The sequence below is a fragment of the Ambystoma mexicanum genome, chromosome 3q, assembly GCF_040938575.1.
Source record: "Ambystoma mexicanum isolate Mex_15411 chromosome 3q, UKY_AmexF1_1, whole genome shotgun sequence".
NCBI classification, from domain to species: Eukaryota; Metazoa; Chordata; class Amphibia; order Caudata; family Ambystomatidae; genus Ambystoma; species Ambystoma mexicanum.
The window spans coordinates 240,415,613-240,487,701 of NC_090926.1; the positions used below are offsets into that span (position 1 = coordinate 240,415,613).

Consider the following 72,089-nt stretch of genomic DNA (forward strand, 5'->3'; position numbering starts at 1 on the left):
GCATGTACGCATCCTGAAGATCTACCACGCTGAGCCAATCGCCCATCTGCAAGGAAGACCATATCTGACTGGGCGTGATAATCTTGAATTTCTCTTGGGGTAGGAAAAGATTGAACTGGGAAAGATCTAGGATGGTGCACAGGCCAGCCTGGTTGGGTTTGGGCACTGTAAACAGCCGGGAGTAGAAGCCCTCCCCTCGTTCCCTGAGAGGATCAGGTTCCACCACTCTGAGGTCCAGAAACTTCTGCTCCTCGGAATCAGAGAGGGCGATCCCGACAGCTGGAAAGGAGGGTTGAAGGGTGGGGTAGGGTGTAGGGGTAAGCGGAAGCCTGTGCGAGTGACTGACAAGACCCATCTGTCTTCAGTGATGTCTGCCACGCCTCCCAATGAGACGCAATGCGTCCTCCCACCGGGGTCTTGTGCGAGCACGGAGAACCCTCATTTTGTAGGTTTTTCAGTGGTATTGCCAACTGAACCTGAGGAAGAGGCTGAGGAGTGGGAGAAAAACCGAGTCCATTGTTGCCTCCGGCGGTTATTCCCCAAAGGGGTATCCACTCTATGAGATTTCCGGTCAAGGAAGCCCATGAAACCAGAGGAGGGCCGACTTTGCGACAGCGGTCTCTGAGTTTTAATTTTTTTTTTCCAGGACTGACAAGGACTTAGCTGTCTGCGTGCTATCCTTCGTCTTGGTCAGCTCTACATCCGTTGTAGTATGAAACAGCTCCTTACCATCAAACGGAAGGTCCAACACTTTGTCCTGCACCTCCTTCAAAAACTTGGTGGCATGTAGCCACGCCTGTCGTGAGGTATCAACCCCCAGCGTAAGGCCCCGAGCCGAGGTGTCTACGTGGTGAGCCGCAGCCTCCAGGAGATCCTGGGCCAAGACCCTGGCGTCGGATAAGCCTGCCTTAAAATCCTCCATCTTTTAGACCGGAATGAACTCCTCAAACTCTGACAGACCTTTCCACATCCGCATATTAGCCCCCCGCTAACACTAGTTCGGCATTGGCCTGCCGGAGCTGCAAGTCCGAGCTAGCGAAAATCGTCCTTCCAAGGCAGTCAAGAAGCTTGTCCTCCTTTCCCAGAACCTGAGTAGCCGTCGTGGAAGAGGATTCTGCAGGCCTGGACTGTAAGGTAGCTGCAGCAACCACCGTGGAGGAGGAGGGCGGACAAGATGACAAAGCCACCTCTTCCGAAGAATGCAGCCTGTATCGCGCATCAATTTTCTTATTGACAAAAAGTCCAGAGTGTGGCTTTTCCCAAACCCTAAGAAGCACATCATGTCCAGTGCCCGGTCATGCAAAGCTCTAATAGAGCGGGGCAGATCCTTGTTGTCCTGATCGCCCTGTGCGTCCTCCGACAGGTCAGGATCCTGCTGAGCTGTGTCGGGCACTGCCTTGTCCACGGGGGACAATGGGTGCAAAGGTGGAAGAGTCTGGGAAGGCACCGTAGGCATGCGCGGTGTCGGCGGGACCACCGGAGGAACGGGTGAAGCCAGAGGCGCGGGTGGACATATCTTTCTAAAAAGCCCTTTGAAATATTCCCTCAAGGGATCGGTACGCATGAGCGTCTGAAATTTGCTGAAAAAAGCATCCTCCGGGGACTGTTTTGGAGCTACCGGAGGAGGCCTCTCATGAGGAGGATAATTCCAGGGATGCAACGGGGAGGGTTGCCACACAGGCCCATCCCCCGAAGTGTCCACAAAAAGCAAAGGTGCCGACCCCACAGGCAACGAAACATTATGCGGAAGGGGCATCCAAGCGTTCCAGTCGTAAACTGGGCAAAAAGGATGCGCACAAGGAATTTTATGTTCACCCACAGAACCAAGCCCCACACTTGAGACCGATGGCGTAGTTGTAGGGGAAGCGCCCAAAATGGCCGCCATGGTCATGGCGGGAACGTCAGCCATTTTGCCATCACCTGAGGGGAACTGCTGCACATGAGGAAGTGAGGCAGGTGTCCCCGTCGATGGATCAAAGGTCTTAACTTTAGCCTTTAAGTAAGGAACCTCGGCAGAGCTGGTACTATGAGGCCTGGAATGTTTCTGTGACATGCCAATAGCCAAATTAGCCTTCTCAGGAAGGACCTAGGCGCTGCCGGTAAAGGAAGAACTTTCCATCTTTGCCCCTTCAACAGTTCTGGTGTCGCCATAAGGGCGGGAACTGTGAGAAACAACTTTCACCGGTAAGGCCTTGCCAGGCCTCTCAGAAATGTTGGTAACCTTAGCCTCTGTACGAGGGACCTCGGACCCAGGTCCAGTAACAGCCTTACAAGGGCGGGCCTCGAACATCTGTTCGGTAACACCAAGCCCAACCAAGGTCTCGGTACACACCCCGGTTTTATTTGTTGAGGGAAGCCGATAAAGAGGCCTCAGAGTTAGCTCCGGTACCCCACGACTCAGTAGAACTGGGTCTGCAAGCCGCCCCCACAGGAGGCGCCACGGAGTGTACTCCGGTATCCACAGGCCCCTTACCGAGACCCTCAGAGAAAACTCTGGTACAATTTTTAGGCCCAGAAGGCACCTCAGGACAATCCCCGTTGACAGCGCAACTAACGCTCCTCCCGACTCGGGAAGGGCCTGGAAAGGTATCTCCCGGCCGGGGTGCTCTAAAAAGTAAAGAATTTACCGGGTGTTTCTTCTTTTCATCGATAAAAGCTTGAAAATGCAAAGGAGGGGCATGTCAAAACACCTCCTCTCAGCGCTCCAACTGACGTTGAAGTGCCTGGACCGAAAGGGAATGACAGTAAAAACAGGAGCCCCAACGGTGGTCCGGACCCAAACACTCGAGACAAAGAGGATGGGGGTCTGCCCTCGCGAAGCGTCGGTGACATGATGAATAATCTGGAAAGTCTAGTTTGAACGACATAGACAGACTAGTACACGATCGCTAGCGAGAGCCTGAGAGGAAAAAAGGGAAGAAAATCTTCCGCGGATGCAAGTGCGTCGAGTCCTGAATGAGCGGAGAAAATGAGCGGAGAAAAGGACTAATGGGCGATAAGCGGGGTGGAGCCAAGGTGGGTGGGGTTGAGGCCGCGTGCCGCGCAAGAGTGAAGAGGAAGGACACATTTTTGCAAAATTTTTGGATGCTTTTTACAAAGTGCTCCGGTCCCACCGACAGGACGGAGAGACGTCCCATAAGTATGGAGGAAAGGGGATGGGACGTAGGAGTAATGCCCCGGCTGATAGTTCCTTGGAAATGGCTTATGATGTTCATGCAGCTAGGCTGGTGTGTCGCTTCCATCTGCTTCATCCTGGCAAGCCAAGGGGTCCTCCCCTTCGGAGGGTGGATACTGTTTGAACACATGGGCGCCGTTGGTCACTTTCGAGGCGTTGAAAGCGTATTAGTATGGCCCTCTATAATTCCCCCAACATGGCCCCTTTATGTGCAAGCTTCGTTCCAGTGTCTGTCTTCCCTCCGGTCTTGGCTCTGCCCACTCTTCTGCAGGGAAGCAGTTATGAGGATCCTTCGTCCCGCAGCCATCGAGTCACTACTCTTCACAGAAGACGCTTCATATGTTCGTTCCCCTAGGCTTGCAACCATGTCTCTGTCTTCCCTTATATATCCTGGTACCTGATCTAACACCCTTGTATACTTTTGCAGTACTCTCACACTCGAGATATCTCTGATCCAGGCTCGGCAGCTACAGAAACATTTGCTTGCAGGAATGCGGGTACGTTGCCTAGCAACAATACAACCACAGTAATTTGTATACACATCTAAAGCATTCAGACCTTCATGATTTATATCTCATTCTCCTGCTTTAGGGCTAGACACGCCCGGACACCTTCCTTGTGCACCTTTTGAAGCTGATCAGCAAACGTTAGGATTCTCAAGCACGTCGCCCAGCAACGGTACGGCAAATGCTCCTTTTTTCTTTTAAATTCCTTTAAAGAGATCTCTATCAGAACCTTGATTCTCTCTCTAGTTTTAGTTTTCAGTATAGATGACAAATGAATGCCAGTTCCCCCGACAGTACAGTGGTGTGATCTGCAAAGACCTTCCTTTCAGTCTTATGCAGGTAGGACTCCGCCCTCCTGCCCGCTGACATTGCTCTCTGCATCTTGTCCTTTATAAACATCCTATTCTCCTTCACATACCTCCGCTCTGCTTCAATTCCCTTCTCCTTAGCTATGATATATACCTACTCTCTAAACTTCCTAATTTCTCTCCTTTAGGGAGCCATGATTGAGAATCCACGTCCAGATTATCTGCACTACGACAACCTGCTCCACTAGACCAAAAACTACATCATCCAAGGGTTTTCTTACCCAGAGGGTTTCCGTGAGGCACCTGGAGTTCCTGTTGCTGTGCTTCAGCGAAGGGGGTTCAGGGGCATTATGGAATTCCTTCAGAGCAGCAATTTGCTTCGTCTGATCCAGGTTAGTGAAGTTCTGCCCTTTGTTAAGGACACTCGTACTAGGTCGTAACAGAACATGGATAATCACTGAGGAACACGTTCCTCCCCAATCTTTGGGCAGCTTCAAGTAGGCTCTGGGCCCACAAGCCCAATATCGATGCATCAGGACAGCCGTCCCTGCTCTCATCTTGGAGACATCTACTGTAGTCTTGCAGCCTATGTTGACTCCTACATGCTTCTTTCCTTTTCGCCGAAAAAAATAACAGTGTCGCATTCGCCAGTGGAATCACAATCATTGGGCCAGACTCATCTTCTACCCATGTCAGCAGTTTGGCATTTCAGCCCACAACTTCAAAGACTCGTCATTTACTTTTTGTACTTCTCGCACGTATTCTGACTTCAATAGATGAGCTGCACAGGGCATCAATCCTTCTTCCCATCCTTTCTTAGTTTTCACTCGTCCATAGTCTAACAGCTGAGATTGTTCCCAACATCCAGGCACCCAAGTGGTTTCTATTCTATCAGGACAGTCCATTCTCTTCATTTCTTTTACGACCACTTCATCCTGTCCTGCCTTAGGATACGTGAGCATCTTGCTCTCCCATGCAGGCTCCTTTTCCATCTGCATAGCCTTGATACAATCATCCTGGAATGGAAATGACCATTTCAATCTCCATTGTAGAGTGGCCCAATTTCCTTGGAAATGTCCTCGAGGCATGCATGCAGCAAGCATTGTATTCTGGAATTTCTCTGGCAATGAAAGTTCGGGCAGCATTCATGGCATAAGGTATGAGAGCACAAACGTAGCAACTCTCTTTGGACATTCGTTCGCCTACAATTTTCAAGTGTTGATACCACATGTTGTGACCCAAATGTGCTGCATTATCTAAGTATGTTTTTATCCCCTCATTATCCTCTTCCATGCTTCTTTTGTATCTCCCCTGCAAAATATTTGCAGCTCATGCAAACAACTCTAAATCAGCAAATCAGCTTTACTATGGGAGACCAACACAAAGGGTTTTGGCTTATTAGTCATGTGCAAATCAACAATAGTTCCTGGTGTGGGGAGGATCAAAGTAGTCTCTACTTTTCATGAAAAATCACTATAATAGGGAATAGGTAACATGAGAAACAGAAAGGCACAAAGTATAGTTGTGCATACATATATCAGAAACCAACATATTAACCCACATCACTTGTGGCATTCTGGAATTTCTTGGGCTTGCTCATTCCTTATAATAGTCTTTTCCTCATTATTTCTCATTTCTACTGTAATCATTTAATGCAAGAAAAAACACTTTTACTTCTACAATAATAAGACTTGCTCTATAATTGCAATTAGCAACCTTCTGATCACTGGCCCATTTTTAGGATCCTGTAAAAAAAAGTGTGAACATTTCTTCTGACAAGAGCAGTATAAGCTTGAAGAATAAACACAAAAACAGCAAGCACAAGATGATGTGCATCCCCGTCTGTGAGGACCATAGAGCTAACCAAATAGATACTCAGTGAGAGATGAGTTGCGGTACTGCTCTTGTTAAGTTCATTTTTCAAAAGATGCCTGTGAATCTTGGCACGGGTTTGCACTCCTGCTATAATATCTACACAAGGGGAGGCACAGTCCAAATGCAATCTGCATTTATCAGCCAGTTGATTTATCGTCCTTCTTCGTTGTCATCGATCGAGTCTGCACATGCTGAATTTCTTCTTCTTGCCTTGCTTCTGAATCGGTTGTGGGTGCTTCTGCCTCACCAGTGTATAGCTTTGCATTGTTTAGATGAATCCAAGCTCGTCTGCCTTGGACTTTTACTGCTGAGGGAGTGACATTCTCAACAATGAACGGTCCATTAAAGCGCAGCTTGTGCCACTTCCTAATGAAGTTTCTGATTAGCACGGTGTAAAGACGCCAGAGGGGGGTGTCTGTACTTCCGCTCTCTATATGGTAGAGGAGAGGCACAGAGGACCCCAGCCAAGATTCTCTATTGTGGTGGCAATGGATGAGCAATCAAGGCCTAGCTTCTCAGGAGGTGATGCGGGCTGGTTCTTAAGTACAGTGTAGTCCCCAAGCACCCACAAAGGAATGTCCGCACACTGTATCGGTTAAAACACAGTCTTTATATAATTAATAATCAAAGGTATATACAATATCATGACAACATACTGTGTGCTTGGAAAATCAACAATGGTAAATGTATATAGTTCTAAAGTGGTACCACAACGATTATTAGATCTCATTAAAGTGCATCAACTATACGGTCAAAATGTCACACAGATCAATAAAGAGGAAACCAGCAGTAGAAAGGGGAAGGAAAGCAAGATGGTTGAACAATTGGCAGAATACTGGTCACTACCGTTAAACACAGCTCTGTTTGGAGATCCCCCCACTTGGGCAACCTGTAGGATAAAGATACAAGCCCAGTCCATACATTGTTCACTCTAGACTTCCCAATAGTTCTGCAACCCCAAAGCACCTGGCGTTGTAGCGTTCCTCGTTGGGGAATCGACAGCCCTTCTTGAGTGCCTTCCCTTTAAGGCAGGAGTCACGGGTCATCAAACATCCAACGGAGAACAGGTTGAGCTACGACGGTGAAGTGGCCGTGTCATTCCTAGTGGTGCTCATTGACGGGGAAGCGTAAACGTCCTGCAAGGAAGAGGCGTGCGGGACACCTCGGTGTCGATAGTTCTGGACCGCAAAGAGTTTAAAGAACTGTGGCCCAGCAAGGGCATTGAGTCGTCGGCATCTCTGTGGTCTTTGGGTGGCGGGAAACCCACCGGCAGATACTCCTCGGCATGTCGACGGTCAGGCCTTCTCCAGCAGGATACAGCGGCGACGATGCAGATGAGAGCATCCTTGGATCAATGAATCAATGAAGTTCTTAGGCAAACGGGAGCAGGGCGGCTTCAGTCGGCGACGGCAGTCGTCGACAGTGGTGGCCAACAGTCCGGGCGCTACTCCTTGTGATTCTGCAGCGGTCTCGGGTTAGGAGCCTGTCGAAGGTCTGTCTATCAGGGAGCTTTGGCAAAGATCTGCTGGTGCACGATGGTCCCTCGTAGCTCGGGAAGAGGGCGCCTTACCAGGTCCTCTCTGGGTCAGTCCTTGGAGACACAGCAGCTTTCAGATTGTGAAGGAGAGCAACAGCAATTCTTCTCGTCCAGCAGGGCTTCAAGGTCAAGCTTCAGTTACTCCAGTTACTTGTCGTAGTGGACTTCAGCTTCTGAACACGATTCGTAGCAGTGAGAGGTCTCCAGATATACTGTTGGCCTCCTATTCATTCCGCTGGGTCATACTCAAGCATCCAATCATGACTAAGGGCATTCATGCAGGCAGGCAGCCAATCAGGCACACAGTGCATTCAGGCCATTCACTTCTCTCCAGACACTCACAACAAGTTATGCGTACTGGGACAAGTACCGAGCCATTCAACACTCCATACTGCATTCATACCGGTTTCGGGCAGGGCTGTCTCAGTCATTGTGTAAACCACCAGATACTAGACACCCACAACACAGAATGCATATTCGTCACACACTCCATTCACCCAGGTCCCAGCCACAGGCGTACCCAAAACATACGGTCGATGAGAAGGCTCCAGCTAGTCTGGTTGGCACTTCCCCACACTACCATATATGGAACTTCCACCCAACAGCCAGTCAGGGGGAAGGAACAGAGTCAGGGCTTCCCGGGACTTCGGGAAGATCAAGGTAACAGGTGATGGAAGGTAAGAGGCCATGGGGGCCATTTTGTCTCCATCGGGAATCTACTGGGCATCCCAAAATGGATGACGCTCAGGGCACCAGTCATTTCAGCACAGAGCTGCCACAAGCCCGTACCCTGCTGTGTGGGTCACACACAGGTGCCCAAAAACATACACTAGGGGCACAGGGTTGCACCCCTACCCATGGGTCTGTTCACCAAACCAAAAGAGAAAGCTACACCGCCAGGAGTTCCACATGAACTCCTGCGTGAAAAACACAACAGAACACACGATAAAAAGCAGTAAAGGACAAGGATACGGAGGCCCTGTCCCTCCGATGAATTTCTAGCGTCACACACGGTATCACCAGCAAATAGTTGGGGTGCTGATAATAGTTCAAAAGATTTGGTTGCTGAATGGTTTTCATCTGTGTTCTGAGGCCGAGCCCCCTGGTGCTTGAGTTGACCTGAAATGAGAGAGATACTAGAGATCATACATGTTCAATAATCATGTAACTCCTTTCCTAACATTTTTGCTGTACTCTGGGCATCACTTCTACTCCTCAATTGAGGTGTAAGAGGCATTCTCATTCACCTCCAAGTTTCTAGTTCATGGGGTGTGAGGCGGTGGTCGAATCAGGCTGATTCCTTAGGGCATATAATTCCTGTTCTTCTTGTGGCACTCTTCCTTGAATTTCCATAATTTTTGGTCATGGGTAATTTATTAAACCCTTCATACATCACCATAACTGTGACTACATTTTCTATAACATTAGGTGTATCAAAACTTGAAATATCTGGAGAGTATGCAGCCCTCTTGGCTTCTTCATCTGCGGCTTTGTTTCCACAAGAAAACAAGTCTGTTCGCTTAGTGTGAGCGGTGCTTTTAACGACCGCTATGCCTACTGGGAGTTGTAGTGCCTTAATAAGCCTGTCCAATAAGGAGGCATGCTGTACTGGAGTGCCATCCACACGGAGGTAGCCCCTCCTTTTCCAATGCACTAGCCCTGCATGTACGGTTGAAGTCATGGAGGTGGAGACACTGTACCCCGTCACTTCCTGTCCTTCATGTTTCTCAAGTGCCACAATGAGTGCTACCAATTCTGCTGCTTGCGCTGAAAAGTGAGACGGTAGTCTCGCACTTGCTACCACTTCAAATTCCCCATTTTCTCTATGCCTCACTACAGCTGTGCCACAATGCCTTTCTCCACCAGTTTGATCAATTTTCGAAGAACCATCAATAAAGAGAAATACCCTCCTGACAATGCATTCTTACTACACGCGGTATATCATCATAGAATTCAATATAGTTTGCACAGTCATGCACATGGTCATTCTCTGCAATGGCTCAGCTACAAAAGTGGCAGGATTCACTATTTTGCAACTGACAATTTTGATTGTTGGGTTCAAAATCCTTACTTCATAGGCAGAAGCTCTCTGAGATATTAATGTGCCTTTGGTTTTCTCTAAAATGGCAAACAAAGCATGTTCCTCAAAATGTGTCATAGAGCAGCCCATTACAATGCTTGTAGACTTGTCGCCTGCAAATGCAGCGGCTGCCAGTACTGTTTACAAGGAAAGTGTCCTTCCATAAACTGGGTCTAAGATCCCACTGTAATACGCTAGAGGCTTGTACCCTAATGTGGTCCTCTGTGTAAGTACTGCAGTCATGACTGTCCCATTCGTAAACGAGAATAAATAGAATTCCTCAGCATAATTGGGAATTCCCAAAACAGAAGCTGCACAAATTGTTTTTTTCAACTCTTCAAATCCCTTCTCCATCTCCCAAGTCCATTTAATTGATACTTTGTCCACTTGTGCCTTTTTAAAAGCCTGCAAAAGGGGCTTTGTGTATGAACTATAATCAAACGCCAAGGATCTAACATAATTACATAGTCCCAAAAACTGTTGCATTTGTTTTATCGTGTGCGGTTTTGCAGTTTTCATAATCGCCTCAGCCCTTTCAGGTGTCACCTTCTTTCCCTCATGTGAAATCAATTGTCTTATGTATAACACCTCCTCTTGACAATACTACCATTTTTTCTTTGTCTACCTTGTATCCTTTGTCTGCTAGGATAGTCATTAGCTGAATCAATTTTTTTCTGCACTCATCTTCTGCAATACTACAAATTAAAATGTCATCTACATATTGTATCACCACACTTTTCAAATCAATATTGCCTAGGTCCATGTGTCGGACCATATTAAAGATCGATGGAGACTCACAGTACCCATGGGGTAGTCTTGTATGTTTCAGATAAGTCTGGCGAAGCATAAATGAAGTTAAGTCTTGTGACCCTCCCTTCAATTTTTTCACAGGTTACGCTGCAGTATTACGTGATGATTCTGACAGTACCAGAATACCTTGTTCCATCAGTGCTGAAATGGTCTTGAATATTCCCTCATCAGCCTCTCGAGACATGGGATACTGTCTTGCTCGAGGTAAAATTGATCCTGGTTTCAGCTTTATTTTGACTTCCCCGATCCCCTTCAACAAGCCTACGTTATAAGGGCCTGTAGTCCATAGGACGTTTGGTACCTTCTCCAAGTCTTCATCAAAAAATACTGGACACTGCCGCATTATTGCCATTCTCTGTGGAACTTCCCTTTTCCTTATCCTTAGCCAGTAAGTGATGTTAATGTGAAACACTACTTCATCGTCTGTGGGATCATCCCTAAACATGTCATTGTCAGTAATGTCAGCCAACCTGTACCCTTCTTCGAGAGCTATCACTGTCCTCCATGGTCTTCCCTTGTCATCGGTTCCTTCGAGCATTGCCATTTCCCTTCGTACTATGGATGCTTCTAATTCTAGAGGGACAGTCTATCCCCCCTCTTCGTCCATAGGTATTTGCGGTCTGAATAAGAATTCATCTGGTATCCTCCCTGTCTTTCCCACTAAGCCTGGTAGCCATGTTAATAGAATGCTCATCCCATATAGAAAAACCTGCAACTCTACTGGTACACCTCACAAAGCCACTTGCTCTGTGAATTCCAATATAAATTTGCCCACGTTCAAATAGTGTATTCGAGGAGAGGAACACACTTTCCCTTCGTCAGCAAATGAAATCGTCATGTTACATTTTGTCATCAAATCTATTCCCAGAATGTTAATTGGTGTCTGTCGTGAATACAGTAATGGAACAGACATATCACACTCTCCTATAGAGACTGGTAATTCATCAGTAAAATGACCTCGACTTGTAGCTCCAGAGAACCCTTGAGCATTCATGACAATTCCCGACATTGGATATTTTCCCTCTCGTATACATGAACGAGTAGCTCCAGTGTCTACTAAGAAAGAAAAAGATTTGCCTCCTATTGTCACATCGACCCTTGGTTCCTCTTGGGGTTCTGGTGTCACTGATAGTACTGAACACATCAATTCACCCTGTGAGCTGTTCTATTGTGAGTATATACATACCCCTGTACCTGTAAAAGGATTCCCCCCCACTACAGTGGCACCTCCTATTCTAGGTATCAATATTTGTCCCGTCTTTGCATACTGCTGTGTCTGCATGGGGGCGTATTGTGACTGCCGTTGTGGTGGATTTATTTTCACTTGTTGTGGCTGCTGTGCCTGTTGCTTTCGCAGTGCTTGTGTCTGATACACTGTCTGATCTTGTAAAAACCCTTCCCTGGTGTGTGTGCTATGTGGTGGAGGATAGCTGCCATTCTGATTCTCATTTTGCGCATTTTGAAACCCACCTTGATTATTTTGAAATCCACCCCTTCCTCTATATAACATACCTCTGCCTCGTGGCATAAACCCATTTCCTCCTTGGTCTATTTGCTGCTGATTATTCGCCTGCGATGCACCCACTGCTTGCTGTATTCCCAGCCCTTCTCTGCTTGTCAATGCTGCCCCTTCTATGGTGTATTTTGACAATTTGTTCTGAACTAATTCTAATTTAGCTTCCTCAGCTTTCCTAGCCTTATTTTTCTTCTTGTTTTTGTCCTGCAATAGCCGACAGTGATGCACTATTGTCAACTGTACATCAACCCAAGGTTTGGCTTCTATCCCCACAAATTTCTTCATTTGTCGCTGCACTTGCTCTGGCAACCCTTGACATAAAATGTTGTAAAATAATGCCACTGCTTTTCCCACGGCTCCTTCACTCTTGAATGTCCTGAATGTAAGCAATAGGGTCTTCATCTTCTTTCATCTTAAGTGTCATAATTGCACCCAAATCTGATGTGTCAGGGTACTTTACCCTGAGAGCCCTCCAAACATCTGCCCTGCAATTGTTAAACAGCGCTCCATTGTGCACTGTGTTCTGTACTGTCACACTTGAATAGCCTGCCCTCTTCCATATCTCATCAGCTCTCTCTCTCCTAATAATGGCTGCTAAAAGACCCTTAATGTCTCCGATAACTAATGTGTTTCCCCCAGTCATCTTTTCTAATTCGTAAATCCATTTTCCCACACCCCATGTCAAACTCAGGAGCTTGCATCTTAAATGCTCCTTGTCCATCTGTGGCCAAGAAATATACTGTGGTCTTACTCCTCCTTTTTTCAATAAGGGAAACTGTGTGAACCCTAACCCGCAATCTGCTCCCATCGTCTGACTAACTATGGCAGGAACAGTAGTCCCTGACAGTATCCTCCCTGGTAACGATCTTAATATGCTCACATATGACAGTCATTCTCCCTTCTCACTATGCATTCGTCCTCAGCGACACTCTGGATATGTTATGGGATCTGGCGTCCTGTCCTTAGGTTGTTCCATATCTGACCATCTTACTTCCTTGTCCATCTGTAGGCTTCCCTCAGGGCACATATGCCTCCTCCCTCTTCCTCACAGAAGGATTCTCTCTCCTCGTCTGACATGTCTAGTCCCAACTAGTGTGACTTTCATCCCCTTCACCCCTATCTAGGGTCAATCTGCTTAAGGATAAGGTTTTATTCTCAAGACTAAATGGATTCTCTTCTTTGCTTTGTAATTGAAATGCAGAGGATTGCTCTCCCTTCCCTCAGGCTTCCCAATTTGCTAACTCCCTTTAATTCCTGATATGCTTTATCGATTCTATCCCCGATACTTCCTATCTCGAAGTATTCCTCTTACACTACTCTAGTTGCCCCTGACGTTGCTCCCATTAATGGAAGAAACTCTTCTATTCTATCCCATCATATTTTTGGACTTAGATCCATCAGCTCCTTTTGAATGTGATTAATATCCCGCTCCCTTTGTCTCTTTTTACGTTCTAACTCTTCATTTAATTCCCTTTGTTTTCTTGCCTCCCTTCTAATTCTCTCCTCTTCTTGTCTTATCTCTTCTCTCCTTATTCCTGCTCTCCTTGCTTCCTCTTCTCTTTGTATCTGTATTCTTTTGTCCCTTAATTTCTGTGCTTCCTTCTCTTCTCTCTCCCTTTCTCGCCCGTCCCTATCTTCTATTACTGTTTGCCTGTTATCTTATTTCCTTTGTTCTTCTGCCCTCTCTTCTTTATTTTTTTGCTCCACTTGATGCATCTGTTCTCGCCTCTTCTTGCTCTTTCTTTTAAGTGTGTCTTCCTTCAACTTTTCTTCAAGTTCCCTGTGTTTTCTATCCTGTTCATCTTTGTCTTCTCTTTGCCTTACTTCCTCAATGCTTTTTCCATCTAACTTAAGTAATATCTGTCCCGACCCATTCATTCTGCACAAGCGTTATCTCATCTGCTTTGTCTTTTTCCCCTTTACATCTCTTAAATTCCCATTCTATTTCTGTCGATACATTTGATCGCTCACTTTTCTTTTTCTTGTCTTGTATGATCTTAAAGATTTCCTCTTTTCTCTTACTCTCTTCTGGACTATCGTCACTGCTATAAGCGGGTGGTTCATATGTCGGGTTAATATACCCTGCCGCCGCTTTTAGTTCCCTCAATGGATACAACCCTTCATCTTCCATATGAACGCCTTTCATTTCAGGTGAGGCAAGGGTAGCCGAAGGCTCAACACATTCCTCCTTACATTGACTAAGCATCCAATCCTCAGGTGGCGGATCTTCCGTCTCTTCTTGGTACATTTTTCAAAGCTCTAAAATAGCTAATCTTTTCTCTAATTTCTTCCCCTTGTATGCAGCATGCAAGTATTTGGTCATATGTTGCAATACCACTTTTGACAGCGATCCCCCTTGTGGCCATGGCATGAGCATCTTATCTGCTGTGCCTTTCACCCATTCCGCACTATACTGTTTGAGCTTGGGCATGCATTTTGGCAATGTCTTACATAAATCCATCAGGGGAGTAACATCTCCCACTGTGACGAGTCCCAAATTGACTGTCTATAGTTAACAATTTTTTTATGAAAATACCGTCACCAAAAAATAATAAATATGAGAGTGCACCAACAGTCACAGCTCAAACCTCTTTTTATCTCTGGGTTGGTACCAATCAGTTACCTAGATAGACAATATACTTCCTTGATTTTACAAATACACAAACAGACAGACTAGTCGACTTTTCACATTTAAACCATTGTGATCACCCTTTATTCTCCTTGCCCCTAATCAATACTCTGATCACAGAGCTTAGCTCATCTTCTCGAATGGACCTGTCCATATATATCTTAGAGATGCCGACTGGAGTGTAAGACGACCACTTCTGTACTCCTTGAGTCAAGACGCATGAGGCGTTACTTCTATCTCCTCACACAATATTTCCTGTTACTCCTGTTACTCTTAAAATTACCACAGGCCTGTTCCCTTAATTTGCCATTCCCCTCAATCTACTCACCATTCGATCATTTTGGCTCAAGGTCTTCGGTATCGTCTCCTTCTCCAACCGACCACTTTCGCCTTCCGTCCGCAAAGCGCCTGTGGAAACCAGGTTGGGACTTCACCAGGTTGCCCACCGTCTTGATTTTCTTGCAAGTTTTCTATTCGGCCGCTCGACACAGGAAACACTGTGATCTTCCAGCTAGATGGTGGAGGATGTCCTTTCGTCCAAAACTCTAGAGTTTAACAGGTTGATGGGTCTTCAAAACCATCCGACAGTGCTACCAAGTGAACTTAAGGTCCTTAATCAGTCACACGTCATGCAATGGATGGGATGCTGAGTAACTCTTACACCAAATAATCAGACCGACTCAAGAAGTTGGCAGTCTCATTCAACTGTTTTATTATCAATTGTCTGAAACACATTTACAACTGACATCAACGGACGTTCGCTCGAGCTCTCAAATGCTTTTTGCATAAACACAGTCTGTTATACCAAGAAATCATCATAAGTGATGTCATACTACGTGGCAAGTAAGAAAAACCTACGCAGAGTTGTGGTTGGTTCAAAGGGAACATCTAAGTATACCTTCTATAGGGGCTTGGATTGTGATAGGGCATCTACTGTCAGGTGGACAACTTAAGCCTGCCTTTAGTTTAAGTCATCCTCAACACTTATTAAGAACACAGAATACTATTGGTTCGCAAACTATAAGGCCCTTCGTTACATGGCCCTCTATAATTGGTCGGCCGACTCATGCCATGTCTGGAACATCTGGCTCACTAGCAGCACGTAAGTCAGATCCAGGTGCCAGGGGATGAACTTGACTTCAACCCCCCACTCAATTAGCCCTCCAGTTCTCATCACCCATGCCTTCTGCCATGCAGACTGTCTTTGAACTTGGCCTTGCAGTAGTTTATCTTCTCTGGGAGTATGGGTACACACTTATCACAGTTCTGGACCGCATGGCCACTTCCTATTTTCATCCTTGGCTCGCGTGACAGGAGACCGCAATTTGGACCATTTTATAACATTTATTTGTCTTGAATTAATAAACTTGGCACTCAGGGTGTTCTTTCCTTGTACCTTAATCAAGAAATGATCCGGCTTCTAACATTTTCTTCCTTTGAGAACAGATAACCAGTTCTTGGCTGCTTCCAGTCACATCAGGCCAAGCAGCCTTTCTCGCTTCCTTCATGCTCTCAGCTAATTCTTTGCTGCAACACACTTTTTCAGCCTTCTTCTCCGTGGTTATGAGTTTTATAAAATTGTGACACTGATTTCCAGTTTCTTTATATATAATGGCAGCTTTGCCTTCAGTCTATTCATTATGTATAGCCAGTTTCTATGATCACTTAATCTACTTGCGTTGCGGCATCTGTACAGTTATTAAACGGTTTGCATTGTCTTCAGTGCGTCACCCATACGCATGCAATCTTCTTTCCAGCAGAGGAATGTTTACTCGATTCTTTATTTTGTCATCAGATTCTATACGGTCTATACATACTCTTCTTCAACCACTCTTCTTAGTGAATCACGCTCATCCCTTGTGACGTCAACAGCTTTCTCTTCTTTTCATATCCCGTCAGGGACCTTTTCCAAGAGATTATCATCTCTTTGGGCATACATCTGGTATGGCTTTCTTAACGGATACCTTTTCTCAAACATTTGTCGTGGTATGGTTACAATTACTGGTGTTAAGCATGGTGCAGGTTCAGGCTTAAAACATCCAAGTAATAGCGGGCGGGACTTCCTGCAGAGGCATTCGGCTCCTCCTCTACATCTATTTCACTGGAGAAATGTAAATTCAAGGTGGAAAGAGTTCAATATTTTGGTCAAGAATTATCGGCGGATGGGGTAAGGCCAAAAAATGCAATGTTGGAGGCGATAAGGGAGATGAATCCCCCGAAGGATAAAAAAGGAGCTGTCTTTGTAGTTGGGGTTGGTTGAATTTTGTGGGAATTTTGGGAAAGATTTGGCTGAGAGGATGAAAAACATGAGAATCCTGGTAAAGAAAGGAGTGATATTCAATTGGTGTGAACAATGCAATTGTCTTGGGAGGATAGCTCATGGGCAACGCGCTCGCCTTGGAAGCAAGACGACACAAAGCACCACAGGTTCGATCCCCGGGTGCGTGCTTAGAAACCTCTGGGTATTTGGCGTGTTATACATAACCTATCGTATCATATCATATCATAATGATGAATTTGAGGACATAAGGAGTACCTTAGTGAGTGCGCCCATATTAAAAGAATTTAAGGATGTTTGAGAGGTGGAGTTGTATACTGATGCAAGTTAGAGTGGACTGGTATGTGTACTGATGCAAAGAAAAGGACAGGAGCTACACACAATTGGGTTTGCATCACGTGTACTTAAAGATTCAAAAAGGCAATATTCAGTTGTTGAGAAGGAAGCTTTAGCCTGTATATGGGGAATTGAGAAATGTCTGCAGTTTGTGTGAGGGAGAAGATTTGCGGTCGTAACAGATCACAAGTCGGTGGGCATTTTTGGAAGAAAAGGGTTGGATGAAGTCTCGAGGAGAATCGTTAGGTGGATTTCATCCGTCCAGGGATTGGACATTGAAGTGAGGCATGTAAAGGGCGAGTTGAATGTGATTGCTGATGGGTTGTCACATAATCCCATAGAGGATAAGGAAGAGGTGATAAAGGAACAGGCAGAGGTTTTTGTGAACTGTAAGGTTGTCAACGAGAATGAGTGGAAAGAAGAGGGAGAACAGGATGGGGTATAAAAGACAGCAATTACTATAAAATCACTGCTCTATTACTATGTATGTTCCTTTCCAATGTTCTAATTTTTCTATTGTATATATTACTGTATATATTGTTACTTCAATCCTTATCTATGTGCCATTAACTTGTAACTTTGCTCCAATGGAACCTAAACAATGCGCCCAGATGCCTGAGGGCTAGGTGCGCTATACAAATAAATAAATACAAATACAAAGTAACACGATTATACAAACAGGACATGCGTTGATTGAATCTTTGACATATCTGACAATTGTGTATGGAATTTGCATGTGACTGCATGTTATTCAGTGCGCATCTGTTCTGCAAGTTAAATATAATAGAGTCCTCAGCTGTAGACAGTTGCCTTAGGGGTTGATACAGTAGTTATAATACCCATTCGCACTCTTGCGCTACAACCCAGAAAACACAGCTGAGTCCCACAAATAATGTGGTCCATTGTCATATAGGCATTGCCATAGCAGTCATCTCTGCACCTGAACACAGCGTTTAGAAGGAATAACAATGGCAGGAGGTGCTATGCAAATATCAAATAACATCAAATTTGAAGTAATATTTTTAATAGCATTATTAAAAATGAAGCCCCCTTTATCGACAATTGGGGCAGTACGCAAAGGAGGGAGAAGGCGCATTTGGGGGAGTGATGCTTGTTGGTAAGGATAGCAAGAGTCCAGACAGACACACAGGCATGGTTGACAGAGGTTATCAGCCAGAGTTGGGAACCGTAGAGCACCTGATGCAGGGATATGTATTTAAATTATAAATATGTTCACATTGTTTTACATTTGGCTTATACTGTAAGCGCATTATGTATCTGCAAGCCGTTGCGAATGTCACCAATCCACTTGTATGTGGCGTGAAACGCTGCAGAAACATCTGCGGAGGAGCGCCTTGCCTTACATTTCCTGTGTATGAAATTAGCAAATTCAGCCAGCTCTCAATGAACACATGCGTGCAGGGAAGTGTTCAGCCTCCGAACCTTTGATAAACTACAACGTGACAATATTTGCTGTGGCAAACAAGCATTTCAGCTGTGAATTCTAGTATGCCAAGGAGTACAACTCAGCTATAAAGTGTCTCTTCTCCATGCCGCCCTTTCAGTTGTATAATCGTGCATGAAAACCGTGTACTTATGGTACTTAAAATCCAGCAATGCCCGACAGAACTGGGATAGCTCCTGTTTATGGAACTCCAACATGATTAATACTTTCCTGCAGACAGGCACACCCAAAGGCAAGTCCTGAATGGAAATTAAGCTTACCCGATCGTGTGAATAGGTATCAAATAGTTCGCCTATTGTTAATGGCAGGATCCTCCCCAGAGGGCCTTCGATTCATTCGGAAACGTTTCCGTCAGCGTTCAGGTAGGCGACGGTGTGCGAGCATCAACATTAGTCACACTCTCTAGGTCTTTGTGCAGCCCTGGAAGCAGCTGCAGCTGCCCTTCTGTGTCTCGCTGTGGAATGACTGAACAGCCCCCACCCTGGATGTTTATCACAGAGTATTGCTCGCCAGAACCTGGAATTGACGCTCTGTGTTAGTTAGGTGTACCCACGTTCTATTCTTCCATAGTTTAGGTTAGTTTATTTATGTATAAAGCGCTGAGTTGGCTCGGAGGAAGCAGGGCGCCAACAAAGAACATGATCATATAATAACAAACACATAAAAACAAATGCATCGATTTACATAGGATAATACATAAAACATTTGCAATTAAAAGCAGCAGTGTCCACTCAGCTACAACTGGGCAAAAGCAGTCTTATCAATACAGGAGAGCACTAACGCTTAAGGATCCCACCACAAGAGAATACAGAAGAATGCGCAATGAATACAAGTCGCCTAAAGATAGAAAAATCATGAAGTAACGCTTACAATCAGATTCAATTCAGGTGGCACATTGGTGGAATTGTGGTATTTAGCTAAAAATAGCGCACGATTTCTGCGCCCACAGTCATCTGCTAAGATCAGTTGCTCTTGGAGAGAAAGCCCCAAAGCAGCTCATGGAATCCAGAAAGATCCAGAAATCTGGCCAAGAACTATTAATACCAATCACCCTTCTTCTGCTTACTAAGGATGACTCGCTCAAGCAGTGACATTTTCCGCAGGTCCTCAACCCAAGTTGACCGTGAAAGGAAGGTGGTGCCCTTCCAAACCCACAATATAATCTTCTTTGCAGAGCAAGAGAATCAACATTTTTGCAGGTAAGTCAAATTCTCCAAGATCTCATCCTCCCCCAAGACAATAATCACAAACCTCAAATCCAGATCAGTTCTCAAGACCCTGTTCATTGTCTCTGTAACTTCACACCAGAATGATCTCACTTTACATCATTCCCATATCGTGTGCTCAAAGGAGGCCGCCCTATGGCCACGACCCCAACATGCATCCAAGCCACTCATAGCCCTTGCACACGTCTTGGTTGGCATCCAGTTAACATTGTTAAGAATCCTTATCTGCTGTACCAAAGCAAAGCTGACCCATTCATCCTGTGAACAAGGAGTTACTACCCCAAGCGAAGGTGTGGATAGCATTGCAGCTCTATGATGATGAAACATTGCCCACTCTGATGTCCGGGTTGCCGCCACAGCAGGGTACATGCAGAGTGTGACATTCGCAGGTGGTGATACTTACTCACAGTCCAGCACACATGGGGCCTGATTCTCAAAGCGTTTTTAATGGGATTGCGCCGTTACAAAAACGTTTCGGTGAATGGGGCCCAATTGTCTTTGCTGCATAGTGGGAGTGCAACAGTCCCCAGATCAGGGCACAGAAAACGGGAAAACCCTGCAGAGGTTTTAACAGACAGGTTTCAACATGCAATGAGTGAGTTCTGGAGCATGCTGGTAGTGGTATCACTCTGCAGCAGAGTGTAAGTAACCATCGTTTAAAGGCGTATGGAAGTAGATCGAATAGCGACGGTCAGGATATCGCATTGCCGCTTAATCCATGATGGCAGCTGTACATGATGGATCAGGACCACCTCTTCTCCTTCCCCACTCACTAAAGTCATTTTCCGTGCACTTTCTTTTGCCTCATAAAACATATCCAGCTCCACCTTATCAGTGTGTAGTGCTATCAGCATCAGTTGTCAATCTGATATTTTATTGCATATTCATTTAAACATCTAGATAGAAGTACTGTGTTTTTCTCATCATATGTTAATATTTTTTTATCTCAGATTAAATGAATCCAGCTTAGCACCCATGATCTAGCATCAAATCAGAGGTTCCCTTCGATAGAGCACTACATCTGAACTATTTCACAGTTGTCTAGTTTTATTAGGCTACGCACTTTTTAGCTTCTCCACTCATCCCCAAGCTATGCACTCCTTTTAGGACTTGCACCCCATTTTGTATTCAAAGTGTTTGAAGCTCTCGTGCTTTTTCCCCTCCTCGAAATATTAAATAGGGTAGTGGCTATCTTGTACCTCCCTTCTCTATGTACCTCCCTCCTTTCCGCATACTTTTGATGCAGTTCATGTCAGTCCCCGTTCTTGATAGGACAGTGCCTCCTTTTTTATCCCACTGCCTTCTATAGTCTTCTTCTGTGTATTTCCCCTATTGTCGCGAGTTTTGTGGAAAATGCATGTACAGTTCAAAATCTGATAAAGGCACTGCATTTCAGGGTCCGAATAGCATTTGTGAATTTTAGGTCTAGCTAGGTGCCAGAGATGCCACAGGAACAAAGCGTAGGATCTGCTGATCCACCGGAACCTCTCCAAAATCTGTGCTGACAGGCGACATCCCGATTCCCCCCTGAACCATGCATCATCCGGAGATCCCTGAGCTATCTGAATCCCTGATAGTATCTTAACCACCCTGGGGACCCTTTCAACCAGTCAAAGCAACACGGACTTCTTCATGACCGCCATCTCTTACCTTGTTAGAACCCTTACGCCAGGGCTCTTAGTGACCCATAATTAAAAGTCCTGGATCCAGTCATTAGCTATGACAACGACGTAGTGGGAGTGAAATTCGCAAATAGGAGGACTCGTAGCAGGTGCACCAGGAAGAGAGTGATGAAATATTAAGGGAACGATCGAAAATTGCTATAGACATTAATGCTTGTTTCTTGATATTCGAGTTCACAATGAGATAGACAGATAATAACAGGTCACCCATGCTAGCCCGGTGACATTTTAGTTTGTTTACCATTACTCTCATCCATTGTGGAAATAGAATTGTATTTTTGTGTGTACTTTACAAAAAACATTCCTCCTTTCTTTGTGCCTGTGGAGCAAATAATCAATTAACTGTTTCTCTTGAACTCTTTGTTAACTTGCTTGCTGTCACAAGCTTTTTTTAAACCAGTATTTCACAACTAATGATCCATGTCCATCTTTGATTCGTGCAATTTTGTAACAGGGTCCATCGAATTGAGATTCCCAAAAGGACGTATACGCACCAGTAATTCTAAAAGTAGACTTTGCAGTATCAAGGGCTGGAAATGAAGAGATTAACAAATGGAATTCCTTTTTAGAAATGGTGTATGGAACTCTGGCCCACTAGGGTAATTTGCTTTGGATATAAGAAATTGACAAGGATATGTTGATCGACTACTTATAATGAGTGGCAGATGGGTTAAATATTGTATTTCCACCTTTTTAGTGCCATTTCAAAAACGCTGCAGCACATTTATCAATAAGAAGGTTTGTGCCTTTGTGTTGTGTATAAGCTGGATGGTCTGGTTAGTTTCATCTGGCTTGGATCCCCTATAGAACCTGATTGCCAATGCCATGAGAGTTGAGTAGGGGTTCTTACTATATTCTCTTCTGAGCATTGCTAGGGCCCAGAACAACTTATTTTATTCACCTGAGCTATTCATTGGGTCATGGGAATGTGTGTTGAGGTTAGAAGAGTGGTCAATTTCACCTCTCTGCTGGGACTTGCAATTGCCATGTTCCAGTATGTATGAAGGACAACCAAAACATAGTTTTCACAAACAGGGAAATGTAGGCATAGCTTCCAATCTGTCGCAAAAAGGACTGGGACCACCCACCACCTGACACTGAGGAACCAAGCCCCACACCTTGGAAAACACATCAGATGAGTGGGGCTAGTCAAACAGGGAGCATGACAAGGCTCCCAGCTGCTCTGGCACTGAGCTACACTCAGGTCTGTCACCAAGTGATTTGAAGAAACGAGGTATCCTTTTAGATGGACCTGGTGAGGGTCCTCTCATGATGAGCATAACTGACCCCTTGTCTCCAAAACTGCCTGTGCACAGCACTTTGACATGCCTTGAGTGACAACCCCCAATTGGCCTCAAATTCGTTAAACAACATGGCAGCCACTACATTGTGAAGATGGCTGAGCTCTCACCCAGTATATGAGGAGTGATGAGGTGAAATGCTACAGACAGAGCAGAACTGTGGAAGAACAGACCCGCAAAGGTTAGATCCCTCTCCATTTGGGGTGGCCTGACAAGGAGAAAAGCATAGGGAAGACACCTAGGAGGAGAAATGCTGGATAGGTGCATCAGAACCTGGAAATGAGAGGTGGCTTGTCGGATGATGGCAGTCACAAGGTGATAACACAGGGTGGGCAGAGCTTCCTCGTTAGGTTTAGAGAGAGCATGCATACATACATGCCACCATACCCAGTGGGAAGCCCACTCCTGAGAATGCAGAGGGACGAACTTCTTTTCTCATTAGATCGAGTGTTTTGGGTTACTGTGCACAGTTTAAGGTCCTGGCAAAAGCAGAGACTTTTAAAATGCCTACTTCGATTGTCAACAATCTCTAATTTGATAGTTTGAACCTACATAACTGGTATGCTTAAGACAATTCTTTGAATCAATATATTATGGGCCCAATTCATGGAATCCCGCAAAGCCTGCGTGCCAATGACGACTCTGTAAGAGCCTGCGCGCATATATTTTTCAGCGCCACCGTGTATTCATGGAATTGTTGCCTCAAATTAAGCCTATACCCAAGTCACGGATGCAACGTCCCTGACACGCCCCCCTGCAAAGCAGATACAGCCACTTATACCTACCTGTGCACGGTCCTCGGGCGCAAACTCATGCACTACTGTAATCCTGCGTGGGGTCCCCCGCAACCAAGCTAGCACCCCAGTAACATTGTGCAGTGTCCCTCAGAACTATTCCCAGCATCCCATCAACATATGTAACATGTATCGTAAAAGTTAACATTTCCCAGTAAATATGCGTGCGAACCCCTGTAAACCATTCCTGGACCGTCCTACACTGCTTACGTGCACCCCTAAATTCTATCGGAACACTGACTGCGTTGCACGCACCCCAAAATCCAACATGCCATCTCACCTCTGCATGCTGATTACTATGCGCAAGTGTCTGTACGCCTGCCTTCAGGTGGTGGTTACATGGAGAGCTTTGCATGGTCCTTTCCATGATGTGAGTTTGCGTGGTTAGATCCATGAATACGATTATTCTTGTGCAGTTGTGGGCATGTGATCACTTCGCACGGGCCGTCCCTCGGAACGCCCATATTTTCCCTTGTTCTTCCCCATTTTGCAAGTTCCACCCCCTACTCCGGTCGATGCGCAGGCCACGCCCACATTCTGTGAGGGGTCTCGCGCAAGGCACTCCACCGCACACAGAGACATGCCGAGGCTGCGCAAAGTCCCTGCAGAGTACGAAAAAATCCAGCGCAGTTGATTCCATGAATCGACAAAGGAGGTTGTGCGTGTGCTTTGGCGTGCAAAGTCCCTTTTTATCCTATACGTGGGTAACAAGTCCGTTATCTGTAATATTTATACTACAGTATCCCATAGCAGGGGCTTGGAGATACGAATTTTGAGACGCCTGTGTCCAGAGTTTGCTATGTAAGTCCTGTGCCATTGAGCTTCCTCTAATCCATTCTATCAACAATTCTGGTCATAGTAACCATATAAAAGGATTTTTGTTGCAATACTGCTGCTTTTACTGACCACAATCATTGTGGGTGATGAGCTATTTGCCTAAATCAGTATTTCAGGAATACTGCAATAATACATTACCAATAATGAGGTGAAATACCTCTAAACATCAAACGATACATTGTATCTGTACCCACTTCACACAGATTGTTAAAACATGTTTTGCCTTGTAAATCAGGGATTGCACTTGTGCATCCCTTCCACTTCCTGGACAAAAAAGTTGTGGGTATTTTATGTGCTCACAATCTCACCCTTTGATGCACAATACACAGAGGATGATAATTGACCCTTCATTATTGGCCGATAGGAATGGGAATACATTTTTAAATTTCACAAATTTGGGGTATTTTCGATAAACTGTACGCGCTGGTTCATAAATGCTGCACTTTTTTTACCAAGACTGTGCTGCCCTAGAAGAATCGACGTAATAATTTGTGAGAACCACACACTCAAAAGAAAACGACATATAGGACCGGTAATTGCAGCATGTGGCATGGCATTTGGGATGCCACAAAACTCATGATGACCCAAGAATTGAGGTGAAAGAATGAAGCATGATTTACATGGCATAGGAACGTTTCTCACTAACTGATGAACGCTGATGTCAGGCGCTTGCAGATTTGCAGAAGTGCATGTTCTGAATACTGGCTTGCTTGTATGAACATGCGAATAATCTAGCTATACTCACTCAAAAGTGTTCAAAATCAGATCGGAAGAATAAACCCATAAGGCAGGGAGGCGCTCCTAAACCCCTTCGATTCTGAAGCGTCGCTGAACGATCAAGGAGTGCCTCATAAAAGCTCTATAAAAATAAATAAACCCACTGTGTGTCTCTAAACTTGCCCAGGCTATAATTTCGAAAGAGGGTTGGCTATACGCAACGAGCAATTATTGATGTTAGATAAACAGCTATTGCAGAAACTTGTTGGCGTTGTCATATGCATTGCTAAGCATTTCAAATCCAGATATTCAGTATCGAGCAACCTCTCTTAAAAAAAAGAATAGACGGTCCTAGCAATTTCCCATGCACTAGTCACTGCCAAGAATGTACACTTCGCATTTCCTATCCGCTGTAGGTGTGATGATGAACTCATTGTTACTGTAAAATGCTGCCAGGCATGCCGAGCCCATGACTGAAGTAAGATGATATGCGCTCCCCTCCTTGACCAAACCCACTGATTCAAGCGCATAAAAGGCACAGCCTCAGCACCACAAGACTCACTCCTCTCCTCTGCTCCCTTTCGCAGCAGCACACCAGCAATTTCTCCCATCTCACACACATCATGGCATACAATCGCCAAAGCACGGTCAGATCTGAGAGAAGGGGCTTCAGTACTTCTTCGGCCATTCTTCCAGCAGCAGGTGCCAGCTTCAGCTCTGCCTCCGTAACTCGGTCTGGAGCAGGAGGTGGAGGCTATGCGCGTTCAGGCAGTGGCGGGTATGGCAGCAGAAGTATGTACAATCTAGCAGGGAGTAGAAAAATCTCACTTGGAGGTGGCAGCAGCCTGCGATACGGATCTGGTGGAGGAGCTGGTGCTGGGTTTGGTGGTGGTGCTGGGTATGGGTTTGGTGGAGGCGCTGGGTTTGGTGGAGGAGCAGGTGCTGGATTTGGTTCTGGTGGCGGGTATGGAGTAGGCGGAGGATCTTTTGGGATGGGTGGAGGTCCGGGGTTCCCCGTTTGCCCACCTGGTGGTATCAAAGAGGTCACCATCAACCAGAGCCTCCTTTCCCCACTCAACCTGGAAATTGACCCCACCATCCAGAGGGTGCGAACAGAAGAAAGGGAGCAGATCAAGACCCTCAACAACAAATTCGCCTCTTTCATTGATAAGGTAAGTCTTTGCAAATTATCCACTTAAAGTGACCTTTTGCAACCAAATTTTTCTTTGTCAATTTTGAAAGTAAACTATGACCCTTACTAGTCAAGGCATTGCTCTTAATTTATCTTTCCATTACCACCAATCAACAATAAAAAAAAAACGTTGCCTTAGAATCCGAAATACATCCTGTCTGAGAGCTATGTTGTGCTTTTGGTTTCTTGCAAAGCATTGTATCCTGCCAAGATCAGCTTCAGTATTCATGTGGTGCAGGCTAGATTCAGTGGCTACTAAAAGTGCAGAATTTTGAATGGACCTGATGTTATTTACTATTTATTTTTGGTGTTCAATAATGTGCCATAGGCACAAACAGAACATCAATGGGTACTTTGCAGGCAATTAGGAAATGTGCAAGGAGGTGACAACTCTTTCTGTTCGTTGTATTGCAGGTGCGATTCCTAGAGCAACAAAATAAAGTTTTGGATACTAAATGGCAACTGTTGCAAGAGCAGGGTCATAAAACCACCAAGAGTAACGTTGAACCCATGTTTGAAACTTACATTAACAATTTACGGAGGCAGATTGATGCTTTGGGGAATGAAAGACATAGGCTGGATGCAGATCTGAGAAACATGCAGGACATGGTGGAAGACTTCAAGAACAAGTAAGCAAGTTTATATTTAAAAATGTCACTATATGATCCTTATCTCTGGTCCCAAACTGTACATAGGCTACTGTTCAGCAAATACATCCTTAGTTCCAAGATAAATCACTCCAAAAGCACACAAAAGCCAGTCATCATCATTGCACATTTCCAAATAGCACTGCCGATGCTAGGGTAGTTATGGTTTGATATCAACATAACAAAAGAAGAGACTATGAAACCTGACAACGAGCATGAAGGGCCATTTACTGTTTAGTCAGAATGTGAGTTTAGTTTTGGTTGTTTTGCATTTTGCCTCATCTGTGGACATGGTGGTAAGAGACCTGGTCGTTGGTCGGGGAACAAGCTCATTTTGGCCATTGATTGATTGTTGGTTATGGGTCTAAACAATAGTGAAATAAGTGGCTTGGCTAGCTCAGTGACAGATGCATTTTACGAGAGAGCAAGAACTGATTTTGGAAGCATCTCTTTAGCTGATGGAGGAATCATTGCAGGGAAACAGGAGTATTGAATACAGAGACTGCTCCTTTAATTCATTTTCAGTTTCTGGAGCACTGCCATTAATTAAGCTCGCTGCTCCTGAGACTCACAGTACCATCATTGTTTGTTGTTTACTAACATGAGCAATCGTTTAAAAGCCTTTTGATTCGCTGTGGGAACTATTGCTTTAGCTCAATTGTAGAATAAAAACAAAGAGCGTAGATGACATTTACAAAACTGACTACAGTGGATGTGTTTGTTAGGAGTGTGAGGCTCGATTCGGGAATCTAACCAGTGATCAAGGGATATTGAATATTATTAACATAGTCCTTTTCGCAAAAGTTCTGAACATAGAATAGTTCCATACAATTATTATCACCTACCCGAAGTTGGTATTCATTTATCTACTTCTGAAGGATACAATCCTGATTTGGCACTGCAGGGACTTGAACTTGCAACCTGCAGACCTCACCCCAATTTCAGCAGCAAATGCTGAACCAGCTGAGCTAACTTACCAGCTGATTGGGAAACCAGCTCAAAGCATGAGAGAGGTTGCGAAGCTGCTTATTTTAATGCGAAGAGTCTGTTTATGAGCTTTGCTTCCTCATCCCAGCTGGATTCAATTGCGTAAGGATCCCAAACGTGGGCTACGCACCTGCCCATTCAGCCCATGTGCCCAATACGTGGTTAGAAACCACCTATCACTGTTTCTTCGGTTAACACTCATTGGAAGGGAAATTGAACAATGATGCATACGGTCCTATGAGCTCAGCACTAGAGCTCAGCACTAGAATTGCGATGAGGAACTAGGGGACTAGTTATGATGGACGCGTTTCAAACTTAGCAGTAATATTGGTCTGTGGGAGCTGATGATTACTTTGAACTGCATATTGATAGCATTGTAACCAGAATCAATTTCCTGTGGCATATTGATGGTAATGTAGCCTGCTGAATGGTCAAGGGAAATACTCCTTGCACTCAGAAGGGATAAAGCAAACGACCAGGATCATGAGAAATGGTCAGGGAAGCCATTCCTTTGGCTCAGTGATAGATCTGAAATGATGAGGACTTCTCCTTTACCTGGGCATTATGGATGACTCTGAGGAGTCTGGAATTGCTTTACCTGGGCGTTATGGATGACTCTGAGGAGTCTGGAATTGCTTTACCTGGGCGTTATGGATGACTCTGAGGAGTCTGGAATTGCTTTACCTGGGCGTTATGGATGACTCTGAGGAGTCTGGAATTGCTTTATCTGGGCGTTATGGATGACTCTGAGGAGTCTGGAATTGCTTTACCTGGGCGTTATGGATGACTCTGAGGAGTCTGGAATTGCTTTACCTGGGCGTTATGGACGACTCTGAGGAGTCTGGAATTGCTTTACCTGGGCGTTATGGATGACTCTGAGGAGTCTGGAATTGCTTTACCTGGGCGTTATGGATGACTCTGAGGAGTCTGGAATTGCTTTATCTGGGCGTTATGGACGACTCTGAGGAGTCTGGAATTGCTTTACCTGGGCGTTATGGATGACTCTGAGGAGTCTGGAATTGCTTTACCTGGGCGTTATGGATGACTCTGAGGAGTCTGGAATTGCTTTACCTGGGCGTTATGGATGACTCTGAGGAGTCTGGAATTGCTTTACCTGGGCGTTATGGATGACTCTGAGGAGTCTGGAATTGCTTTACCTGGACGTTATGGATGACTCTGAGGAGTCTGGAATTGCTTTACCTGGGCGTTATGGATGACTCTGAGGAGTCTGGAATTGCTTTACCTGGGCGTTATGGATGACTCTGAGGAGTCTGGAATTGCTTTACCTGGGCGTTATGGATGACTCTGAGGAGTCTGGAATTGCTTTACCTGGGCATTATGGATGACTCTGAGGAGTCTGGAATTGCTTTACCTGGGCATTATGGATGACTCTGAGGAGTCTGGAATTGCTTTATCTGGGCGTTATGGATGACTCCTCCTTTATCTGGGCATTATGGATGACTCTGAGGAGTCTGGAATTGCTTTATCTGGGCATTATGGATGACTCTGAGGAGTCTGGAATTGCTTTATCTGGGCATTATGGATGACTCTGAGGAGTCTGGAATTGCTTTACCTGGGCATTATGGATGACTCTGAGGAGTCTGGAATTGCTTTATCTGGGCATTATGGATGACTCTGAGGAGTCTGGAATTGCTTTACCTGGGCATTATGGATGACTCTGAGGAGTCTGGAATTGCTTTATCTGGGCGTTATGGATGACTCCTCCTTTATCTGGGCATTATGGATGACTCTGAGGAGTCTGGAATTGCTTTATCTGGGCATTATGGATGACTCTGAGGAGTCTGGAATTGCTGATAGGGGATTCTCACTTAAGTAAGGAGTGAGGCGGACGCTTTCAGAGCCTGGTGATTGGTACACAACATGGCCTAGCTTTATGGGTGAGTGAAGATAGGTCCTGTAGGCAGGTTGAGGATCTCCTCCTTTCAAATTGACATGTTGTAGAAGCGGTGGGTAGCAAATAAGACACTAGATGCTGATGACAAGGTGCACAAAAGGTCCACATAGTTTAACTCTTAGAAAGCCACACACGATAGTGTCCAAGGTGCTCCCATGCTTAAACCATGCTCCATTTGGTGAAGGGGGGAGGAGAGGGTTATGCTTACAGTAGAAGTTGAAGAAGCGAGAAGCAACATACAGGCCGAGAAGACTTCCATTTGATACCATTTTTCCCACCACGTTTGTCTGGATAGCTCAAAGTGAGAGCAAAAGGGGCAGACACTTAATTCTCAATATTTCCCAGTTGAGAAAACTAAACTCTGATGAGACACATTTAGCCACACTTTGGAAAGAAACTAAATTAATTGTTAACAAACTACATATGGAAAAACGACACGTTTTTCTCTCTGTCAGGTATGAAGATGAAATCAACAAGCGCACTGCTGCTGAAAATGACTTTGTTATGCTCAAGAAGGTGAGTGGTATTATAAAGAAACTCAAAGAAAATGCATTTAAGATCAGGAAAGACAAAATAGCTAATTTGGTGGTAGTGCCACATTTACCTGGCCACATGTGTCAACAAGTTGAGCTATGGGAGACGGTGCTATTGAAGTGCTGCTCATGAACACGTTTTTATGAGAACACTTCTCAATGACTGAATTTCCATTTACAGGACGTGGATGCTGCCTTCATGAACAAGGAGGAGCTGGACAGCAAAGTGGTTTCTCTGAATGAAGAGCTCAATTTCCTTAGAGCTGTCTACGAAGAGGTAAAGTAACCATGAACATAAAACAACAAGGGCTCACATCATGCCCACATTCTCTTAAACAACAACGAAGGGGGACATCGGGTGTGCCCCCTAGGATGTGCCCCCTAGCTCCATTGACAAACAGCAGACACCCCTAAGCCTGACTGGGCATTGGCTTAAACCCAGAGGTTGAAAATGAAATGTTATCTTTAACTACATAACTATCGTTATCTTTAGCTTCAACTTTTCACTTTCCACCCTACATGGCAAATGCCTGATTTATGAGTTCTACCCATAGGTAAAGCTTGAAACTGAAGTCTTACTATTAAAATAACTTGGGAGCATGAGATGTGTGTTATGTAGGCTTCTAGTAGAAATTGCCCCTTCCCTTGCAAAGCATAGTTGGCAAAAAGTGTGCCTTGCAAAGGAAGCATCGGCCGTGTACTTCTCAGCGACTGGATTCAATGTACCCATTGTTACTCCTCTCTTTTCTTGGACATGTGATGTTAGTTGGCCTTGTACAGCACAGATTCTGCCATTTGCATTGCCTTCTGCCACTTTGGGTTCTTCAAGACAGGGAGTCAAGGGGTTGGAGAGTGTACGTGGACTAGTGAGAAGAAAGCAGGGTTACTGCTGCTAAAATGTTAGTGTGAATTAGATTGGAGAAACATTGCTCTGGCATTGGTAAGTGCTGAGGTGTTGGGAGTGTAACATTGTGTGTGTGCTGCAGGGTTAGATCTCATGGTGGTCAGGTTGCTTCATGCCAATGGCATCTAGAGGCACATTAGTGATCTGAGGAAGTTTAATCACTGGCAGGGGTTTGACGTGTTGGTCAGTTTGTGGGGTGAGGGTCAAGGAGAGGGTTTTGGTTGCAAGTGGATACTTAATATATTTCAAGGGTAGTGCGATTTGAGGTGAATGATAGGCGTTATTAATGAAAGGCCTGCATGGTGCCAGTGTAGAGGAATGTGTGTGCGGGAAAGGATACAAAGCTTAGATATAGATGGTAATGATAATTCAATGGTCACATCAGAGCTGTAGCAAAGGAATACACATCCGGTATCAAAAGGAACGATGACTAAAGACACATGATTGAACTGGACAGGCCAGGGGGATTGGGCAACAAAGTAAGAGCTTGCCTCAGACGTGGTGTCAGCCTGCACCATGAACTTTCACTCCTGGCAGGGCCGGCTCAGCCCCTCCTACTTCTAAGGTCAATACGTCGTGTACCATTAAACTGGGTAGTAACAAGACCTCTTGTTTAGAAGTGGATGGAATTCAGGATAACTCATTATATAAACGCATGATACCATTTCTTCTCCAGTACTAAATCCTTGCTCTCTGATGTTTTCCAATGCCCTCAGTGTTACTCTGTGGAACAGACCATCACTATCCTCACTCGCCACTCTGCCATTAGCTGGCTTAGTGTGAACGCCCAGCATCCAAGCGTGAGCACATAAGAACTTGCTTGGACTAAGAACCTTGATAAGGATTCTAAGCATCCCCGCCAGCAGCAAGCCACAGAGTGTGAGGAACCCCCGGATATGCTAGGGAGATGGAGTGCACAGCCATCCCTTCCCGTGTCTTGCTTGTATATGGGGAACCCAGGGATGGGAGAAGAAGCGATAGCATCAATTTCACTTTGCACAATCCATGAAACATTTCCTCTGGCATGCACTCTCACTCCTCTCTCCAAAGAGAAGGGAAACAACTGCGGACACATTCTTAAATATGCTGAGGCACAGGTGGATGGTTGCTGCTGCTTAGAAGTAGGTGCGAAAGAACTCAGGTGCAGGACAGCACGGGGACAGGCGCCATCACCTCCACCTGCATCAACTCACCAACACAAAGAGCATGTGGAAAGGAACAGGAGGTGCTGAGGAGGAGCTCAACTGAACCAACATCAATGGAAGCCACCTCTGCACTCCTTTACTCCACCACCAGACCCACAAAGCACTAGGGCAGGCTCCTGCATCTTCAGGAAAGGCCCCTACAACAGAAGCCCAATCTCACAAAACATAGGAACAGAGCTCAAACATCATGATAAGTCCCACACGGGGGACCTTTTGCAGCAAATACATCTACAAACTCTTCAATGCACTGGCAATATTTCTTCAGAATCTCTCACAGGCAAAGCATATTTGACAGCGCCAGAGCCTTTGTGACTAGGTCCAACATACGTAACAAAAATATCTAAATAAAACACGATTTGCAAGAAGATCTTGGCAAATCTATTTCACACTGGACTCTTGGCACCACATGATCTTTTTTACTAACTTTGACGTTTAAACACGTTATATCATGGCCTCGCCTATTGTGGTAGATGTCACCCTTTGAGGGTGGGTCAAGGTAGGTGTGCAAATGTCTGACTGACCCAGTTCTGCAAAGGTGCAAGCAAGAAAAACAATCCAATCCAATGAAACACTGACCTGAGGAATTCCCAGTGGCCAGAAGCCATTGGCTACAGCATCTATAGTCTTTGCTTTTTTTTTTCATTGTGCATTTAATTAGAAGACAATATTCCCACCTGCTGTCAATGGGATGTGTGGGGAGGTGAGCCACCAGAAGTTAATTGTAAAGGTTTGAGTCAAAACAGAAAACAATGACAAATTCTACTTTCAACTCTGGCCCAGGGCAATACTTTCTATTCTGATTGTTAGACAATTTGTTGTTACAATTCCCCACTGAAACAGAATGTGCTCTTTAAAATGGCTGCTTTCCTCTGCCTTCGATATTTTATTGAACACGTTATGCTGGGTGATATCACTTACAATAACAGAAAGGAGTCGTTTTGCTGTGTGAACTTACACCTCAAATAGAATTTCTAAAATGGGGCAACGCATCCCTGATAAAGTCTGCAACTAACCCTTTCTAATACTTGCAGGAATGCAGACAGATGCAGACCCAGATTTCAGACACCTCTGTCATTCTCTCCATGGACAACAACCGACACTTGAACCTGGACAGCATCATTGCTGAGGTCAAGGCTCAGTATGAACACATTGCTAACACTAGCCGCATCGAAGCAGAGACCTGGTACCAAACCAAGGTGAGTAACCAGAGGAACATTCGGAACCATTGGGTGACGCTACTCCGCCAGACCTATCAGTGCTCTCAAAAACAATATCTTCTGAATTAAATGATGTCATTTTTAGTTTGCACATCTGTTTTTCAGAAAGAAATATGTTCCATTTTTTAAGTTCCTGAATACTAGGTACACTCAGCAGGATATGGTTCCAATTACTCGCGGTGCTGTTTGGTTGTTTCAAGGTTAGAATGTACACCCCACAAACGATAAGTACATGCCACATCGGACACCATGTTACATGCAACAGCTGTGGCCATCTTGGAAGCTTTCCCACTGACCGGCATGCCATCCATTGGAATTTGACAATATCCTAGGAACCTTGTTGAAGGGAAGGGGGAGTAGATTACTAATGTACCTTGAGCGGTGTCCTTTCCAGACCATTGGACATGGCAGTTGTTCATTAGTCCACAGGTCCCCTTCCTTTTAATGTAGCAATGAACAGCAGAGGGACAGTATTGTCACGCCTCTTTTTCTGGCAGACAGCAGTGCACTTTCCACAAATTAACAGTGTTTGAACACGTTTTAGAGTCCCGTGCCAATAGTTTCCAGCTAGGACTTACATCCAGAACAAGAGGCCCTTGTGATTTCTAAAGCACTAAAGCACTGCTCATCTGCAAGCTAAATTCTTTCCAGCATTGGCTCTGGCTCACAAAGTTTTTTTTGTTCTCTTCTGTGCATAATATGTACACACAAGTGAACACACCTCTGCATTCTGCAGGTGGGTCGTTTCACAATCAGTACGCCCAGGACATTTAGTGGGCCAGGGCCAGTCAGTCTCCAAAAGGGCTCTCGAGCCCACCGACTAGCCCCTGCACGCCGACACCTGAAGCAGCCTGTGTAGCCGAAGCGCTGAGGTTACACTGGCTGCCTGCAGATGTCAGCACATCGGATTTGAAAAAAGAAAAGGCATCTTTTCTTTTTTCTAAACCAAAGTGTCAACACCTGCAAGCAGCCTGTGTAGCCCTGCAGTGCTTCGACTACACGGGCTTTTTGATGTCTCTGTACTCAGAAACAGGAGGAGGGCTGGACTGGCCAGCTTTCCTTTTGTTTCTCAGTAGTCATCAAACACCATGAAGCACCTTGACTTCATGCTGATTGATGACTTTACTCGAAAACAAAAGGAGAGCTGGGCAGTCCAGCCCTCCTCCTTCTGCAGGAGGCGACCCTTTCATTCAAGGAGCCAGTGGTTAAAGTGTTGCACTAAGAGGCTCCTTGAATGAAAGGGCTGCCTGCTGCATGCTAGCTGGGGCACACTGCTGCGCCCAGCTCCTTCTTGGATTTAAAAGGAGAGGCTGGGCGCATTAACGGTAATAATGCCAGTGCGTGCCAGCTACTCCTTTTATCAGTGGCCCCTCCTCCCTCCCCTACCCCTCAGGAGGGGCTCTCCCTAGGGGGTGTGGCCTAAGTAGGGTGTATAACATACCCTAAGGAGAGTCCCCCCTCGATTTCTAATCCACTTAAAGCACTGAGTATGCCCGTTCAAACGTTATTAATTCCCCCCATGGTATTTACAGGTAGGGGCTGTGCACAAGGAGATGCCTCCAATGTTCAGAGGGACTCCTTGGTCTACAGAGGGGTATGCTCACTGCAGCAGCCCTGCCACTGTTTAACCATTGTCAAGCCCCAGGTGGAAACGCCCATGAAAAGCATGTGACACATAACAAAATGCATACTAAAGCATAATTCGGGGACTCATCAAAATTCGGAACAAAACCTAATAAAGTAGAATTTAGGGGTACTCTTGTTTTAAATATTACGTGGCAAGCTATCAGAACAACGTCATCAAAAAAGATAGCGTCACACAGCGTTTATGCAGACTTTTCAAGTTTCCCTATTACATGCATCAGTAGGTAATCCAGTCCTCGGTTGTTTTCTTTGAACTGTGGGCCTTATAGTGCAGAATTTAAAATTCGAAAATGCAGAACTGCAAGTTCCAGAATGCAACGAATAAAACCAGGACCGGATGACAAAATCACGCATGGAATAGGGTAACTTGAGAACTCTGATGTATGGATCTTTGGAAATAAATGTACCCATGTAGAATAACCAAGTCTAAGGCCTCTTTGTTTTTCTTTTGTACCAAAGTATGAGGAGCTACAGTCCTCAGCAGGCAGACATGGAGATGATTTACGGAGCACCAAGGCCGAGATTTCGGAGCTGAACCGTATGATACAGAGACTGAGATCAGAAATTGATAATGTGAAGAAACAGGTAAAATATACGTTTTTCCAACTGTGCATGAAGTCGTTTTGCAGACTTGAAAGACACACGCTTGTGCATACACCTGACAGCAGCGAGATTAATTGAGAGGTGGGGTGAATGCAAGATGATCAAAGGAATTCTAAGAGCAGTCTCTAGAAACTGTGGACCCCCATTTTCTTTTCAGGATATTTATCCTTTCATGATTATTGAAACCCGATTAGAATGGGCTTGTTTTTCATCTACCACATAAAGATAAAATCGACTTGAAATGAGGAGGCAGTAACATAGAGTGTGCCTACAAAGCTTCATCATGCGATGATGTCATTGCATAGACCACAACACCCTGATCGCACGTCTCCATGATACCCTGGGATCACTGATCAGGCCCTGCCGTAGCTAACCTCCTTTCTCTCTGACCGCCCATCCCAGGTGGAATTGGGGTCCTTTCTCTCCCCATCACTCTCTTTACATGTTGTGTTCCCCCAGGGATCTAACCTATCCCACTGGTTTTTCAGTGGCTACATGGTCCCCCTGGCCTATATGATGGCCACCTTCACCTCCAACTTTCAGTGTTACGCGGATGACACGCAGCTCTCCTTTAGGCTACCCTCGGCCTCTTCCTCACTCATACCTGACTGTCTGTCCGCAATTCAGTTGTGGTGTGCTACAAACGACCTCTACTTCAATGCCAGTAAGACAGAGATTGTCCTTATTGGGACCCCTGCTCGCGCCTTCCCTCTTTCTTTCTGGCTGGCCTCCCTTGGCCCTGCGCCTCCATCTATGAACAAGGCAAAAAATCTGGGGGTCACCTTCGACTCCACCCTCTCCTTCTCGTCTCACATCACGTAAATCTCTAAAAAGAGTCCCACTACCAACTGCACCTTCTCAGAGGTATTCTCCCTTTTCTCACTTTCCCTCAGAGGCTCACTGTCTCCAGAGTCCTGGTCCCCTCTAGGCTGGACTACTGCCACAGCCTATTTCTTAACCTTCCCTCTTCTACCCTCAGTCCTCTTCAACTCATCCAGAACAGTACCGCAATACTTATCCTTGGCCTCAAGCCCAGGGACCACATCCATCTGGTGCTGAAATCCCTGCACTGGCTCCCCGTGGCTGCACAGATTAAGTTCAAGACCCTTTGCATGGTCCATAAGGCTTTCTGAGGCCTGGCCCACTCTATCTGCAATGCTCTCTTCCTAAAAACTCTCCCTCCCAAGCCCTCCGCTCGTCTTCCGCCAACTCTCTGCGGGTGAGCCGCTTCTCCAGGCAGAGACATGGGGAGAGATCTTTATCCACTGCAGATGCCTCCCTATGGAACAGCGTCCCTGCCTCTCTCCACTACGAGCCAGATCTCCTGAGTTCCAGAAACTCCCCAAGACTTTCCTCTTCTCCTCCTCCTTCTCTCTCCCTCTCCCCTGCTAAACACCACTTTCTGCTCTCTCGCTCTCTCTCTCTCCTCTACTTCTGCTCAGCCTCACTGACTGTTGTACTTTCAGAGCCTCACAGGTCCCAAGCTTTCCCCGCCAGTCTCCTGCACTTGCCACCGGGCCTTGCATTTGCTGCACCCCTACTGCACTTTGGTTACGACCCATGAGAGTGGTATCTCTCTGCACTTAGCCCATGCTCTGGCAGGACTGGGCGCAATTGCTCCCTATTGCCCCCTACACACTTTCTGTTCTGTGCTCCTGCATGATCTGAATGTACCACGCCTAGTAAGATCGTTTGTCTTGTCTTCCTTATGTCTTCCCCTCCCGAGCATGGTTGCGCTTTGAAACACTTGTGTATAAGCGCATAATAAATAAACAATCAATCAATAAATCAGAGCTATCACCCAGCATAGGTCGCTCAGAAATGCTTTCAAACATTGTAAACTCTGTTATTTAATGTCAGAACCTCAGTTTCAACAGCAAATGAAACCTGACTGTGGTGCTATTTCTTTCTTGCACACTACATTGCTTAGAATCTTTAAGAACAGGTATAGCTTACACCTCGATGAGGGCCTGATTACCAGTTTGGCGATGTTATCGCCAGTAACATTAACACAGACAAACAGAATTACTGTTACCTCATGTAGTAAGCATGTGCTAACTACTTAAAAGGTCTGCATGATTCAGTGTCATGCTGATCTTCACTTATTCTTCATGTTGGAGTCTAATAGGACTCCCTGGGGGTTGCATATTACTGTGTGTGGTAATTACCACATTTGGTAATGCTTTTGTGTGGTTGTAATTACTTTCATACAAAAGCAGGCGGTTTTGAAAGGTTTCACATCTGAAACTCGGAATTTGTTGGAGTAGAAAAACATCCAGTTTTCCAAAAAACTATTGTTTTACGACTACTGTCAAACTCATATTCCGGCCTCAGTCTTTCCATATGACTGCATACATTAGCTGGGTTATTAATGGTTGTAAAAAGATCCATCGAGCATCCTAATGTACCCGTTCACCCTAAAATCAACATTCTCAACAGTGCCTGAACCAATAAGCTAAAGAATGACATGTCGTCTATTACCAACACATAATGGATGTAAATATGGATGTGCTTCTAGGAATTCATTTACATGTTTCATACAAGAGTAACATTTCTTGCTATAAATTCACAGACTTGCAGCCAAGCCTCAGCACTGGGAGATCACTGCGGTAGTTACTGGCGCAAAATTATGAGCACTATAAAAACAATGTCATTGCTGAACAGTCTTGATACCCCCAATTAAACAAACAACGCACCTTAAATGTGAGCTTTGTGAGAATTTTTTGAAGCTTTTTGATGAAGGCACTGTTTTGACTTTCAGAGTGCACTTTGGACAACAAGTTAGTCTTCATTACACTGGTGTCTGCTCACCTCCTCCCTTTTAAAATGTGGGAAAACACAGAGGAGCCCTTAAAAAACTGCAGTGCCGAATTGCTCTCGTCATGCTATTACAGGTGGATTTAGTGCTGCTGACATCCACAGGTTTGCACTCCCCGCCATGTTTCTAAACGTGAATGAATGTCTAAGTATCGGGTTCATGTGTGTCAGATTTCAGTTGTCCAGCCTGCCCTCTCACAAAGTGGAGGTCACATGAATGAATCCGGTGACCTGCAAATTGTGAGCACCTTCTCAGATTAACCTGTTTTACCGAAGTCGTTTTTATAACTGCTTTGATCTGAAGAATGAGGACTGGATGAAATAACGCACCTTAGTTACTAACACGCGGGAATCCTTGTATTCCCAGCGAAAATAAAGAGGAAAGAAGGAGGGCCTGAAGTGAGTTCACAGAGCTCCCGTCGCCACACACATAATTGAATATAGTGAGAAATGTTGCAGAGAAATGTGTTAACAAGTGCATCCTGTCCTTGGAATGCCCTTCTGAATGATTGGCTGCCTGAGCTTAGCTCAACAGTGCTAATGAGAGGCAGAACTGTATATCTGGGGACCTTTTACTTACCAGAATTGTTTAGAAGCTGAAGTTGAAACTTGAAGCTGCTTATCCTTGAAGCCCAGCTGGCAGAAGAAGAATTGCTGCTGCTTTCCTTCGACCCAATCTGTAAGCTGTCGAGTCTGTCGAGGACTTATCCAAGAAGAGAGGACCTGCCTAGGAAACTTCTTCCTGAGCTACGAGGAAACATCAGAAAAAAGCTAATCTTCACCAAGGTAACCTGGAAGCTAGTCCTGAAAGACTGTCGACCCGAGATGGGGACCGCCAAGGAATCCTGAAGTGACCGCTGGAAGCCCGTTGAGTCGTGTTGCCCAGAAGCGGGGACAGCTTAATGCTGTGCTGCCAAAGACCAGAGCCGCAACGCTCCTCCTTTGCCTAAGACATTTGCAATCGAAGGACTCCTTACCATCACCGTAAACCGCTTTGTCCTGCCGGAGAAAGTCGAGGTCGTCGACGAACCGAGGAGAATCCGCTGGTGGGTTTCCCACCACCGAAGTCCACGAAGACACAGACCAACGAAGATCCGAAAGCCAGCCGTGGTCAAGTCCCGATCAACGATGCCAATGCCGATGACCCGACGCCCTTGCTAGGCCTACGATCTTCATCGATCTTCAGAGCATGTCCATGAACGATCGTCAACAAGCACTGCGAAGGTTGAAGCTGGTATCTCGACGACAGTGTTCACATTTTCTTTGAGTACTCACAACTCCCTGTGGCGCCTGCTTTAAAGGGAGTTCACCCACGAGGGATCTGTCGACGCCCCGTCGAAGAAACTCTGCTAAACTAAGGTACATTGGGGTAGTAGAACATTTTAGCAGGAAACAAGACTATTTTAAACATATATGGACTGAGCTTGTTGATAACCTTTATTTACAGGTTGCACAGGCAGGGGGATCCTCACATAGAACTGCTTCATGGTAGTAGGACAAAGCATTCTGCCATTGCTTAACCCAACTTGTCTTCCTTCCTATGTCTGCTGTTGATTCACGTTGCTATTGGACTTGTATGTCATTGAAACTGTCAGAAATTGGTGCATTTTAAAGGAGTCAAGAGTGTACTGTGGTACCACATAGACAATGTACATATTTATCATATTAGTATTGCCAAAGCACAAAGTGTGTTATTGATTGTGTATATATTTGAACCATATTTATATATATAACTGTGTTATAACATAACATAGTGTGTGGACATTCCTTTGCGGGGCTTGGGGACTACACTGCACTTAAGAACAAGCCCGCATCACCTCCTGAGAGCTTAAGCATTAATTACTCGTCCATTGCTACCGCATAGAGAATCTTGGCTGGGGTGCTCTGTGCTTCTACTCTGCCATATAGAGGGCAGAAGTACAGAAACCCCCCTACAGACTTTACAGTACAAACCCCCTCAATTCAAGGCAGCAACCCGCTAATCTGCATACAATCACCCCAAACTGCACCTCAACTACATGCCATTACCCCTAAACTGCTATGTAAATCTTACCGTTGCACGTTGGTTCCTATGCGATTGGTGCTTTACGCCTCCTATCATGTGGCGGTAAGATCACAAGATGTGTGTGTGACTTTTCCCCAACATGAAGTTGAGTGTTGGAATCAATGAATTCAGTTGGGTTTGCACTTGACCAAGTGTGCAATATCATTGTGTGGCCCTTCTCTCAACACACCCACGTTATTCCTTGTTCTTCCTCATTTTGCATGGAGAATGAAAAATATGCATGTTCCGCCTCTTATTTGTTTCTTTGCATAGGCCTGTCCCACACTTTGGGCGTATTCTTGTGCAAAGCCCTCGACTGCACACAAAGACATGATGGACCTGCGCAAAGTCCTGGAAAGACATGCAAAATCCGATCCATGAATCGGTAAAAGGAGTTTTGCGTGCTGAAAAGTGCGCGAAGTCACTTTTCAGTATGCAAAATATTCTGTGAATCAGGCCCTTAGCCGCTTGTGTTCTAGTCCTGCATTATAGCATTTTCACCTCTTTGACAAACCACAGAGAGTTATTTTTTTGTATTTGCCAAATCTGAAAAGGGGCTACGAGGTCAAGACCAAAATCCTGGGAAACAAAGTCAAGATAGTCTCTGTTCATCTGTAAACATCTTCCCAGGGTAATTTGACTCAATAATTGTTTTCTTCGATGACAGTGTGAAAAATTACAGCATGCCATCAGCGAGGCTGAGGAGCGAGGAGAGCTTGCTCTGAAAGATGCTAGGAAAAAACTAGCTGACCTGGAGGCAGCCCTGCAGAAGGCCAAGGAGGACATGGCTCTTCAACTGCGTGATTACCAGGAATTGATGAATGTGAAGCTGGCCCTGGATCTAGAGATTGCAACCTACAGAAAGCTCCTGGAAGGAGAGGAAAACAGGTGAGGAAAGGTTTTGCCTTTAAAGTTGTTACCCACATTTATAATTTGTACTTTGGCAATATACTCCCCTTCTCCAAACACAGTGATGAGAAAAAAGGAAGCTCAAACTAAACTGTGCCTACTAGTTGAGGGTAATGTTAATATCTAGCATAATATGAACACACAGGTTGTGAAAACACAGCATGTAACTAAATGTGCATGTGACACCTAACTGAATCACAATATGTGTGGAGTGCCAGTAAGCCACATTGTCATACAGATCACTACCGGCACTGAAAGAAACCATAATATGGTGATGAAAATGGAAATATACATACAATGTTGTAAGAGTTGGTGTGGGTATTATATTGGAAGCTATCCGTTTCAGATGAAGCAGGTCATGTACAAAAATCAGCAATACTGTGGAGTGCCAATCATGAGATGAGAATTGATGGGGTACTCCAAAGAGATTTGAATTTTCTGCGTATTTGTAAACAATTGGCCACAATACTGCAAATAGAGATGCAGTTTAGGACGTTGCAGTCATGCATATAGCAAAATACATTTGCTGTTAACATCTCACAAGGGATATCAGCATTCTTTTGGATTTCCCTCTGCCGCATCATACTGTTAGGCTATTTAAGCCCAGAAAAAAAAAGCTTCTTCTAAATCAATCTTCCAATGTTGGCAATCAGTAGATCCTGCTTAATCATTCACATTGTTTAGGAAGTATTCCCCTAAATGTAATTATTTTGCACCTGGCTACATTGAACACTAACACCTTTCTTAAAGTCATATATTCAATTGACAAAGATGAACCTCACTCTTCAGGGTTTGTACGGTTTAGTATGTGATTGAGAATTCTTTTGTAGTGCAATACAGAATACAATGTCTCGTTGTAGCTATTCTTGACTGGAGTGGTCGTGGAACAGACGTTAAAAGAGGTGCATTTTTTGTTTGAATTGTGGATAATTAAATATGTATGTGGATAGTAAGTCCATTAGACAATCTAAAACCGGGAATTGCAAAGAGGCATCTGTGTGGCAGTGTGTTCTGGAGATGTGGAATGCAATTTAGTTGACAGAAAAAAAGCTTTCCTCCTGGGTGCTGTGCCTTATTAAATTACTTTCTTTTTTCACAAGAAAAGTAGAGGGTCTTTGTGACTTGTGCATTCAGAAGTCACTAATGGGTTGTCTTCAGGGGAGGGATGACAGGGTACACGTTTTTAGATGTGGCTGCAACAAGCTTTGCTTGCTTGTTGCCAGATTAATGGAGATACATAGAAAGAGGAGCCTTTGTGTCAGCCATATGCTTCCTCAGGCATGACCAGTGCATCCTGCTGAAAGCCCTGTACAGCAGCTCCCATTTTGTAAGGGTTAGTGGAGTTGTATACGTTGATGAGAGTTTTGCTGAATGCTGCTTTAAAGGGCTTAATTTCTTCCACTGTTGCTTTGTGTTTTTCCCTTGTACACTGCATTACATTGTTTACTGTTCAACACTGCAGCTCCTACATAGTGTGCGTGCACATGCCAGTGCACCATTTACTGGCTGAAAAGCTGTCACTTGCCCAAATGAGCACTTGTGCCTAGGTTAAACATCGGCAGACACCGCCACATTAGAATAACAAGTTACCCCTGGTAACCTTCTTTCGACTGGATGTTCCTCCCACATATTACTCATCTTATGATATGATATTTTCCAGCTTCAGCTGCTTCAGATTTCATTTCGACAGAGGGTGCTGTGCATCGATACAGATGACTCGATGTCCCTCAAGGACGTCCATCCCTGAGTCAACGTCATTGTCGGTATATATAGCACTTTGGCTTTAGTTCCATTTGAACACATTCCTCATGTGGAATGACCAATCTCAGTGAGTCCTAAACAGTACTACACTCTGAAAGCGTGTAAAGTGTAATGCATGAATATTCAACAGCGGGCTAGGCTGGGAGGGACGAGGAATACGTTGGAGGAACATCCATTCGAAAGAACGTTGTAAGTAACTTGTTCATCCAATGGATTGTGTCCTCCAATGTATTCCTCATCGTATGATAAACTCCCAAAGCAGTGTTAGGTTTTGGAGGAGAGATTAAGAATTTTCAGTGTCAAGATTTTTTCATTGATTGAGTATAAGACTGCTTTCCCAAATCCTCCTTCCTGGCTAGAGGATGAATCCATGCAGTAATGCTTTGTAAAAGTGTGGATGATAGACCAAGTGGCTGCCGTAGAAATGCCTTTTATTGGCATCCCTCTATGAAGAGGGGAAGATGTTGCCATGACCCTTGTAGAATGGGCTCTTAGGAACTTCAGGGGGATAATTCCAGGCCTGTAGCACTCTGAAATAGCAACAATTATCCATCTTGACAGAGTTTGTTTAGTAACCGGAAGTCCCAGTTTATGATCAGTGCACCCAATGAAAAGCTGGTCCTGTTGACGTATCTTCATCATCTGCAAAAGCTCAAAGTCCTTCTGCGATCAAGCAACCTTTCCTCTTCCTTGCCAAGGTGAGGGGGCGGATAGAAAGTTGGAAGCATAGTTTCCTGGGATAAATGGAAATCCGACAACATTTTTGGCAAAAAAGAAGGTTTAACCCTCTTATCCTTGTAAACATTGGTAAATGGAGGCTTGGTAGATGGGGCCTGTTACTCACCTAACCTGCAGGCTGATGTTAATGCAACTAACAGAATGGTTTTAAATGTTAGCAGTCTTAATGGACATGAGTGGAGTAGCTGAAAAGGAACACACATCAGAAATTTCAATACCAGATTAAGATCCCAAATTATGATTTGAAAAGGTGTGGGAGGGAACACATTAGTGAGCTCTTTAAGAAATTGTATAATTAATGGTATTTTAAAATTGGATACCTCTTCCGAGGTGCGCGTAAAGATTGAAAGCACTGCCAAGTATCCTTTAATGGTCCCAATACGGAGCCCAGATTAGACAAATGTAACAAAAAAGACAATGCCATAGGTTATTGCATTGAAAAGGGTTCACATCCTTTTCTTTACACCAGCTGCAGAATTTGTTCAAATGGCAGATGTATAAGGATTTTCTTGCTGGCATTCTGGTCGAAAGCAAAATCTCCATTACATTGTCTGGGAGGTCTCAAACCTTATATCTCAACCTCTCAGAAACCATGCATGAAGTTTGAGTGTCCTGACCTCTGGATGGTTAACCCAACCCTCCTCTTTTGCGAGAAGGTCCTCTCTTTGTGGAAGACTTATTGAAGGGCAGATGGACATGTCCAGAAGGTCTGGGTACCATGTCCTCCTGGCCCAAACTGAAGCAATTAGGATCATGCATTTCCAAAACGTTCTCAACCTCCTGATCAGGTGATGAATGATGGGACTGAAGGAAACACATACAGGAGTGCAAACTCCCAGTCCACTCCGAACGTTTCTCCAAGAGATCCTCTTGTGGGAAATTCCCTGCAGCAGAACTATTTGCACTCCGATTGGCACTGGTCATGAACAGGTCTAGATGAGGGGTTCCCCAAAGGGTGAAAATCTCAAGAAGGACTTTCTGAGCTAGTTCCCACTCGTGGGAGACTGTGCTCTGCCTATTCAGAGTGACCGCCACCGTGTTCTCCTCTCCTGAACTGCTGATAGGGAAACCCCTTCTTGAAGTGCCCAGATACCAGAGCTGCATTGCCTCTCTGCACAGTGATAGTGACCCTACATCTTCTCTCCTGTTGAGGTAGTACATGGCCATTGTGTTGTCTGTCATTTTTCTTTCCCCGTCACGAGGTCAGAAAGGCCTTCAGCGCTAGTCTGATTGCCCTCATCTCCAAAAGGTTGATGTGTAGTTTGGACTGTGATAGAGACCAACGGCTGCTGACTGTTAGATTGTTGGCGTGGGCTCCCCACCCTGTGTGTGAGGCATCCGTAACTACTGTTATCTCCGGCCATGGTTGCCAAAAAGGTTCTCGCTTCAGAATATTATCCTCGCAGGCCCACCTCAGAAGATCCTTTGCGACCCTGTTTGGAACCTGAAGTAGATGACACTAAAGTGAGTTCCCATCAGCATCGATTCATTCTTGTTTTAATCTATTTGACTAAATTATACTTAATTAATACCTGCTGGGAACTCACTTTAGTGTCATGTACTTTCTCCATTTCCCATCAAAAATGGAGAAATTCCATTAGTGGTATATGGAACCTGAAGTAGGTCTAACATCTGGCCCGAGAATTGAGGCCACTTTGTCCTGAGAGCCCATTGAAGGGATCCCATTCTCAGGTGAGCCTCTGGTACCAGGAAAATGCAGGATGCCATAAGGCTGAGCAACCTCAAAGTCGAAGGCCGGAAGACGTTGGCCACTCTGGAATTTGGTGACCATCTGCAGAATGTGTTGGGCCCTCATTTCTGGCTGCAAGGCTTTTCCCAAGGATGCATCAAGGACTGCTCTGATGAATTGGAGTCTATGAGATGGTATCATGTGGGACGTCTTGTAATTGAGGGAGAAGTTCAGTCTGTGGAGAGAGTGGCAGGTAATGCTGAGATGTTCCAGATCCTGTTTGGGAGACTGAGCCCTGATCAAAAAAATCGCCCCGGTAGGGGTAGGTGTGAATCCCCTCTCCTGAGACTCGCTGCCACCACTCCATCAACTTGATGAAAACCCTTGGGTTGGAGGTCAGCCCAAATGGCAGAACTCGAAACTGATAATGAGAACAGCCAACTGCGAACCTCCAGTACATTCTGTGCTTGCAATGGATCAGCACATGAAAGTAAGCATCCTGAAGGTCCAATGACTCCATCCAATCCTGAAGCTGGAGGGCCTAAAGGATCTGAAAAAGTGTAACCATTTTTAACTTGTCCTTTCTGGGGAACTTGTTCAAGCATCTCAAGTCCAACATGGGTCTCAATCCTCTGTCCTTCTTGAGGATTAGGAAATAGGGAGAGTACCACCCTTTGTTCCTCTCCATCACGGGTACTAGTTCTATAGCACATATCTCTAGCAGGCTCAACATTTCCTGCACAAGGAACAGATTTGGAACCTTGAATGAGTGGCTCTCCTGTGGATGGTCCTGAGGCCTCTTTAGAAATCGAAGTCAGTAACCCTGGGCTCCTGTTTCTAAAACCCATGCATCTGAAGTAATGCCTCACCATTCTTTCAGATGCAGTGAGAGTCTGCCTCCCGCTGGGGTCTTGTGGGTCAAGGCCTCAGAGAGGTTTGGAGGCGGCTGAAGCAGTAGCTGATGGTAAAGTAGCAGTTGCTTGGGTGGGCTTGCCACCTCTCCCTTGTCCACCACAAGGGAAACTTCTCTGGCCCCTTTTCAATAGCCAGTCCTCTCGCTCTTCCAACTGAGGAGCAGAAGCGAAAGGACTTACCCCTCCAGGATGATACACTGGGATGAGAAGATTGTGGCTGTCTGTTGGCAGCTCCAAGGGATTTGGGCGCTGCATTTGAGGTCTGCAGCTTCTCTAAACTTTCGTCAGCTGTGCTGCCAAACAGCTGGGTGCCGTCAAAGATCATGTTGAGGAGCCTGGACTGCATGTCCAGTGCAAAACCTGAATTTCTCAACCATGCAACTCTGCATATTACTGTGCTTACCGCCATGGCTCTGCTGATGCTATCAGCTGAGTCAAATCCTAATTGTAGAGAATCACACTTAGCCTCCTTGCCGTCTCTTACAATGCTTAGGAAGCCTACTTCCTCTTCCCCTTCGGGAATATGGTCAGCCGTCATAGCTACATAGTCCCACAGGGTGAATATGAATTTTGCTAAAGCACAAGTGGAATTTGCAGACTTGAGTGCCATGCTTCTAGCAGAAAATTCCTTTCTTGCCCAAGTGTCAAAATGCTTATCATCTGGGGGGATGGTGGTGGTATGCAGTCTGTTTGGAGGTTGACATCACTGCATGACGAACTAGGCTTTCAGGTGTTGGGTGTTTTGACAGTTAGCCAGGGTCGCTACTAGGTGGTCTATATTTTTTGTGAGGTTTTTTTTCACCACTGTGATCGACTCAGGAACCTCCCAATTGCCAAAACCCTTTTCTGGAGAGCACCATTAAAAGGAGGTATGGGATGCTTTTGTGGACCTTTATCCAGAATATCTGATATGATATATTATATTTGTATCGCACCCATACACAAGTGATTCAGAGCGCAAAGAGGCAAGGGAGGGGAGCAAGGGAGGACAAAACAACAATCTTACTAGGCCCAGTGACATTGTGGAAGAGGGGAAGTGCGAGGGGAAGGGGACGAGTGGAAAAGTGCACAACACGTGATAGAACAAACACAGGTAGTGCATCAAGCAGGTGGTAAGAGCAAGAATAAGGTGTAGACAACGGTGTCTAATAAGTGCAGGGGGACTGTAGGGTAGCAGATACAGACACAAGTGCAAGGGTTGCCAGGAGGCAGTGAAGGTGTGCAGTTGGATGGGCAGGGATCTGGGCCCAAAATCAGAGGGTAACCAGGGGCCCAGGTGCCAAGCAGACAGTTCAGAAGGGGAGAAGAAGAGAGAAGGCAGAAGCAAGGGTGCTTCCGGAACCGAAGATGGTTCTCCTCAAGTTTCAGAGAGGCAGGGAGGCTATTTCAGAGGGAGGCCCCAGCTGAGGAAAGAGATCTACTCCCAACTCGTTGCTTCGAGAAGCAACTGACCCTGAGGGAGTTGGAGGTGGAGGAGCGAAGAGTTTGAGTAGGAAGTTATTTAAGGCGGGGGAGTTGAAGGTATTGTGGACACAGGTCCCAGAAAGTCTTGTGGATAATGCAAAGGGTCTTGAATTGTATCCTTGCAGCCACTGGGAGCCAATGAACAGATTTCAGGACTGGAGAGATATGATCCCAGGGCTTAAGGCCAAGGACAAGTCTCGCAGTTCTTTTTTGGATGAGCTGCAGAGGGCATAGAGTGGTTGCAGGCAGGTTTAGAAAGAGGCTGCTGCAATAGTCTAGCCTAGAGAGTACCAGAGCTCTAGAGACAGTGAGCTTCTGGAGGAAGGGGAGGAAAGGAAGAATACCTCTGAGGAGCTTCAGTTGGTCGTTTGACTTTTTTGTGACATCAGAGATGTGTGGAGAGAAGGAAAGCGTGGAGTCGAAGATGACCCTAAGGTTCTTAGCCTCGCATGTGGGAGCAGGAAGAGGGCCAAGGGAGGCCGGCCAGAGAGTGATAGGAAAGGAGGATGTAGGTACCCCATTGAGGAGGATCACTGTCTTACTGCCATTAAGGGAGAGGCCATTGGTGGCACACCACTTCTGGATTGCAGACAGACAATCAGAGATGAGAGAGGGAGAAGAGGTGGCAGAGGGGAGCCTGAAAACAAGTTGGGTGTCATCCGCATAGCACCGAAAGTTTGAGCAGAGAACAGCAATGCAGTATGCGAGCAGTGCCAGGTATTGCTGGAAAAGCCAGGAAGAGAGGTTAGACCCCTGGGGAACACCACAGCTAGAAAGTGAGATACAGGAAAGGAAGGACCCAAGTTGGACCTCGGAGGGTCGGTTGGAGAGGAAGGAGGTCAGCCAGACCAGGGTCTGATCAGTGATACCCAGGTTATCACTGAGATGATTGAGCAGGATGACATGTTTGACCATGTCAAAGGCAGAAGAAAGCTTGAGTAGGATGAGGACAGATGGGATCATCAAGTAGGACTACTGTCCGACTGACTACTATCTGTTAGGTCGTCTTTCTGAAATGGTGGAGCAAGTCTGCCCCATCCCAGAAAGTCAATGACTCTAGTCATCAGATACCTATAAGAGGCATCAGCATGGTCTGACAGATCCGACTTGCCAAATTCCATCTCAGATAAATTATCGACCCCACTAGTTGATTGCAAATTTTCATGCAAATCCTTTAGCCTGCATTCTTTTAAAACAAGACTTTCTGGGAAGTTACGTGTGCTTAATTCCAATCGAAATGGGGGAGTATTGTGGCCTGAAGGTTTGTATTCCTCATAAATTGAGGATAAAGACTTAAAGAAATCTTTCTTTGGTAGTGGTTTAGATGATTTCTGAATTTCCTTAGACTTTGAAGGTAAAGGTGTCAATGGTTTTGCCAAAGGCATCAATGATCTCGACACGAACAGTGTTGACGACTTTGATGTCAAAGGCATCGAGGATGTTGATGCTAAAGGCACCAACGTCTTTGGTGACTTTACTGCCGATCTTATCTTCGACGGAGCCCTCAAAGGGCTTGACCCTCGACTCGAAAGAATCTTTGGCGATTTCTCATTGTGTCCAGATGTCGAAGGATCCCGAGGGGTCTCCAGCTTACATCCCGGGCTCGAGGGCTGTCTGCCTTAGGTGGCTCGACAGGAGCATGGCTTTTAACCTTCTCCTTCGAGGGGGTCGGAGCCTCTCTCTCAAAGATTTTCAGCATTACCTGCCTGAGTAGAGGATTTAGTTGGACAGGTTATACTCCTCTCCGGAGAGGAATCAGATGAACTCGAAGTGGCCGTACATAATGCCTTTTCTTCAACTTCCTCAAAGATGATGAGGAATTATGGGACCTGTTCCTGGAGCGCGAGCATTTTTTTGATCTTTTCCTTCAAGGGGAGTTGCCTCTCGACTTGTCAGATGATCGTTTCTTCTATGGAGTAATTGAAAGGGATTTAGTAGGGACCTACTCACCGCTAGTTTCCCTTTATGCTCTTTTCAAGCCTTACCAGTCATCGACTGATAGGATTCACAGTCCGCTGTCCCATGCTGGATGCCAACTCACCAGAGACACACCCGATAAGGGTCTGTGAGGGACATCTTAGCGCCGTAGTTGTAGCACTATTTTAACCCGTTCTTTGGGTTTGAAGCTGCTGAAGACAAGGCCATTGTACTCGAAGAACGTTTTCTCACAGAAAAAACAGAAGCGCGTCATAATTCTTGGAGCATTAGCTATCGCAGAAAAACAAAACTGAAAATACAGGCGCTGCGCATGCTATATATACCGACAATGATTTTGATTCAGGGATGGAAGTCCTCGAGGGACATCAAGTCGAGTCAAAACAGCACCCTGTGTCAAAAGAAATTCCAAAGCAGCTGAAGCTGGAAGATATATCATAAGATGGGGAATACATGGGATGACACAATCCATTTGAAATAGGAACTTCCAGAACATATTCAGAGGTTGTGTTCACGGCCTGTGGGCAGGGATAGAATAACAGTTACATGATGCCCCGAAAGTGAACTCAAAGTCAGTGGGGTTGGCCATGGAAGGCACAGCACTGGTGTGCCTGTTCTGCAGTTCACAGCAGCAATTGTTGTAGCATGGTAAACACAGGCGAGGAACGTGGGGGGCAGTAGGTGAGTCTCGAATTTGCACTCACTTTTCATCGAGAAGGGTGAAGTCTAGGTATGGGTACCACTGGCGGGAGTACATTATGCCACTTTGAACAGGGTAGGTGCTTTGAAACTACTACAGTGGTGATTTGGCAAAGTATAAAAGCATTTTGGCATAACATAAAATTGTCAACTGGGAGTATCATCAATATTAAGGCAAGGAAGAGGTGACATGCGCTTTCCACCTTTGATCAATGCATCATGCATTTTCACGGATTTGAGTGCAGTCTGTAAGCTTTTTTTGCTTTGAGTGTTGCAGTGAATACCAGTGCTAGGAAGAGAAGTGGAGGGGGCACCATTTCCCTTAGAGTTGATAAACCAAACTTCTGTTTTAAAGCCAATTGGCTTTAGAATACTGGTGGTCAATTATGCTTCAGCCGAGAATTGGTAGTGTCCCAGGGCCAGATAATGCTCATGTTTCTTGGTGGTACACAGCTAGAGAAATGTGTCTGGGTAAGAAAAATATTGGCTTTTCTGAGGCTGGACCAGGGATAGAAATTAGACAGAGTATCCTATGGGATTTTCAAACATGGCCTCACAACAGACAGAAATAAACCAGTGTTGCCAATATTCCTTTTCCCTTGGAGTCTATTGTGTCAACGATATGTGCTTTTGGAGTCCACGTTGTGTGAATTCGAGATGCAGTTCTGTATACTGAAGTGTGACGTGAAATGTTTTGTAAATACTGCCGAACCTAAACCAGGAGGGTACATCAGGAGTAATGTGTGTTGTCTTGGATGCGAGACAAGCAGAGCAATACAGATTCTAATCCCGGTATTGAGCTGTAAAAAAAAAAGATGAATTAATTCAAACAAATTATACAATGGCAACTTGCCTGGTCCCTGATTGCGTCTTTTAATATTACATCATATCTCTCTCTGCCTGCTGAGGAGAGTAGCAGAGCTGGAAAAGAAACTCCTATGTCTTCTGTCTTTCATACCATAGTGCTACTTTTTTCTTTGACTACTGCAATGCCATGTTTTCTAAAACGTCATTAGCTAGTATTGAGCTACACAGCACACAAATGTTAATAATTGTTCGGATTTTTGTTTGAATTACGGATCAAATATTTCTCCCACGTCAAAATATTTGTTTCCAGTGAAAAGGTTGCTGCCAGAAAAAAGTCAGTTTTCACAATAAACTGCGGCAAAAAGGCTGCGGTGTGACCCGGTAAAAGTGTCTCCATTATACTGCACAAGGGGGTAGGGGCTTATGAGGGTACCTACGGCTCCCCCTGAATGGTATAATGGGTCCGGGGGTTTGCGGGGGTGCCGTGATTTTTTGTAAAAAGGAGCCTTTTTGGGGCCGGTTTTTTCAGATGAAACCCAAATATTACAGTGCTTACAGATTTTCCAGCATATATGCATTTTGTTTTTCCTGTGTCCAATTGTTGTTACAATCCTTACTTAGAATCCATTAATAAACCAATATCCTTGCACTTAGGACTCGTTTTCATAAGCACGTGTAACATTTCTCGCCCACAAGGGTTTTCTTTTGCATGCTTTTTTTTTTATAGTTCCCACTCCCACTGAAGCTGAGATCACTGCAGTTCTCTATTTCTGGTGATCTCGTTGACATTTTTACACTAAGCCATTTGTGTTATTTTACAGTATTGTGTTGAGTTTATTTGCAGAAAGTAAACAATTACATTGTGTTCCTCACCAAAGTTGCTTGTAAGGACACAGAAAAGATGCCTTTTAGTACTGGAGGGTACTTAACTAGCACCAGTCATCGCCTCGAAAGAACAATATACTTTATCAGGTCATGTAACCAGCGAACTTCATAACCCAGTTACACAAACTGAGATAACTTCCTGAAGTTACAATATCAAAAATTGGTTCAGGTCCATCGTCTCACAAGTGCCAACACAAACCCGAGCCACACTTCTCCAGCAGGAAAACATGCATAGTGCGAACACTAAGGTTAAGAGTTTGTCTTAAATTGAGCAATGAATATGTTCCTTATCAGATATCCCTAGTGTAAAGATACATTCCTCAGCAACATCTTGGCACAAGAGGTTCCCGCAACAAAGAAAAACATACATATTCAGTTGTTTTTGTCGTTTTGCTTTGTTGGTATTAGACTTCCAGACTGCTTGCCGTTCTAGTGGATGTGAATAGCTGGAAGGTTTTAAAAAATAAAACCAGACCACACACCATATAAAACTGTTCCTCGTGCAAGACTGATGACGTTTGAAATCCCTAGGACATCACTGTGGTTCAAATGCTACACCCCTCTCCAAAATGAGACATCTCTGAATTGGACTATTTATTCTACCCACTTTATTGTCTTTTTTGAAGCCAACCCCATCTTCTCCTTACAATGCATTCACATTGACATATTTTCGGAAATGGCATCTTAAAACATCTGTGGACATTCGCATAACTTTTTACCAAGACACTGCAAACACATGTTTTAGTCCTGTTATCTAGATATCTCAAACCTTCTTCAAACAGTTTCACATGTTATGTTTTCAATTCCAATCCCTCATGTCTCTTTTTTCATGTGGACTTTTGTTGTTGATTTCATTTCCATGGCTTTGCTCTTCTGATTTCCTGAGTTCCCCATGTCCCTGTATCCAATGGGGTTGCTTCCCTTTCCTTATTGCTGTGCCCTTTTCAAAATCAACCAATTTGTCCTTCCCATTTCCCCTTTGCTCACGTGTATTTGTGATATGAACATACTGCAAAATGCTAGGATTAACAACTATTTCCATTCTACTTGTCCTATACAGGTTTGCAGGAGAAGGAGTTGGCCATGTAAACATCTGTACGTAACTTGTTCTTATCTATATTTCAACAATACGAGTTCTGTTGTTTCTGCTTCAGTTGAACAGCATTTTCAGCTTATTTCTAAATACAATTTTGTTTTACAGCCGTGGTTAGCTCTAGCAGTGGATATGGAGTAGGTGGAGGACTAGGAGGTGGACATGGACAAGGCTTCGGAGGTGGACAAGGCGCTGGGCACGGCTTTGGAGGAGGTCATGGAGGTGGAGACTTCAGCTCTGGAAGTGGAAGAATTGGAGGAGGAGGATTCAGTTCTGGAGGCGGATACAGCTCAGGAGGATTTAGCTCTGGGGGTGGTTTCGGTTCTGGAGGACACAGCTCTGGAGGCGGCGGAGGCTCAAGTGTCAAAATTGTATCAACAACCTCGTCTCAAAGATCCAGAAAGTATTAATACGAGGAGCCAAGATCCCAAAGTCTACAACGCTCTGATGAGAACAGCAGTTTCAACAGGCATCACATGCACAAAGATGAGGACAATGATGTAACTGGATTACATATAATGAGAAATGTGGAATAGTGCATAAATCCCTTTTCGCCTCTTCAAGTAAATTAGCCAAGTGATGTCAATCACATCTATTCTATTCCCTCTGTCTTCCGTTGTCATTAGAGAGCATTTCCTTAATTCATCAATTTCTTGCATGGGCATGTTTTCCATGATTGTTCCAAACATTCCACAAATAATAAAATAAGCCAACTCCCTTGATGAAGAACAGCCCAATATTGCAGGACTTGAAAGAAAGAAACATTACCTTTGGCAAATCAAGCAAGGGTTCCACCACCTAAATGAGGTGCACGTGGGTGGGGAAGAAATTATAACAAAATGCGTTGTCCCCTCTTTTGATTTCGTCGATGCTTTCTGCGAAGCTGGTGATGTACTATTTCGATAGATTATTTGGTGCTTCATCTGTCACATCCTAGACCCTCACACTGAAGTGGACTGCAATCCTCTCTGGTGAACCAGTCCATACACACACTTTCAATTGCATATGTTGCTGCAGTCAAGAGACAGTCTAACGTTTCTAGAATCTTTTCATGTTCTGTGTGTCTAGCTTCACCCTGTACAGCATATTCGACAAGGCAGTTATTTTATAGGCAAAAGTGGGCACGTCAATGGTCGTAAAGGTAGCGTTAGTGTTTCAAACAGACTGTTGTGTATTAATTTGAAATCAAAGAATTGAGAAATTCACTTTGCAAATACATATAACTGGACCGTTGTATCAAGAATGGTTTATGCAACGTGCATTTCAACCGAAAGTGCAGGAAAAGGAACATTTGCTTCTCTGTAAAAATACTGTCATTTCTGATGTAAAAAATATTTCTTTCTTCACTATTATATGTTGCACACTTTTCGGGGTCCGTCAATGCACTGGTTTACTATATTACTTGCTCTGTACACACTCTATTGCCTTTCATGAATGGCTTTCAATAAACTATTATTCAATCAACTTGATTTGCTAAAATATCGCCACGCTTTGCTTGTATTTCACGTATTCAATTGATATTGAAAACCCTCCAAAATACATTATGTATTTATCATTGCCTCTTATATAGCACAAGCTTGTTTGGAGGGTTTGAAAACATTCATTAGCCTATTCCGAGGAACTGAGAACACCCGCTCACACTCAGGTGACTGAATGTTGTGCATCTATGATAGGAGCAGTTGGGTCACCTAGAGGTGTGCATACCCAGATGAGGTTCTGCCTTACAGCGTTCACATTAAGTGGCCACAACTATTTAGTCTGTCATTTCTACAACGAACTCAATGCTTAGGGATCATAATTAGATTACAGCTTTCCCTGCCTTCCCCCCAACTTCTCCTCCACTGCTTTCAACACTTTTTAAGCTATAGGACTTTGTGAACTTCTCTTTTTGTGCAGTACACCACGTTTTGCTAATAATGCATTTTCACCTTGCTTTCGCATGGTGAATCTTGCCAGGCACAGGCTAATTCTGCCCTTTATTTCCCACCCTAAGCCTTCTTCATGCCAAACGAATATTCCCAAAGAAACACTAGCTTTTCTGGCAAAACAACACACATATTTCTAGCCTGAGCCCCAGATATTGTGTGCACCCTTCAACTACCCAAAGGACACCTTTTTCCGATATTAGAGTCCTATTTCTTTTAGCGAAGCACAATGGAACAAAGACTGAAGACCAATTCTCACATAACAGGGTAGGTGTTAGACATTTACAAGTCTCCTCCCGTTTAAAACTTGTAGAATCTGTGAGGCACGAAGACAGCCTTGATACTGCTTGTTCTCCAGTAGAGAAGCATAGCCTGTTCCAGAGAAACTCAGTTGAGGGACATCGGACAAAGAAAGTCATGAGGGTGACATGCAAAATAAGCTGTACAGTTCCACTCCAATTTCTTTTTATTCCATTCATTTAGGATTTCTGCAGAGTGAAAAATCAATTTTATCTGACTCAAAATGCTTCCACAGCGGTGTGGTGGGGGGCAACAGAAGAAAATATGGAGGGTTAATGAGTGATAAAAGATTAGCTAGACATGGCTAGTGTTCTCAGCCTCATTGGTCGAATTCGGCAATTGATCTGAATACCGAGCTTCTTCAGCATCTAAGGTCCTCATTTTGGACTGGCTGTAATTGGAGTCTAGCCATTCTTGTGCATGGTTGATTCAAGGCAGCACGTGTTCCATAGGACTCCGATGTTGGATTGATAACAGATCGGGGCGATGAGCTATGGGTAGGGTTGATTCAGCACGGGAGCTTTCATGTACTGGTGTTAGGTTTCTACATGACTCTTAAAATCCAATTTTAACTTCCATTAGGTAGAGCATTGAATATGTAGGACATGGAAGATATAGAGGAGGTACTTGCAGAGTGGTCTGTCCGTGCATTGGTCGGTTTAATTTGGACACAGGTTTAATTGAATTCAAATGCAGCTCTTTGAAAACCAGTTGGAGGTACTGCAAATAAAACAGGCCAACGAAGTATCTAGCTGCATCTTAGATAAATCACCATGAGTAAAAAAACAGCCATCTGTTAGGGCATTATAACCTGAACGTTTTTTAATTTGTATTAAATAACATGGTGTTGGTAATTCTGCCCCTGAAAGGGGGCTTTGCTGATCAAACCCGCTTTTATGAAGTGCCCCCTGCTAAAAGCATAGTGCATCCATGTGACTCAGCTGGGAATGTCTCTTGGCTTTCCCAGTCCCTTGCCCCTTGCCTATAGTGGCAGCAAAGCAGGTTCAGCGGGCCTCTGTGCAGTCAGTACAGACTAATGGAGCCAAACTCTAAGCAGGCAAAGGGATGGGCTGTATAGTCCTCATTCCACAAAAGGATAACAGTGTGTCTCAAAAGGGCCTGACGGCACGATACACTGAAGTTAAGCCCTGTCTGATTTGGCACAGTGGCTCGCTCTTTCGGTCACACAGTTATACAGCCACAAAGCAATTTGTTGTCATATATAACAACCTTTACCAGAGCAGATTAAGGTTGTCTGGCCTGAATCCCACCCAGGCATCCCTGGTTGGAGGCAGGAAGCTTTCCCCTTTTGATATTTCTTTGAAAAGGTGTCATCCACTTTCCAGGACAGGAAATCCCCCAAGGGGAGGGACTGGGAACCTGCTATGAAGACATGCCTGTGAGGATACAATCGGCAGTCAAACCAGGGTGCTGATGACCAGTGCCTCTGTCAAGTCAGGCTGACAGGGGAAGGGGGTAAAGTAAGAACAGCATGGGACAGAGGTTCAGGCCCCTGAAGGGTTTCACCATCTTAGTTTTGCTGGCTCTTCCTCAACGTCCTGCTCCCTACCTACTTCCTGCAGACTGAACACAATGGGTATGACATCAGAGGGCAAATGATACTTGTTACGGGGGCCTGGATTGGACCCCTAACGAAATTATTGTTCTGGACCAATCCACTGCAGCAGTTTGCCTTTGTAAGGACAGCATTGTGAGGCCACTCCTCCCTTCCTCTCTTCAAAAAAGATCTTAAGACATTGTTATTCCACTGACAAGGTCACGGATGCATAACCTGCTCCACGTAGTTCTCAGCTAACCCCCCAGCGGTCTCCCTTTATTCTATGTTTCTTGTTTCTGTTGGTCTCTGTCTGCGCCCTCACGCCTCAGGGTTCATGGATGCACATTACAAATAAACTAAAGTAAAGTAAAGAAACTCCTGTCCTTAGGGAATTCATCTTTGGACTCTTACAAGAAGAATTCACTGGATTTTTGTTGGGAATACCGCCAACTCCAAAGTCCTCAGTGTAGAGGTGAAGAAAGACGACATCCAAGGCAGAGGCAGGTTCTGCTCCTTAACAAGCATAGGGATCAGTGGGGTTGACTTCTGTGGACCAAAGCCCCTATTCTGCACCTTCACTGAAGTCAGGATGCTGTTCACTGGAGGGGAAGGACATTCTGTCGATGCTAGACAACTTCCTGGAGTGAAAGTGTGGACATAATGACTCAACCTGTTTCTGCAGGCCATGAGCTGGGCCTCCAAGCAAACCGGAACCAGCTGGAACCCTGTATCATTGCGTCAAGACATCTTAGAGCCAGTTCGACAGCACTTGATGCACTTTGAGCCACCAATACAACCAGCAGTGGTGCTTTTGGCAATGTGTGCATCTTCAAACCATTTACCTGCCTTTCAAGCCAACCAGATGGCAGCTCGACCCATTCAAGCAGACCGTCTTGTTTCGACCCAATCCGCAGTTCAACTAAGTGGAAGCTACTGATTCAAACACTGACTCAACCAGTCTTGAATGCTGTCTGAACACAGCAGAAGCATTGTTTCACTGACCATTTGACCACCGGGAAGTCATTAACTCTACCGGCACGACCAAACGGGAGTCCTCAAATTGGACATATTCAATGTCTATTTGCCAGTGGGATTGAACAAATTGAAAGTTAAATCATCTAGAAGACAAGCTCAACTCTCTAAAGCCCCAAAAACATGACTTGGAGGTACTGCTGGTTGTTCTGTCCCCCGGCCCGCCTTTGAGGTCCCGAGTAAACAATGAGAACCCACTTTATACCTTTTCTGAGAAAACATATTTTTTTAGCGATGTTGCTGCTGAACTTTGCCTGTCCTTCGCCCAGAGTATCTTAAACCCTTTGCTCTTCACAGTATGCATTCTCTGTGTTCCTTTGCAGGGATGGGTGTGTTCATAGTTTTATAGAACTTTGCTTGGCTAGTCTTTCATTTTGGACCCATGTACTAATGCTGTTTGGGGTGTTACTGTTACCAGCTGACACACCTGTGCTAAATGTATAGCCGTCCCTCGGCCTGCACTACTTTAGGCACTACTCACCCCTGGCAGCTATTTTGACACACCATGCATATGGTTTTGCAGCATTCTAGGCAAGATAGCATCCATGGAATGTCAAGGGTAACGTCAGTAAGTGGAAGGGCTTGAGCCAGCCTACAGTGGTTGTGGAATACATTTTTATAACGCCATTAGCCTTTGGTGTGAATAAAGATATTTGTCATATGGAATCTTCAGACTCAGAAATGTCTATCCTGGTGTATGTTTTAGGGGCTGAGGTTGGCACTCGAGGTGGAGGATTGACTGGGTTTATCAGCAGTCCCTCTATTTTCAATAAATGTATGCAGTCGGTTGCCATTCAGCATATGTTGTGTATGATCAGTGATTTTAGTGATAGAAATGATGACTCTGTAGGGGATGCTTGCTCAACAAGTACATGAACTGTGAAATAAAATGCCCACCAAGAGTGATGGACACCTTCCTGCAGTTAAACAGCACATGGCACCTCAAGGTATCAAAAGCAGTGGTGAGGTCATGAAGGGTAAGTGTGGAGGTGTGTCCAGGATCATTGTTGGTTAACAGCCTTTTCCGTGATGCTAAAGATTTATTATTTATATAGGGTTTACATCAAAGCACGGTACATACAACATTTACATACAATTATCATTCAACCAAAGTTGATTTTCATGTATCAACCTCAGAAGTGTTATGTGTTTCTCTGAAACTACCTGGCTTAGCTAGGTGATGCTGGATCTTATGGGTGAGACCCCTCATTTGTAATCAGGAAGGACCTAGCACCCTCTAAAAGCGACTCGTAGCACAGGATGTGACATAGAAAAAAGTAGGTGGACATCTCCACCTTTTCTCTGAGTTCATGCCCTTTCTTTGAATTACAACTATGTTACCACATATGATGAAGAAAGGTAGAGCAATGTGAATGTGGGCTGGTCTATGGTTAGTTTTATCTCATGGAACTCATTATAAGCAGCGTCCATCACCCGCTTCTGTAGCACATGAATTCAACCCTAAATGGGAACTGTCAGTGTGTGAAAGAAACCTTAAAGTGAAACCTCATACAAGGTGCATCTTATCAGTAGATTACAGCAGAAATCAAACAGAATGAATGAATGGCATAACATACTGGCATCACATCTCCAAAATGATTATTAAAAAAATGAATATGAGGTCAAATAAATGCTCTGACCATTATATGTACATTAATATGTTTTAATATAAAAAAAAACTCTATATCTCTCAGCTCATCAATTCAACAAATTCAGCAAATATTGATCAATCCTAAGTCACAGATCACTGTGTACAAAACTGTGTATCTTTCTCTCAATGCTGGAGAAATGCAATCTTGTAATGCAAAAGTAATAATAGCTAAAGAAACCTTCTTTATCATGAGCAGGTGCGGAAAAGTGAAATTCATTACAAATCATCAATTCCTTTCATGTTGTCCCCAGTGGTCAAGGCACCGTTTGCCTTTGAAATGCCAAAAGCAAACCATGCGAATTAAAACACCCAGATATCTGCTGTTTGCTACCTGTCCAAAGTGAACTAAACCAAAACTGTATAGCTTTCTCTCAATGATGGAGAAAAGCAATCGTATATGCAAAAGCAATAACAGCTAAAGAAAGATTCTTTCTTAGCAAAGGCATAAGCAATAATAACCAATGGTACCATAGTACACTCTATTTCAGAAATGTATTAACAATGCAATCTTCAAATGCAAAATCAATTCAGGCTTCAAATGCTCCAATGTAATTCCATAATGGAATACAATAGAGAAAAAGTGTATGCTGAATAAAGGTTAGAACATTCTTCAATTCAAGCGCCCAGCACCCAGTAACACATATTGAATAGCTGCATTTAAGTCAAGCAAGTACACTCCCGGTTACAGCTCTGTCAAGGAATGACAGAGCTTTCGGCTGTCTTCTCCGCTTCCCATTTGGTCATTTAGTCAGCTCCAATATGTCCGCTTGCGAATCCACTTAAGGAAGGCTGCTGGCTATTTTATACCTTTCTGATGTAAATCCCCCAGGACTCTTCACTTGATGGACATCCGTCTGAGACTTGCATTCCCAATGCAATTCTATGAAACAAGGGATCTGACACCCTGCCCCCAGGGTGTGCTTGTTCAATTGTCACACCCCCAATTCCTATAAGTCGGTCACCAAATTCATAGGTTTGTTGAACAATTCTCTATTACTGATGTAATTTCAAAGGATGTGAATGTACTGCTTACTTTGTCTACAGTTAAGTGACAGACACTGCCCCATCTAAAAGCCACACACGTGTCCCCTAAGAGATTTCTATGGGTGATTAAGTGGCATGGTTTGCTTTCACCAACCGCTCGTTTTTCCCTGTACAGAGGACAAGAACAAGTTTCCATAGCTTTCCTTGTGAGCTAGTGTAAAACAAATCCTTTTGGAAGGAATACAAACTGATTTTTGTATTCCGTTGCTGGCTGCTGGTTTAACGTTGCACGTTTTAGAATGCTACGCAGAATTACATTCAAAATGAAGAACATATTGTTAAAGGCACATACCTCACTTACTTAGAGGAGGTATTGCAAAGGTGAAGCAAACTAATTTAATTCCGGTCACCTTTCAACGTATAGAGCTTATTGATGCATTTAGCATTAAGCATTTAGGAACTAAGAACTATAGGCACAATACCATACCCTGTCATTGTAATACTTCCCAGGCCAGTTTTCTCTTACTTGCTTTCAGGCTTCATATGATATGATATAATATAGCATTTTTAACACGTCTATACACAAGTGTTTCAAGGCGTGACGAGGCAAGGGAGGGGGAACAAAGGGAGGACAGACAACGATCCTACTAGGCCAGGTGTCATTCAGATCACGCAAGTGCATGGGATGGGGGGAGGGACAGTGCAGTACATGGGAATAGATAATAGCAATAAGCAAGGTAACGGCCAGCAAGTGGCAAGTGCAAGGGTACGTGCAGATATCAGGTATCAGGTGCTGGTAAGGGGGACTGCAGGGATACACAAAGAGTCCCTAAGTGCGGGGGTTGCCAGGTAGGCAGTGCAGGTGTGTGAGACTGGCGGGGGAGGATCTGGATGCGAGAGAAGGTCCTCTCTTTGTGGAAGACGCGTTGGAGGGCAGATGGACATGTCCAGAAGGTCCGGGTAGCACGTCTTCCTGGCCCAATTGGAAGCAATTAGGATCATGGATTTCCAGAACTTTCTCAACCTCCTGATGACTTAACGAATGACAGGGTCTGAAGGAAACACATACAGGAGTGGAAACTCCCAGTCCACTACGAACAAAGCCCCTAGAGCTCCTCTTGGGGGAAATTCCCTGGAGCAGAACAGTTTGCACTTCTGGTTGACACTAGTCGTGAACAAATCTACCAGACTGGTTCCCCAAAGGGCAAAGATCGCTTGAAGTTCTTCCTGAGCTAGTTCCCGATAGGGAGATTCCTTCATAAATTGCCCAGAACCAGAGCTGCATAGCCTCTCTGCACAGTGGAAGTGGCCCTACACCTCCTCTCTTGTTGAGGTAGTGCATGTTCACTGTGTTGCCCGTGATTATCAGGACATTCTTTCCCCGTACAGAGGACAGAAAGGCCTTCAGAGCAAGTCTGATTGCCCTCAGCTCCAAAAGATTGATGTGTAGTTTGGACTCCGATGAAGGCAAAATACTGCTGACAGTCAGATTGTTGGCATGGACTCCCCACCCCGTGAGTGAGGTATCTGTAACTACTGTTATCTCTGGCCATGGTTGCCAAAAATGTTCTCACTTCAGAATATTGTCCTTGCACGCCAACCACAGGAGATCCTGTGCGACCCTATTTGAAACCTGAAGCAGATATGCCATCTTGCCAGAGAACAGAGACCACTGTGTCCTGGGGGCCCATTGGAGGGATCACATTCTTAGGCGAGCCTCTGGCACCAGAAAAAAATGTAGGGGGCCATGAGGCCGCACAGCCTCAAAAGGTCAAAGGCCAGAAGAAGCTGGGCACTCTGGAATTTGGTGACCATCTGCAGAATGTGTTGAGCGCCCACCTCAGGTGCGAGGCTATTCCCAAAGATGTTTCCAGGACTGCTCCAATGAACTGGAGTCTTTGAGATGGTATCATGAAGGACTTCATGTAATTGAGGGAGAAGCCCAGTCTGTGGAGAGAGTGTCAGGTTATGCTGAGGTGTTCCAGGGCCTGTTCAGGAGAATGGGCCCCGGTCAGCCAATCATCTAGGTTGGGGTGGACGTCCATCCCACCTCTCCTGAGACTCACTGCCACCACTGCCATCAACTTGGTAAAAACCTTCAGGGTGGAGGCCAGCCCGAATGCAAGAACTTGAAACTGATAGTGGGAACCGGCAATGACGAACCTCAGGTACTTTCTGTGCTTGTGATGAAGTAAGCATCCTGGAGGTCCAATGACACCATCCAATCTTGAAGCTGGAGGGCCTGAAGGAAATGAGAAAGGGTGACCATTTTGAACTTGTCCTTCCTGAAGAACTTGTTCAATCATCTCAAGTCCAAGATGGGTCTCAATCCTCCATCCTTTTTGGGGATTAGGAAGTAAGTAGAGTACCACTTTTTATTCTTGTTGGTCACAGATATAGTACCTTTCTGTAGCAGGCTCAAAATGTCCTGCAAAAGGAAAAGATCCAGAACTTGAACCAGTGGCTCTCTGGTGGATGATCCTGAGGCCTTCTTAAAAAAGGGAGGCATTAACCCTGGGCTACTGTTTCCAACGGCCACGCATCTGAAGCAGCTGAAGGTTATTCTTGTCGGTCACGGATGTACGCACCTTTCTGCAGCAGGCTCAAAATGTCCTGCAAAAGGAACAGATCCAGAACTTTGAACCAGTGGCTCCCTGGTGGATGATCCTGAGGCCTTCTTAAACAGGGGAGGCAGTAGCCCTGGACTACTTTTCCCAATGCCCACGCATCTGAAGCAGCTGAGGGTAAAGTAGCAGCTGCTTGGGCGGACTTGGCACCTCTCCCACGTCTACCACGAGGGAAATGTCTTTAGCCCCTTTGACCGGCCAATCCTCTTGCGCTATCAAAGGAGCAGTAGAAACGAAAGGACCTACCCCTCCAAGCATGTCCACTGGGGTGTGACAGTTGTGGCTGTCTGATAGTGGTGCCAAGCAATTTGGCTGCCGCCTTCGAGGTCTGCAGCTTCTCCAGGCTCTTGTCAGCTGTCAAAGGGCATGCTGTGGAGTCTGGACACCACACGCAGTGCAAATCCTGACTTCCTCAACCATGCAAACCTGCTTATCACTGTGCGAGCCGCCATGGCTCTGCTGATGCTGTCTGCAGTGTCCAATCCTGACTGAAAAGACTCACACATCGCCTCCTTTCCATCTCTAACAATATTCAGGAAGCCGCCTTGTTTAGACAAGTAATCTGGATCACTACTTGAGGGCTTGTACTTTTTGGTGAGGTTTTTATTTACGGCTGGACTTGTTTCTGGTGCCTCCTAATTTGCCTTAACCCTTTTCTGTAGGGCAATATGAAATGGTAGTACAGGGTCCTTCTGAGGTCCCTTATCAAGAATATCTGTAAGAAGACCTGTTCAAATGGAGGAGCAGGCCTGCTCCATCCCAAAATGTCTATCACCCTGGACATAATTTGTCTGTATGAAGCATCTGCATGTTCTGCCAGGTCTGGTTTCCTAATTCAAGCTCTGGCGTTGTGTCCATGCCATTTGCCGACTGAAGTTTCTCATAGAGGGTTTTTAGTCTGGGCTCCTCTGAAATAAGGGCCTCAGGAACATTGGGTGTTCCAAATTCTAAAACAAATGGAGGAGTAGCTTGGTCTGATCGTTCATGCTCCTCATAAATGGAAGATAAAGATTTGAAAAAATCCTTCCTAGGGAGTAGCTTGTAGGTTTTTTTAACCTCCTTCGAAGCTATCAAAGGTTTTGTCGGTAATGGCATTGATGACTTTGACGCTGATTGCGCCGATGGTTTTGATGCTGATGACTTGACCCCTGACTCGAAAGAGTCTTCGACGGTCTGTCATTGAGTCGAGACCTCGATGAGTTTAAGGCTTGCCTCCCGGGCTCAAGGGATTTGGCCTTAGCCCCTTCCTTGTCGGCTTTTGATGGCACTACAGGAGCATGGCTTCTCGTTTTCTCTTTCGACAGGGCCGGAGCTGCTTTCTCAAAGATATCTAGAATTCTTTTCCTGAACATCTCGCATTCGGCAGGAGTCGCCGACTTACTTGGGCAGGCTATTTTTTTCTCTCAGGTGAGGAATCAGATGAAGCGGAAGGAGACCTATGGTGCCTTTTCTTCATCTTTCTTGTTGAAGACGAGGAATGGTGTGAACTGCTCCTAGAACGAAAGCGTTTTTTGGACCTTTTCCTTTGAGGAGAGTTACCTCCCGAATCTTCAGACAAGTGTCTTTCTATGGTGTTGTCAAGGGGGATTTTGTAGGCGACCTACCTGCAGCTAACTTCTCCTTACGCGCCTTCAATGCCTTACTGTAATGGACTGGCAAGACCCACAGTCTGCCGTCCTGTGCTTGACACCAAGACACCACAGAAGCACCCAATTGGGATCTGTGATAGACATCTTGGTGCCACAGTCATGGCACTTTTTAAACCCGGTCTTCGGGGTAGATGAACCTGATGATGAGGCCACTTAGAAATGGAGCAGTTTCAGAGGAAACCGAAGCATGCCACAATTCTCGAGGCGTTAGCTATCGTGGGAAAACAGAACTGAAGTTAACGGGCGCTGCAGGTGCTATATATTCCAGTGATGACATTGCCCTGGAGACGGAATCCCTCAAGTGACAGTGAGTCAACTGTATCGACGCACAGCACCCTTGGTTGAATTTATTTTCTGAAGCAGCTAAAGCTGGAAGGGTAGATATCTAAAGATGAGGTATACGTGGGAGGACACAATCCATTCAAATGGGCCCAGCTACATGACAGAAGGATGAAAGTCTGAGTTGGCCTTGCCACCATTCAGACCTGCAACCTACAGATCACAGTAGCAATGATCTTTTGCTGATTCTGTTTCTGTTCCACATTTCATATAGAAGCCCGATTGGAACTCAACGTCTACGTTCATTTTCACTACATATGAGAGGTGAGTTGTGCACGTAAAGAGTATAGTTCTAGTGATTTGCTCTACAGTAATGTTTTTAAATTGGTCTGTGATTGGCCAGGATTATTGGGTCCCACTAAAAGGTGGTACAACACACAGTCCCTTTGGGGCTGATCTGCTTGCTGCCTGCGGCTGGTTTGGAGCCTGAAGGCTTACTCAAGGGGTGTCACTTCTATTTCTCGTTGTGGTTTCTGAAGAGCTCCTTTGAGCAGTTCAATGTTAACAAGATACTGGCCCTCATTACAAGTTTGCCAGTCTGGGAAAATTGCAGGTAATTCCGTGAACAGCAATTTTCCCAGACCTGCAAACTACAAGTTTGCCCATGCGGTTTCACTGATTTACCTCCAGGCAAGAGCTGCAGGTAAATCAGGACCCGACTGACAAAAAAACAGCTGGTATTTCCTGAAGCAGTATTACTGGTGCCAGAGATATTGGCAATCCCCTCCATGGAGTCCTATTGGACTCCACGGAATGGGGATTTATTGTTGTTGCCGTCACCTGTAATATCCCGGTAATACTGGGATATCAGGTGCCGGTAACGGTAAGTCAGTTTGCCTGTATCCTGCCAGAATTACTGGCGGGATACTGGCAAACTCGTAATGACCTGTCTCCAAAAGGTAATGATGCAAACTTATTTGTAAGCCTAGTAGGGATCCTGTGCTTGGACTAGTTTGAAAAAAAATAGGATTTCTTCCATCATCTTTCTTTTTGTTTTTGTAGGTAGTTAGATTAGAGAACCAGTGTATATCCTTTTTTAGTAGAAGTACCACATTTTAACTTGAAAAGATATCCCATTACTTTTGCAATAAAAAGGGACTTGGCATTAGCCATGCTCGTACTTTCTTTAGAATGCCCTCTTACACCTTCCTGGATGACTTGATATTGATACCTCATCCATTAATCAATCAATTTTCACCAGAATGAACATCGTTCAAAATGTAATGTTAGAAAAACACAACCTATGATTAGTGATCCACCTACAGAGCAGAAAAAATGATAGCTTCTGGTCTGCTACTTTCCAGATGTGTCTTCCTTCAAAGAGATCTGGAATTTTTGAATTATTATTGATGAACACCTCTCCCTGGTACAACAAATGAGTAAAGTGACCCAGTTATGTTATACACAATTGATGGCCCTAAAAACGCCTATTGCTTATTTCATTTTCAAACATCATGTCACCCTGAGGGGCAGATTCATAAGTTACACACTGGCAGACTTCAATGCAGTATATCTTTGTTTACAAAGGTACAGTACCTGTGAGCAAGTTCTTTACAGATTGCTACATCATAGCTGGTGTGGCCCCAATCTCTAGCGGATAGAGCTCATGCACAGCCTTTCAACATGCTGTTCATCAATAAACCAGTAGGTGGCTCATTGCCATTAAAAGGGACTATAAACATCCATACCTTAGTGCGCTGGCCCTAGCCACAGGCACTTTGCACGCTGGAGGACAGTGTAATGCAGGCATTCTTTCAAGTACAGAAGCATTCAGATGCTTGTACCTCTTTGTAACAGCAGGAGGCATATTTGAAAGTCAAACTGAGGGAATATACAAAAGCTAAAACTAGCTTTGATAATGCTTATTATTGTTGGTTTTGAAGCAGTGCAAATGATTCCATCTTCATAATATTGGTGGGGAAGCGTTGAGAGCATTTGCCACCATTGTCAGGAGGCCAGCAGAGCTATGTTCATCTCTCACCCCCACCAAAACCTTTTTGAATTGGCCTGTTTTAAATGTATTCTCGTGCTTTTTTGTCATCTTCAAGCAACTAAAAAATAGAACAAGTACTGGTCACAAGCTACAGAAATGTATGTATGCTTATGTACAGTTGAAAGAGCATGCACGTGTGGGGCTGGTTGGCCGAGGGGTTTTGTCACTGGCCTGTTAGCTGGAGATAATCTCTCCGTAAATCAAAATGCCCAAGGACAGCTTTGAATAATCGGCCAAACCATCAAAAATGTTTGGAACTGCTGGGCAACCAATGATGTTTTGTGATACGTGTGCTACGTTTTGGCCTGCTTTTTTAAATGTCTTACCTTTCCTGCAATACCCTTATATTTTGGGTTTTCATGGAGATGTTGCACTCCTTCAGCGTGCTTAAAAATACCTCTGTTTGCACCTTGCACCTTTTAACATCGTACACAGTTTTTCAGGTGCAAAATACTGGGATAATGGGAGGTGGTCGAGGGGAGGGTAGCTTGAGCACTGAAATACATTGTTCACTGTTTCATCAATCAATAAAATAATTTAAGACAAAAAAGTCATCCGTAACAGTTGAACTGCTCATAAAGTGTGTTTGAATGCCAGGGGGAAAAGCGGAATTGGTCATTATGGAGCACTGAGATGTGCGCACTTTTCATAGAGACCAACAGTGTACTGTGTTGCCTATAAAACAATAATAATATTAAGATGGGTAGCCTATAGCTGTTCCCATTTCTACTGTTTGTGGATTAAGCTTTGATGTTACAAAAGTAAATACAATATTAAGAGTATCAATACAATTGGTGTTGGATTGCAAGGAGATTTGAAACGTGATAATTAACACAGACCGTCAATTGTTAGCCCTCGCTCGGCTTTTTCCTTCACCCATTCAAGCCACAAGATTTGCTGCATACTGTATTGCCTATGGCACCAGTCTGCTGTTTTCATTTCTGTTGTTCTGTAATAAATACAGATTTAACAAATACAAGGGCAATTCCAAAAAGGCATTGACAGAGGTGGAATAAGAACCCAGCTCTCATAACTGCTCCTCATTTAGAGGCTTATGTCATCTCCACTTGCCAATACAACGTCATGCAAGTGAAGCATGCAGTAGTGTGTGTTCGTTTGAACACATCCCCATGGACACGGCTCGAGCAAAACCCTGTGCCCTAGCATCGCTATATACACAGAGTGCTGCACTGTGGCTAGAATGGTGAGGTGCAGTTGCTTTCTCTCTTGTCATAGCGGCAACCAGAAAAATAATAATTATCAAGCAGCAGTCAACCAATGAGACAACAGCTCTGGCATCAGTGCAAAGGGTGCATGGTGTGTCAGCCGAGATTACAACCTTAGATGACAGGTACTGTGTTCTGTTAAGAACACACATAAAGTCCAAATCTCAGCTGCTAGGATTCTCTTCAAGCTTCCTTGATGGTGGCACAGCTTTACCAATTTCATCAGCTGCCTGTAGAAAAACGAATCGCCATTAGTGGGATGTGCCTGTTCTGTATGACTCCTCATTCAGCAGGAGCAATTTTTTCTTAAAGACGAGCTTGCACCTTACTGGCCTGGCCGTGGTTTTATAATCTCATTATTATTCATATACTCCCTATCCCTATGGAATGGTAGAATATTTTTAACTGCAGAGAGCTACTTAAAAACGCGCTTATATCCAGTCTTGGTCGTTCCACTCACTGCCATACCTCTCAGCAACAGTGCCATGGTGCCCTCTCTTTAAGAAGGGATTAAGGTGACAGCTTGTTTTGATGCTGGAAACAATATAAAAAAAAGTGTGAATAACACTGATCTAGACCGTGCTGTCCTCATGTGTTAGTTGTTCGAACTTTTAGTTATTTTTTTATTTTATTTTGTATTTATGTGCTTTAGTTTATCAATACAACCTTTCACATTATAGAAACATTACATGATAGAATTTCTTCACAATATTGCATAATAGAATTTCTGATTGTAACAAGCAAAGTACGTAGAATAAATTAGACTCAAATCCTGTTCTAAACTGGGTCAAAAAACAGATACTTCCTCAGTTATTAAGCCTAAATTCTAAAACATCTTATAGACACACATTCACCCATTTCAACTAAATACATTCACAGTGTCATGACTGCTGCCTCCAAGGAGTCAGATCCAGCCCAACATCCTTGGAAGCAGGGTCACAACTTCCATTCCAGGCACCAGCCGGTCCCGACAGGGGCCTTTTGGACCTTGTCCTGGCGCCAGTGGCGCCAGGCTCATAAGGGAACCCAGTCCCGGCACAGGAAGCGCCGGGCTCATATTGAGAGGAATGGTGCTTGGGTGGACCTACCTGCTGCAGACCATGCTGCTCACTTACCTGTAGGATGAGATCCTCATCCATTCCTGGCTGGAACTACTTTACCTTCTGGGTGTGGCCAGCACCACTCCCTGGCACTGGATACTGGAACTGTTCTGAGAGCTGGAACTTCTTTCTTGCCTGGGCAAGGCTGTGGAAGGAGACACCTAAGCACTCCAGTGGCTTATTTAAACCACACCCGATCAGTGCAACGTGCTTCGCGTTATTCTGCACTAGCAGCAGGACGCTCACCGTGTCAGCTCCAGAGAATCTTCAGCTTCAGCATCTGTGAACAAGAATTCTTTATCTTACCTCCCGGAAAACCAGTCTTCAGTCTTCAGCAGCGTCTGAAAGAGAACAAGGACACCAGGTTAGGACAAGGCAAAACCAGCGCTGCACTTACCTCGTCTATCGGTGCATCCCGAGGCCGCGTGCCGCACTCTTCATACTCCGACAACCCTGCGGAAACAAAGGACATTGGTTAGTGAACCTCCGTGATAATTTGCTTACCTGTGCTACTTACGCCTCGATCTCCGCCAAGCGCTGTTCAACCGCACCTGCAAAAACAAGAAGGACATCATTAGGAGCACAGTACGCCATCACTACTCCCGTGTCTTCTAGTTGTAATCTGCTTGCCCATACTCCGGCACGTACCTCGGCATCCATCTCCAACGCCGGCTGCTACGGCTACCTGAAAAAGGGAAAAGAGACATTAAGAAGTGCATTTAACTTCGAATAACATTCTTTTACTTACGGGCCTCCACGAGCTCCGGCATTCTTCTCGCTTACCGTATCTGCATACCGGACCTGCAAAGGCAAGAGACATTTAAGGGGACATATAAATAAGACTCCATATTCAAGCATTTACCGTTCGTGCGGTTAACGACGGCCTTGCTCCCCGACTTCATCCTCTGCAATCAAGAGGCTGGGTTATGAACCAGTGAAGCAACTGGCATTAGCGCCCCTGCACAGACGCAGGATGGAGAGCTCCGCTTTCACCTATCTAAGGTGAGCACATTCAGCCTACGAGAAACGTGGGGAGTCCAGAAAGGGGAAAGTCAGATTGGCCAACCAGACGTACATTAACCCTTTGTTCTCCTACTTGCAGACACCTCACCCTCCGGGTCAAAATTAGGGTGAGGAGAGGGCCCATCCAGGGTGTTATCAGAGGCCTGCGCGTGACCCTAGAAGACACTGAAATCTCCCAGCCCGGACCTGCGCCTCCGAGGGATTCAGGTGAGCGTTACAGAACGCGAAGCCTACCGCAAATTTCCCACCCAGGCGCAATGGATACCTCGGACACAGATCAATTGGCCCAATTGCTTGGGGCACTGAGAGCTGAAGTACAGGCATCCCGCCAAGAGACAAATGCTTTACGAAGGGAGTTAATCGTTTCCAAAGAGCGAACGGATGATCTGGCCAGACAGTTGTTACAAACACAAGCGGGACAGACGTCTCTGCCTGACTCGGGAGGGAGCTACACTCCTACAACCTCAAATAATCAGGTGCAAATTAATCTGCCAGGGAATGTGCCTTTGGCCCCGCCCTAACGTTTTTCTGGTGATCCAAAACGGTTTGCAGTATTCCTTAATCAATGCCGCTTGCACTTTCTGTGTAGACCCGCCGCATTCCCAACAGACCAAACCAAAGTAGTGTTCGTACTTTCCTATCTTAGCGGTAGTGCTGCAGATTGGTCCATTCCTCTTGTGACACAGGATGATCCGATCCTCCATAACTGTCAAGATTTTCAGACCAGTATGGAAAAGTTGTTCGCAAGACACTCACAGGGGCAGGCCTTGGACAATGAACTCCTATCACTAAGACAAGGGAATCAGGATCTCCTGGCATACATAGCATCTTTTAACAGACTGGTGGTTGAGACTAGGTGGCCTGAGGAAAAGAGAATCACGCTTTTCTACAGAGGGCTGCGTGGAGAACTTAAAGATGTCTTAGCACAGGTGGTGAATCCTCCGCAAGATTGTTCCGATTATATCGACCTAGTAGTCCAATTAGATCACCGGCTACAGAACAGGAAG

At 45.0% G+C, this 72,089-nt stretch overlaps 1 protein-coding gene across 1 annotated transcript; it reads left to right on the forward strand.

Annotated features, from left to right (window-relative positions):
- The first annotated feature begins 25,623 nt into the window (after nucleotides 1–25,623).
- LOC138582387 (keratin, type II cytoskeletal 5-like) lies at nucleotides 25,624–55,139 on the forward strand. Its single transcript, XM_069653652.1, has 9 exons — nucleotides 25,624–26,244; nucleotides 26,679–26,893; nucleotides 30,269–30,329; nucleotides 30,528–30,623; nucleotides 33,487–33,651; nucleotides 35,776–35,901; nucleotides 41,448–41,668; nucleotides 53,643–53,677; nucleotides 53,784–55,139. Exons 1-9 carry the CDS (start codon nucleotides 25,696–25,698, stop codon nucleotides 54,083–54,085), a joined length of 1,770 nt encoding a protein of 589 aa, XP_069509753.1. The 5' UTR covers nucleotides 25,624–25,695; the 3' UTR covers nucleotides 54,086–55,139.
- The last annotated feature ends 16,950 nt before the right edge of the window (nucleotides 55,140–72,089 follow it).

Excerpts from the sequence above, each read along its gene's own strand:
- LOC138582387 (XM_069653652.1), top strand. The coding sequence starts at position 25,696 with ATGGCATACAATCGCCAAAGCACGGTCAGATCTGAGAGAAGGGGCTTC. Across the intron at positions 26,894-30,268 it reads GTGGAAGACTTCAAGAACAA|GTATGAAGATGAAATCAACA; the intron begins GTAAGCAAGTTT and ends TCTCTCTGTCAG. Across the intron at positions 41,669-53,642 it reads CTGGAAGGAGAGGAAAACAG|GTTTGCAGGAGAAGGAGTTG; the intron begins GTGAGGAAAGGT and ends TGTCCTATACAG.